The sequence below is a fragment of the Corvus moneduloides genome, chromosome 1 (assembly GCF_009650955.1).
Source record: "Corvus moneduloides isolate bCorMon1 chromosome 1, bCorMon1.pri, whole genome shotgun sequence".
NCBI classification, from domain to species: domain Eukaryota; kingdom Metazoa; phylum Chordata; class Aves; order Passeriformes; family Corvidae; genus Corvus; species Corvus moneduloides.
In genome coordinates this window covers 121,608,758-121,680,846 of record NC_045476.1, presented here as the reverse complement: position 1 = coordinate 121,680,846, position 72,089 = coordinate 121,608,758, and the positions used below count along the sequence as shown (strand labels likewise).

At 35.7% G+C, this 72,089-nt stretch overlaps 2 long non-coding RNA genes across 2 annotated transcripts in view; one reads left to right on the top strand and one right to left on the bottom strand.

The window, feature by feature from the left end:
* LOC116449611 overlaps positions 1-4,141 on the top strand; it is an 18,355-nt gene extending 14,214 nt beyond the window's left edge. Inside the window, exon 4 of the long non-coding RNA XR_004242470.1 lies at positions 4,016-4,141. This is a non-coding gene — a long non-coding RNA (uncharacterized LOC116449611). The remainder of the gene's footprint in view (positions 1-4,015) is intronic.
* A 37,141-nt stretch (positions 4,142-41,282) lies between these two features.
* LOC116449572 lies at positions 41,283-63,255 on the bottom strand. The gene is made up of 3 exons (XR_004242456.1): positions 63,245-63,255; positions 46,951-46,956; positions 41,283-41,405 (listed from the first exon to the last, which is right to left on the bottom strand). It is a non-coding gene; the product is annotated as an uncharacterized LOC116449572 (long non-coding RNA).
* Between the last annotated feature and the right edge of the window lie 8,834 nt (positions 63,256-72,089).

The window sequence follows — 72,089 nt, the reverse complement described above, 5'->3', positions numbered from 1 at the left end:
TTGCACTGTCCGGCTCTCACAACAGGCAAAAGCGTTAAAGAAGACAGCTGGGGGTTTGTGATGGCTGTCAGATAGAAATATACAGAGCACAGCACAGTGAAATAGAGGGCAAAAGAGGAAGTGGGGAGGACGGGATAGAGCCATGTACAATGGAATAAACTATTTCCTTCAGTGCGAAATGAAAAGAGGACGTGAATGCTCTGAAATAATCAGCACACAAAGCACTGCTGAAGGAAAGTGGATTGCCTGGGAAAACTATTTTTCTGTACAGATAGCACTAGGCAGTGCTTCTTAAAGAAAAAACAAATTGATGTGGAAGATAGTATCAAACAACTGTGAAAAAGGAATTATCCAGGACTACTTTTTTTTCTTATTTTGTAGAGAGACGAAACAACAATAAAGTTGTCAGAGTTAATTCTTGACTATGTTTCTTTTGTATTTTCAGTTACTGTTTCATAGTATGTGAGTACCCCTGCTTTGGTCCCTGAAGGATACACTCCACATGAAGAGGTCATGAACAATAGCTCATTCCTTTAGTTCCTCTCTTTGACTACCCACTCTGCAAAGATGGCTGAGCCAGGGTAAACAGCAATGCCCTTTACATGTCTCATGATGCCTTCAAATATCTATGAAAGTAACCAAGATCCTTGTTTAACACAAATTGTCATTCTTATTGAGGTACCATTGCTTTAATATTTTTATTTTTAAGCAAGTCTGCTTGTTAGATTAACCAGATGCACTCGGTAATAAAAGCTGAGTCATTAACTCTTAAAATACTAAGAGATGAATACTATTAGTGTTTGAGATCTGAACCAAAATTTTTAATGTAAACAGATCCGGGACTACATGAGTCAAAAATACCTGTTGTCTGAGATGGAGCCACAGGCATGGACAAGTTGCCAGCAGGCAGGTGTTAATGGCTGTCAGTATCAGTACCCATAGGTGGTGAAAGGAGCTGATGCCTTCCAAGATCTTCAACAGGATGCCTATTGACACCATCATGTACTGGTAGTGTCTTAGTCTCAGACCACTTTGTGAATGTTGAATGAGAAATAAAATTGGTTTTTTTTACTAGCACGTCCAAAGTTTGGAGGGTTTATCTCCTGGAAATTAATATTAAACCAATAATTTGGTGATTGCTCCTTTAGGTTAAAATCCTGTAGAGGTGAAATGGGTGCAAAGGAAGAGCTCTGAGTTCACATTAGGGACTATATGAAAACACCATGCAGAAACATGTGGGTTGGGATGCTTCTTGCCAACATCAATAGTGGAAACACCTAGACTGTTTAAGATGTGCCTGCCTCAGTCTCTTGATTATAGCCTGCTGTGGTACAATCCCAGGGGTAATGATCTGAAGTCTGTTTCCCATTTCTGAAAGCAAAGATCAGTACTGAAAACACAAAAAAGCTAGGCAAGCTCCATCCTACCCTTACTATCTTCCCAGCATGTAAAGTGGGAAGCCCCCAAGTCCTTTTGGTCTGTCTCAGTGCCTTGCTAGGTGTTTGCTGGCTTTTACACAGTGGTTTGGTATCAGCAGCAGGAGGATGCAGAGGATTCAACACCTAGCCTGGATCTATCAGGCAGCACAGTGAGCATGCAGCCAAATGAAAGTTGTCAAACCTGGAGCATGAGGCCATGTGTGTGTTGGGAAGGCTTCATATGGGTTCAGCATCAGGAAGGCTGTGCAGAAGCACCTCGGCTGCATTTGCAGAGTGTAAATTTAGGGTTATGATGACATCATGGTGAGCACAAGGGGTTAACGAATACAACAGTGTCTTGAAAAGGAGACTGTTTTATAAAAAAGAAATGAGACCACTATCTGGGGTTTTTTTGTGCAGTTACAGCACTTTAGTTGTAGTAAGAGATGTCTTCTGATTGTAACATACACCAGAAGTGATCAAATACTAGGACCAATTTAGTGCAGCTTTCTGTAACAGAAAATGTGTGTGTAAGAGGGTGGTCAAAACCAGCTGATGGGCAGCTACACCAGCTCTATATCTGGTTTGGCAGGAAAGAGGGCTACTCGGTTTTTCGTTTTCCCAAATAAAGTGATGATATTTCCCTTAGCTATTTTGTTTTCCCATGGATTTGTCAGTTTGTGAGCAAGTAGGGAATCTAAATTAAGAATACACATTCCTATTGGATAATTCAAGAAGAGAGAGTGATGAACAGTCTGATGCAAGTAAGTACCATCCACAGTTTCAGTGGTATCAGCTCTGGACAGCATTTTAACCTTACCAAAAAAAATAATAAACCTCTACTACAGAAATATCATTACTTTCATTTGCCATGCAGGAAGTGCACAATATTTTCTGTAGCAGATTAATAATTTCAAAATGAAATGTTTATCACTCAAATACAACTTATTCCTCCCAGAATCGATTTTACCAGCTGACATGAATCATGTTGCAATTATATGAGTCTAATGGTTAGGAAAGAGGTCTCATTAGCAGGAAATAAATAAAAAACCCCTCTTAATTAAACTTGTTTCTAAAATTTCCAGTGGTTTTAAAAGCATAAATTATGTTAATTGGAGAGATAGATAAAATAATTTTCATACAGGGCTCTTCCATGCATTAATAGATTGGCTGTACTATTAGTTTTCTTGTTTCATTTCAGATTAAATCTATTTATTTTTCCATTTTATAGGCTTTTGACTAACAACCAAATTTGAAAGATTTCACAAAATTGCTGCAAATGTGTAACTCAAAATAGAAACCTCTCCTGGATGACCCTCAATAGTTAAACTGAGATTTTTAATCATTAAAAAATAATTTAAAATATGTTATTTAAGTACAAGACAGCTTATTCACAGCCTGCCATATTTAGTTTATACTTACTGAAAATTGTGGTGTTCAGTAAAAGGTGATTGGACTAATGAACCAATGAGAAATAATTTTTTCTATGTGTTTTATGTCTACTGGCTTAATTTTGAAAAAGAACTGTATAAAGTTATCCTTTCTACTGATGCTTTCATTGGCTTCCCTTAAAATTTTAATCACTAACCATAACTGCTCTTTGTCATGTTTATATTTTGGGGGAACTTGTGACATTCCATTTCATATCATGAACAAAAGACAAAATATTATTCAGCACAACATTGACATTGAAGTTTCTGTGTAAGAAAATCCAACATATTAATTGACTCTGATCAACTTACATATAAAAACTTTGAGCATTTAAGGTTCTGCCAAAGTCTGCTTTAGTATTAATGTAATTAACACATTAAATGCAGAATCATGAACATGTAGAAATGAGACTAGGTCAATGTTTTTATGACAGAAAGTTTAATACACTCAACAGCAACAACATATGCACATAGACCAGATAAGGAATTGAAATGCTTAAAGATAATTAGCAGGAATTTTGATGGCGTTCTCTTGAACAGGGACAGAGTAAAATGTATACCACGGCTCTTCAAGAATCTAAGACAAAATATTGTGTTTCCACAATTTCCAAGAATATGCGGAGACCATGAAAGGTATAAAGGTTTTCATGTCCAAAATTCTATTTGAGGGGAAAAAAAGGCTGCTTTTCAATCTATATACTAATTGGGCTAATTTCAACATTTCAGAAAGCAGAATTCCTGAAGCAACGGTTTTAATTGTTGATCTATGAGCACCTAGGGGATGAGAATAGATTTTTCAGCTGATAGAGTTCAGCTAACATCTTTCTTGTGACTTCTGTCTGTGGCAGGAGTATTGGATGATGCTTTAACTCCACACACTATCTTTCACACACTTTCATTGGATGTTCTTACAAGCAGCCTATGGAAACAAAATCTAAATGAAGGAACTGACTGATGGGTAATCACCACATTGGAAAACCTAATCTTGGTAGCTCTCGGTGTCAGCGGTTAAGCTGGAAGGACAATGTGAGTGAAATTTATTCTCAGTTCAGCCCTTAGTTAAAGTCAAAGTGTTAGTCAGAAACCAGCAGTAAAAGTTGTTCCCAAGGCAAGGTATTTATAGATGAAAGTGCTGTGGGAAAAGTAAGAATGGATTGTTGTTGCAAGGCATGGATCATTGACAAAATTATGGGATCAATAAAAGGACTGTACAAGCAAGAGCCTGCAAGAAAAAGGCCTGTGTGAGAAAAACTCTCCATGAGAAAATCCCTGTGTGAAAAACAAGACTGGGAACAAGAAGGGAGTTTGAGAAGGTACAGCTGTGGAGATAAGACCCGGAGGGAGGAGGGTGAACTCTGAATTCTTTTAATCATAACATAACTGTAGAAGCTTGCCAATGTAAGTCCAATTAGGTAGAAGCAGGAATTCGCTTTGATAAGTTTTAAGCCACTTAAGAGTTAACAAGCTGGTATACTATATAAGTGCCTTTGGATTGCTGATAAACGGAGCTTGCTTTTATCAACCACATTGGTTTTGGACTGCAATTTCTCCCCCCACCGGAGTCCACGGACTTGTTTCAATTCCAACAGATTGTGAATGCAGTTTACTGGAATACTCCTTTGCCTGCTTTACCATCACAGGACTGAGAATGCAAAAGGTTTGCCAACCATATACACACACTATTCAGCAATTCAGACCCATTTTATCTTACCTCAGCTTCACTGCGATTTGAATTTGTTGCAGTTACAACAGCTCTGCTTGCTCCTGATAATATACAAAACCTGGCTGTTTAATACAGGTCAAATTTTGTCCCTTTCAGCTCAGTACGGCAGAGAACATGCAAATCTTCTGTTATGCAGTGTTTGGCAAATGAACTAATGCAGGCAGAGGAAGAGTAAGACACACGGCTGTACCTGTAAGTCATAAAGCTATTTCAATTTCTGTATATCTATATACCATGGAAGGCAGAATAGAAGACTACTTTCTGTTATGTATTTTCCTGTCACAGCATTGTCTAGACAGAAAGCTTATGGTTAATTTTTTTATTCACAAGGCTCTGAGGAAAACATGAAACAAACCTGCCCGCCAAACAGCCACCAGATATAGTGCTATCAATTAAAAAAACCCCAAAACCTTAATGCTGTCACCTTCTCCCCATGTAATCTTGTTGACTTGGCGTACTTCATCTTTAACAGAAAGGTTAGAAATTGACTTCATTCATACAAGTGCTAATCAATGCACTGAAGTTTTCTATTCGGACTTAGCTGGTTTTTATTAGATTTGAACTTCTGACAGCTCTCACGATATTTTTTACAACTTCCAACAAATAATTTGAAGGCCTGTGGGGGCTTTTTTTATGCTTTAATATTTGCCTTTGTGTGCGCCATAGTATTCATCTAAACCATTAGAGCCTTCAAGATCCATGAAAATTAGGCTGTTTTATGGTTGTTAAGAGTTTGTATGGATCAATATTTAATTCTGATTTGTCTCCAATTTATATGGTAATCATCTATTTTATACTCAATATGTATCATACGGATGGCTGATTTAATAAAATCTGTACTTGTCCCCATAAATACAAGTTTTACAGAATGAAGACATTGCTCAAACTCCCACTATAATTAAAGGAATCTTAAATGAGATGGGTTGACTAGTGACTTGTTACAGATTTTGATAACATCTATAAACAGACAGCAAACACATCTCAGTTAGAAGACCACAAAGATTTTTCCAAGATGCTATCCCTTATATTTTTCTGCTGTTATTTTTTTTTAATTTGGTCTTTTTCTTCCTTCCTTCCTTCCTTCCTTCCTTCCTTCCTTCCTTCCTTCCTTCCTTCCTTCCTTCCTTCCTTCCTTCCTTCCTTCCTTCCTTCCTTCCTTCCTTCCTTCCTTCCTTCCTTCCTTCCTTCCTTCCTTCCTTCCTTCCTTCCTTCCTTCCTTCCTTCCTTCCTTCCTTCCTTCCTTCCTTCCTTCCTTCCTTCCTTCCTTCCTTCCTTCCTTCCTTCCTTCCTTCCTTCCTTCCTTCCTTCCTTCCTTCCTTCCTTCCTTCCTTCCTTCCTTCCTTCCTTCCTTCCTTCCTTCCTTCCTTCCTTCCTTCCTTCCTTCCTTCCTTCCTTCCTTCCTTCCTTCCTTCCTTCCTTCCTTCCTTCCTTCCTTCCTTCCTTCCTTCCTTCCTTCCTTCCTTCCTTCCTTCCTTCCTTCCTTCCTTCCTTCCTTCCTTCCTTCCTTCCTTCCTTCCTTCCTTCCTTCCTTCCTTCCTTCCTTCCTTCCTTCCTTCCTTCCTTCCTTCCTTCCTTCCTTCCTTCCTTCCTTCCTTCCTTCCTTCCTTCCTTCCTTCCTTCCTTCCTTCCTTCCTTCCTTCCTTCCTTCCTTCCTTCCTTCCTTCCTTCCTTCCTTCCTTCCTTCCTTCCTTCCTTCCTTCCTTCCTTCCTTCCTCTGTCGCTCCTTCCCTCCCTCCTTCCCTCCCTCGAAAGCTTAACATTAATAATTTTACTGAGTTGTCATCCCTGGTTTTATACCAGTTCACACAATTACTTCTTTGTGATGTTACTCTAAATCAAGTGTTTGGGCTAGCTGGGAGGTATTTGTGTTTTTCAGTTGTCCACAGTCTCAAAGCTGGACTCAGTTCCTATTATAAGCACCCTGTCTAATTTCTCCCTTTGAAATGAGGAGCTCAAGGCACAATCATTGGTTTTTTTCCTCATGCTGTATCAAAAAATAAAAAATTAAAGATTTGCTATAGTTTCAGAGCACACAGAAAGTCCCAGATGCTTGTGCATACCTTGCCACATACTCATTAAGAGGGTCTGGATGATGGTATGACAGCATTGATGTATGGAGGGAAAACTGGCTCATTGTTATCCTTACCTAGGATAACCTACAAGAACAATGGAGATTTTCTAAGGTGCTCTGGTGTATGGCAAGTCAGACCACAGTGCTTTCAATTAAAAGCAGGGCTGCCTGTCAAACTGATTTGGAAATTGCTCTTCCCTTAACAGAACCCTGGACAGTTACTTAAGGCTTGTAGGAATAAGGCCTGGAGCTTTTTATCCTACTGAGACTGTTCCTGAAGCAGGTCTGCTCACTGGTGCACAGGACAGGTACAGTACTCTAGAACTGGATGTACCTTCTTGGGAGTGCTGGGGTGTTGCTCTATAATTATGTGCCTGAAGCTCATCAGAGCTGCACTTTCAGAGCTCAGCAGCAGATAAAAGACAGGTTTTCAGTCATGATTTTTTCAGGTCAGGATATGTCATTGTTATAGTGGAGAGTGTGGAATCACTCATTTCTACAGGTGGACACCAGAGCATGTACTTAAAGCTGGTGCATAGATAACACGAGAATCCAAACTGTCTAAACATGTGGATGTCTTGTAATACAGTGCTCTTTGTAGCAAATCAACCAGAGGTTCCAGAATGATAGCCTGGTCGTGGTGCCTCGTTAGAGGGCACGTTACAGTATAAAAACTGTACCTCTGAGGAGTACAAAGGCTGAAGCTGGATTAGGATGCCTCCATTGATCAGCGGTAACATGGTTTGGAGAATTGCTGGATCTACTCCTCCCACATGATATCCCATGTGCAGGTTAGAGATGACTCTGTGCCAGTCCTCCTACAGGGATGCAGATGGTGTGCATGGTGAACTGGGCATCATTCAAACATCAGAGGACTGCTTCAGAGGGAGAACAGTCATGCAAGATGCCTTGTGGGTGTGAGCACAATTCACTGTTTCACAGCTTAATCCTGAGCAGAAGCAGGGCCAGCCAAATCAACACAGAGAAAGCCAGGTCAGCACGAGAACAACTATTCATATCTAAACAGTGGTTCATTAAAATCTGTCTTGTCTTCTATTTAAAAACTTCTAAGGATGGGGGTTCCTTATCCTTAGATTATCTAATCTAGTACTTCTAAGAATACTTTTTGTTTTAGCCACATGAATTAGGAATAAAAAATTATTTTTCCTTTTGGTGATATTTTACATTTTGTAGGCTAGTAGAGTATCTTTTTTGTTTACTTATTTTTTCTTCTCTTTTTCTCCTGGATTATAACCCCCATATTTTCCAAAAAGAATGCATTTTATAGGCCTCCAGTCTCCTTTGATACTCTTCCCTTGACTTTTTAAAATTTATTAATGCAATGCCCTAATTAGGCCTCAGTCATGCTGACTAATGAAGAAGGATTTCTTTGTGTCTTGTATGTAGTAATCCCACTGATATTTCTTCTCAGCACTTTGTGTATACACTTTATGCCTACTGCTACATAACTGTTCCCACCCAATTACATCTTTTTATTTCAGTACATTTCTAGAACATGTCAAGAACATTTTGAATTCTAGACTCACAGTCCATCCCAGTTTCCAAATTAAAAAGCGTACTCACAGGAGCTCTGGATGAGGAACAGTTCCTATAAAATCCCTCCAGTGCATCCTCTTGTTGATGACCACAGACCATTTCGAGCCAATACAGTATTGCATCCTTCTTACAGTTTTCCCTGGAGGAAAGGACCACTTGGGTGGCAAACAAAACTGAAAGATATGTTACTGTATTTGTGTTTGTCTCCAAGCTGCTTTTGCATCTCCACATGCATGGAGGAGTGTCTCCTCTTTGAAGTGTCTGTGCAGTCCAAGGGGAGAGGAAGAGAAGAAGAGCTGTTCCTGACCCTCTTACTGGAGACTTGTGTGCACTATTTACCAGGAAAACCAGAACTTGTAGATTGTTCTCTCTTGGATATTTGCGAAGTACTTTGGTGAAATTACATATAAACAAAAGGGGCTGTATTGTACAAAAGGCCAACTTCTTATCTCCTTCCTCTGCCTTTGTAAACCCTCTAGAAGCCCTGGAACTACTTTTGTTGCGCCGTCTTGAGACGGGGAAGTTGTATAGGTGACTTACAGGTTTTGGAGGTGAAAATCCAAGGCAGGAGCACCTGGTTTTGACCTATCATGGAAGCAGAAATCACTGACAGTAAACTAAATTTAGGAACTGGGAACCTCTGGCTGTATTTACTCTTGACAAGTTAATGTCAGACATCATGTATTAGAGGGTGTACGTGAGTGAATCTCTGATAGAACTTGGACTTTGATTAATCTTTAATCAGTGAAAAAGGCTAAAACAGTGAAAAAGGGTTACATTTTCCTTTAAAATAACTTTTTTGCAATAAAAAAGCAACTTGGAAAAAAAAAACGTGAATACTTCATTCCTGCTCATAATCAGGACAAATCATATGAAAACTTGTTTGAGACAATTCAGGTAAAGAATTGTTTGTATACAGAGGGGTTTGCACAAATCTAGGCCTTGACTGTTACTAGACTTTCACTGTTATTAGACTTTCTATTTGAAAATGTCTTTCCATCAATCAGGTGAAATTCCCAACTCTGATCACCTAATTAATCTTCCTATTTGTGAAAGACCTGGCTTTTTTATGCTTTATCTGCTTGCTTGACAATTACTCTGTTAATGGTAATGAAGAGTTAATATTTTCTCACAGTACGTAAAAAGTAGCAAAAGTAATGTACAAATGTTTCTAATAGGAACCTGTTTACCAACACTTAACACATGTTATTCCCTTTAGAGTTCACCTTTCAGCATAGAGAATTCTTCACTCCCACCTTAGCACAAAAGAGGAGGGAACCTAGGTGAGAAAGCAGAGCAAAGCCCTTTGATGGAGTGAAGCACAAAGGCAGAAAGCAGCAGAATACAGATTGACTCACTCCCCTTTCACTTACCCTTCCTCCCCCTGAAAAAGTGAATTCCTGAGACATGCTGCTTCCCAATACATGAAAAGGGAGGGAAGAACCCAGTGGCAGGTTAGGCATACAGCTCTCATGATATCTGACACAAAGATAACCCTCTGAGAATAGCTTTTGAGCTGCAAAAAATGAGAGATTTGAGGACATTGCTAGATTTCGGGAATTATGATACAAGGTTTGCTATTAATGCTCAGAAGTCACGGTGGTTGGCCACGGTATAAAATGTTATTTTATGATAGAGATTTATGAGTTATTTCATGTTAGTATTTTATTTTTGTGTGAGTGCTTGAGAGTTCTTTCATGTTTTTAACTGGAATACCTGTCCCAAGGTAGATCAGGTTTTCCCAGATGATTTTCAATTGAGATTTTTCTTTAAGTAGCACATACAGTTCTGGATGTCAGGATGGAACTGGCGTATTGTCAAGAATACATCTGGCTACATTAAGTAGGAAAATTTTGTTACATTTAACTCTTGCTGGCAAAAGACCTTCTACAAGGGATTTAGGAACATGCCTCTGTGGCAAATTATCAGAAGAAGAGCTACAGAAAAGCATCTCCTAACAGATGCTGAGTGTTCATTTCCCTTGTACAGCAACAGCTAACATCTGAACTGGTGGTACCAGGAACTCCTTGCAGGCCATGGAGAAAACCTAGTTTAGAGAAGGTATTAGGGAAACTTCCCTGTCCCATCATTCAGGAGCCACTCTGGCAGCCACACTCACACCACCTGAGCTGGGACCGAGGCCCCTTTATAGATAAACGCCCCACACTCACACAGTCAGACAAATGAGCACTGAAACAGGAGAAGGCACTAAAAGCAAAATTATGGCATGTGCTGTTGTTTTCTTCCCCCGGAAACTATTTTGAATAATGAGTTGCATTAAACAATCGATTTGTCTTGAGAAATTTTACAAATGATTGAGTGAATAAAATAAAGTATTAATGCCATGCCATATATATTTCATCACTGGAAAGAATCTAATTTTTCCATAAATACAAATTTATTTGATTACAGGAAAGATAACCATTTGAATAAAAGATAATTGCATCTGACATTAATGGCTTTTATTTTTTTTGGTTGCAATTTATCTCTCCAGTTATCTGTACAAGAATAACATTCAAACAGTAGATCAACAGGCATTTTCAGAATATCTGTAGAAGATTCAAAACTATTTACCGAAATCCCTGCAACAAAGTTTCTAGAATTTTATTATTATTATTATTGTTATTATTATTATTATTATTATTATCTGGTGCCCTGAAATATGGAAATTTGTATTTTAGGACTGGATAAATTCATTTAGTAAATACAGCCACAGGTTCCATAATTAAAATTTGCCACTGTTATCTTGTTTTAGAATGATAATAGTCTAACTATGATTGCTACAGAGGGAGGTTGCTGCCCAATCTTCCTTATCAATGTAGAAACACCAACAACCACAGCAGAAAACTGCAATGTAATTTGGCACATGGTGCCCAAACAAACCAACAAATCCTTTCTGTATGTGTCCCTCTCCAAAAAAAAAAAAAAAAAAAAAAAAAAAACCAATTATGTACAGAACTAAATAATAAAAAAGAAAGGAAACCACAATTAAGAAATTTTATATTCAATAGAAAAAATGCCACTAAAATATGATTTGAGATGTTATTCTGTATTTTTAGCAGTTAATAATTTAATGTTTACCTTTGAAAAGCATTTTGAAAATTAATGTATCTTTGGGGTTGCAGTCAAAGTAAAGTTTTCATTTTCTGTTGTAAAACTAGAATAAAACCAATTATGATTTCCCATTACAAACAAATGTTTGCATTAGCAAAATTAATTTAGCTGCTGAGAATAATATTCTGAGGTCATATAATTACCAACAGAATAGTTAATTATTTTTTGAATGTTTCTGTGTCATTACTTAATAATGCTACCATAAAAATCCTCATAACAAGCTATGCTATAGGGAAAATACCATGTTTTTGATGCATTATTGTTAGAATTCTTTTCAGCTTTACCTTCTAACAGCTGCAATACAAATATTTGCTAAGCTGTGTGTATCTGAGCATGCACCTGAAACACCGCTGCAGACGTAAAATGGCAGCAATGAAAATATGGAAATAATACTTAAAAACTGGTTCAAGGCTGATTCCAATGTGTTGCACTTTCTTGTGTCAATCACAATGCACTGAGCCCTGGCACAAGTAGCCAAGACAGTCTGTGGAGTTGTCATCCTCAGAGATGCTCAAAATCCATCTAGATGTAGTCCTGAGCAACTGAGTTTAGGTGGCCCTGACTGAGCAGGGGAAGGCTGGACCTGAAGTCCTACAGAGATCCCCCCCAACCTTAATTATTCTGTGATTCTGTAAAAAACACTTATTCTCTGTTGAAAAAAGAAAGTTCAATTACAATTTTATTAATAGCTCTAATAAGGGAAAATTATGGGCACTTGATCACAGCTTCATATCAAGTCACTCCTTCCTCAGTTTGGCAGTTCCTGCCAAATATAATCCTGCTTTGGGGAAAAAAGAAAAAAAATTTAATTGTTTTGATGTAACAACCTAAGTTTTTATTTATAGATAGAAGGTTTTTTTATTAGATGGCTGGTAATGTTAGAAAGAAAGACAAGATTTTGTGCAAGAAAGCATTTATTTTGAATTTAAAGAGAAGCTTCACCTTGCAAAGCTAAGTACACATGAGAATAGTGTTGTAAAACTAAATTAAGTACATAGCAGGTCATCTCTGAGACAAAAATTGGACCAGAAAAAGATATTAAATGAGGAAATGGAAGAAGAAAGAATTGAGTGGTAATTTCTCTGAGAGGTAGTAAAACTGCATATAACATAGAAATATGACTTTAATATGCCCTAAAATCATTATCATACAGTAGTCATTTAGTCTTTGATATTTAACAGGGCAAGGAATTCTTTTGCTTGGATTTGTTTCACTCTTGTAGATTTTTTGGCAGGTTTTTTTTGTATGTCTCTTTCTTATTCTTTTACCACCATCTCTGATATTCATAAATACTTGAGAAGTGCCATTTCCAGGGTTCAAGATACTGTAACTGTAAAAGAATGTTTCTGTATTATGAAAATACACCCCTTATCAAATTTTTTTGCAAAGATATTTTGCATCTCCTGTAAAGCCAGATAAAAATTAAATATTGTAATTAACATTGGTACCATTCATGTGTTACATAGAGGTAGAGATAAGCGAAGCAGATTTTTTTATATAGTGAAGATATCGTAATCAGTCATTCATCGGATTTTTTGTTCCATTGGCAATAAATAGAAAATACATATGCCCTTATTCTCATCAAGCAATTGGAGTCACAATCAGAGTATACATCTTTCCTATTCTTTTATTTCAGCTGTCACGCTCAGCTTCATACAGACTATGCCTTTGATGCAATCTTTATTTTTCTTTCTCCAACAAGAACGATATCATTTTAGCTTTTTCTTTAATCTGAATTTTATTCAAGTTATTGTGATTTTAGGCTTTCTCTTGTCTCCTATCTGATGCACGCTTTATCCTAGAAAATGCTTTTGAGATTTTTAATCTTGAAACTTTTACTGCAGGTCTTTTGATTTCTTGGTTTTGGTTTGGTTTTTTTCATTCTGTTCCAGTCACATAATAAGTGATGAATAAAATTTTTAATGGTATATTAATTTCTCAGAAGCCTAACTGACTTTAGAGCTTAGGAGAAAACATTTCCCTGGTACAGCTGAGCATGTATGGGCAGAGAGCGAGGCTGTTTTGCACTTCACCTGTTGCCATATGAGGAAGAAGCAGAACTACTCAGAGGTGTCTGGCTCAATGAACTTAATCACTATTATGAAAGCTGTATCCCTCTTCCCAGTAAGCCAGTTGGTTAACTCTGAAAGTTGCAATCCTCAGCTCTCAGGCTCTCTCAGTCCTCTTCTAATGGCATTGCCCCATCTTTCTGCACACAACACAGTTATTCATAAATCACTCTTTGCCAACTGTCAGCGGAAACTTCTGCCTTTGCTTCTGAATCTGTGTAAGTTTGCATTTGCTTTGCATCCCTCCTGAGATGTAGAGTGCATTTGGAAATGTATCCTTCAGGGCCCTTCTGGAAGACCCAGATTGATTTCAGTGTTCCTGCAAACTCCATGCAAGCGTTATGAGAGGATATTTCCCATCATGGAGTGTTTTACTGCCTGCTGTAATTTTAAAACACTCAAGAACATTAAAAATATGTTTTGAATCATAGAGATTGTATCTAGAGTAAACTTTCAGATCATTCCTTCACTCTATCACGCATGCTTTCCATATTGTTTCAATATACTCTCTCATCTTTGTCTTGACTGAATCCTTGGAATATATTTCCCTGTGGGTTTATGCAAGGACAAATTTGAAATTAGTGGCTGCTATTCAAAACACTGTTTTTTCCCACCATTATTTTGTTTCAGTGAGAAAAAGCAGGACTGGATAGGCCCCTGGTGTGTTTCTACAGTAATTAATCTGGATGAGAAGATGAAAGAACTGTAGGTAAATAGCTTTCATTTAAATATATAACTCTTTTCGGGAAAAAAAAAAAAAGTGACCAAGCCTTTCTTTAGAGGTGCAGTTTGGAAAACTCCTCAAAGAAAATTTGCCACCTTAAAAACCAAGCCTGTTTCAGGAAGGAAAACATGATTTATTTATTTGTTTCAAGCTCTTGCTGACTTTCCAACTAATTAAGCTTCACTTTTCTGTATCATAAAGTTTTTCTATTTAACTGTACTTTTTATCAGGATTTCACTGAAATTTTGGGTCATGCTGTTTCATCCTTTCATGTACCGTCCTCAGAAGATGTTACTTCATTGCAGCACATTAAAATGAGTCTTATTAACCTTTTTATATGGTAGCTGACATTCAGAGGCAGTATCAGCTTCAAATTTTGAAACTCTGCCAAAATATTCAAGCTTAGATGTACAAGTTTGGTTTCTCAATCTGTAGTTGAAATTTCCAGATCAAAGCAGCCTCATTTGTAGTGATTGGAGTCTTTGGATATCAAGGTAAAAATATTCTTGTCCTGCCCTTATAGTTAGGAGGCAATTTGTATGTTCTATCAAAGTTAGAACAGTAAGAGATTTGAATTATTTATGAGGAGACTTCTTGAATATTCATAATTTTTAAAAAGTCAAAAAACTGTGCTAGTGTCAAAACTTATGTAAAATACTCAACTCACCATTGATAAATTTCTCTTGAAGTTTTGATGTTGGTAATCAATAGTACTCATGGGAGGATGGTTTACTGACTTGTGCATTGCTTTGCATTCTTATGCAAGGTATTTCTCTTGTTCACAGCTGTCTAAATCCTGCCAATACCAAAAATAATCTGATAAGATGATGACTTTTCTCTACAGCCTCCCAAAATTAAAATTTTCAATTCCTGAAACCAGCTTCCGAAAAATGTTTTCTGCTCTCCCACAAGACCATATCACAGGAGATTTCAGCTGGACCGTGCCTTTTACCTAGTTTATTCTGGTCCTTTTCGCTCAGAGAGGTTTTTCTTAGGCAAAACGTACATTTAATGTACAATTCAAAAGCAGACTAAAAATTGAAGCTGATTTTTTTTCTGCTTTCATGAAAGAAAATTGGCGAATTACTGGGACACTCATGCTGCTTCAATGTCATCCCAAACATGCTGTTGCTAAACTAGTCCAGGTCTCAAAGCAGTGAGGAGAGCGCTATGTCTACAGGAGCATCTAAGGATGGGAAGTATATTTGAACATTAGACGTCAGAGTTGCTGGGAGATAATGAAGAGAAAATAAAAACAACTGAAATGGGTTTAATGTCACTAGGAAAGCTGTGTCATTTTTCCCTTTTTTGTCTCTGGCAGTGGGTAGTAGGCTTTGGGCATGAATGCTTCATTTCTAATAAGAGGATGAAAAGTAAGCCAATATTTAAAAGAACTATTAGGAAATTAGGCTCCAAATAACATCTGGAGGGAAAAGTGATTGTAATGCAAATGTTCCATTTTAGCAAGAGAGAGATTTAAAGGAACTTATGTCATGTTACTCTAGAAAGCAAATGTCCTCTTTAGTCTAGAAAGTAATGCACATTAAACAGAAGTTATTACCGCAGGCCTGGTTCCTACGGTATATCACCGTGTCCTGCAGCCATAGGCAGGAGGAGGAGAGATGATCCAGCAGGCAGGAATTGTGCAGCAAGATTGATTTATTTAATTATTTTCCAAACTCTTTTATAGACTTTTTTCTTCATGGTCTAATTGGACAAAGGACCAGCCACTCCTTGGGGGTGATTGGCTAAAATCCTAAAACATCCATTGTAAAAATATTTTTCTACTATACCATAAACAAGACTTTTCAAGGTTGCAGGTGGCTTGGTTGTTTACATTCCCTGCTACCTCTTCTGTGAGAGAGAAAAGTCTCTCACAGGCTTAGAAAATAGCAAGAAAATCCTTGCTAGCAGCATTTTTGTATCTACAAGAAGTTCCTACCAATGGCTTAGTTTGGAAATGAGCTGCATTTGTGAAAAGCTCATGCCAGGTTTTCTCCTCCAATGGATTCCATCTCCAGCTGCCTATCATCATTGCCACAAACATTTTTCCATGTATATTGTATCATTTTCTTGCTTAATGCAACTAAAAAAAAGTCACCATATATTTTACTGGGCTGTTAGAATATGGCACTCATCCAAGATTGCTGTAACCATTTAGAAAACTTATACAGTATACACTTATGTTGTTATCATTTCTGAAGTTTTTTGGAACCACTTGAAATGTTTAACACATTTTTCTTTAAGTATTATAAACAGAACAGAAAATAGTTCTCATTTCCTTTCCCTGTCCAGTTTTTATGCAGCAGAAATAATTTTTTTTAGCACAGCTCATTAATACCTATCCCTGACCAATGTTTATCCTTTTGGATGAATGAATGCATCAAAAATAGCTTGTACAGACTTGTGTATTACAAGTGCTTCTGGAGAGCAAATTATATCAGGATTGCTTTTTCTCACCCGTCTGAACATCAGTGTTGTTAATAATAATCTCGGAATAAACAAGTTCAGAAAGCTTTTGACAAGGGCATTGTTTTTCTGTTTTGCTAGAAAGTGTCTTCATTTGCAATTCTAACAGTACAGAACATTAATGATAGACTGTGAATGCATTTCTATCCTGCTGCAGCAGTAGCTTTAGAGCCAAAGAAGAGCTTAAAAGTAAGTGTTTCAAGGTAAATGTTTTTTTCTTAGTATCATCTGGAGTGAAAAGAGCCTTCACATATAATCCCTTTTCTTTACTTTGTAGGGCAATTTTGATTCCCTCACATTTCAGATTTCCTCTTTTTAAAAAACAATTTATAGTGAGAAAAGTATTCTGTAAAAACCTTTTTCTTGGACCATTTTATGACTGCAGGTTGTAAAAGGAAAGAAAAAAAGCTAGTTCATTTTTCATCCTGAGATTATTCTTCACATACTAACCACCAAAATTCCGTCTTTTAATTTTTTTTTTAATTTTATTTTTGAGTCACATTTTACAACTTGGCACTGTTGGTCGTGACACTAAAAGGGAAGAAGAAAGGTTTACAGCTCTAAAGCACAGCAGGGATGAAACCAAGTTGGAATATTACATTTAGTGGATTTACCATCCTTGGAGATACTTAAAATCCATTTGGACATGACCTGGGCAATTGGTTCTAGGTGGCCCTGCTTGAGCAGGGACACTGGACCAGATGACCTCCAGAGGTTCCTTTCAATATCAACCATCCTCTGATACCAAATTCCTCTGAGGGCCAAGCTAAATTCTAAAAATCAAACTATGCACTTTATTATTATTATAGTTATTGCATAAAAAATTCATTTTTTCCAAGTATAATTTTCTGTTTACTATTATTTTAATTGGCAAGAGCATATATAGGATTTATCTGGATTCCAGGCTCAGCTCTGTAGGTGTTGTGCTAGCATCTGAAGCTCTGTTCTGAAAAGCTGGCTGTGAAAGGCAGGTGACAGAATGAAGACAGGTGCAGTCAGATATTGCAGAAATGCATACATACATAAAATTATAATAGTTGTTTGCTTTAAAGAAGCTGTTTGGGTTTTTTTTTTATTTTGAAGACAGTGTTTTAAGGAAAATGTATTTCTTTCCTAAAACTAGAACATAAGAAAAATGATAAGGGCAGCAAGATTACTACTTTTCCAGTGATCAGAGCAGGAGATTGGAAAATAGATATTATGCATTTTAGAGCATAGTATCTGTGCACGCATGGCACATGAATGTTAGAAGAGGAGACTTCTGCAAAACCCTGAAATTCAGATTTCTAACTATGAAATGGTTATGACCTACCACCTGAGAGATTGTTACTTTGGGTGAGGCACCAAATGATTTCATTATTCTCCTTTTGATATTCAGCATAATATGAGTCATGTAAGTACCATATAATAACTATGATTTCACCCCCCCCCACCCCAACCAGAATGCTAATACTGCTGTATTAATAAAAGAAATCCACAGGGAATCAGTGTAGTAGCTATCAGCAGTTCTCTGATCAAAAATAACTGCTTCTTATTATGCAGAGATAAATTAAGACATCAAGCGGAGTCACCAGAAACAATTCAAAGCCAACATGATGAAAAGCAATCTGAAGTTTCCTCTGAATTTTATCCAGCTGTGCTCAGTTTCAAGGCAGAGAAAAAGAGCAAAATAATAATACAGTACTCAGCAAACCAGCTGACAACACTGTCTGTTTTTATTTTCAACAGAGATGAGAGAAATACTCATTTAAAGTCTAACTTTTCAAGCTTTTGGCCTACACAGTCTGGAGTTAAAGAATAGATATATCAGTTGGAAGGGACCTACAAGGACCATCTAGTCCAGCTGGACCAGTCTAGTCCTGACCAGGGCTGCCCAAAAGTTAAAATATATTATTAAGGGCATTGTCTGAATGCCTCTTAAACACTGACAGACTTGGGGCATCCACCACCTCTCTAGGAAGCTTGTTAGAACAGCCTTTCAGTAAAGAAATGTTTCCTGATGTCCAGTCTAAACCTTCCCTGGTGCTGTTTTGAATCATTCCTACATGTCCTATCTCCAGATAGAAGGGAGAAGAGATCAGCAACTCCTTCTTCACCTCTCCTCCTTGGGAAGCTGTAGGGAGCAATGAAGCCCCCCCCTCAGCCTTCTTTTCTCCAAAGTAGACAAACAGAGCCTTCAGCTGCTCCTCACAGGATCTTTTTTCTAGTCCTAGCACCAGCTTTGTTGCCATCCTCTGGATGTAACTGAGTACCTTCATACCCTTGTTAAACTGTGGGGCCCAGAACTGCACATGACACTCCAGGTGAGGCTGCACCAACCCTGAGTAAAGCAGGATAATCATCTCTTTTAACCCGCTGGTGATGCCGTGTTTGAGGCACCCTGAGATAGGTTTTGCCCTCTGAGCTACCAGAGCACACACTGCTGACTCACACTGAGCCTGATGCCCACCAGCACTCCCAGATCCCTTTCTGCACTCCTTTCCCGGTGTAATTTTGTCTCCAGTATTACTCCATCCTAGGTTCAGAATCTGGCATTTGCAAGCTGTATCTAATTTTGAAATACTATTTTAGAGATGTGAGCTTTCCCATTATTGATAGGGAAATATGAAGGCAAACTAATATAAAATGCAACTGTCTTCTCTAGCATGTGAATCCTGTATTCCTGTGTTCATGATGAGGGACAGTAATTGAAAAATCCAGATGCATAGCAGGTGCCACCTGCCAGCACTGTGCATCAGCATCCTTCTCCACTCCTCCTGCAACAGCACTGTGCATATGCAGCATGCACCATGACCAGGATTAATGCCTTGTGTCCAGCTTTGCAGGGACTGTTTGCACTTAAACCATATACCCAGATTGCTGAAGGAGAAATCAAAACAAAAAAAGTTTAACCTTTTTTATCACTTTTACAAAGTTAGCACTTAATTGCTTGCCTCATCTGTTTCTATTATCTGTTTTTTGGAGTCACTCTTGTCTTCACAGAGATCTGGCTTATTTTGCTAGTTGGTGTTGTAGTAAAGAAAATGCATCATATTAGCTGTGGATGAGTGCTCTTCTGATGGGGAAAAATTGCACTGGACTGTTAATAAAAATCTGGCAAGGGTGATGTATAATTTAGGATTTCTGAAGGAAGGGCAGATATCTGTCTCACTCACACAACCATTGTCACATCTCTGTAAGCTTTACTATTCTTAGTTATACAAAGTCACTTTTCTAATATTGATTATTCCTGTCTTTATGTCTGAGTGTTGGTATCTCTGTCCTACCTTTTTTTCTGCCCATGTTGAAAACAGTGTCTTGGGACACTGATGATTTTAAACAGGGGAATGCTTGCTGAGTGAGAGAAGACACTGATTCTCTCTTGGTTCCTGTGAGCCAACCTATTAGCTGCTGGCAGGCTTTATTGAATCAGCATGTGGCTTAAATCCAGAAACGAATTATAATACAAGATTAGAGTTATGGTCTCAAACTAAAAACAATGTTAGTGCACTGACTGCTGCGATCAAAGCTGTTTCGAATTCTCTCAGAGGTAGAAATCCCTAGGTGGCAATCAAAGGTTTCATGGTTAGGAATTACAGACAGAATTCATAATACACTCCAGTCAAAATAAAAAAAGTCAGAAGCTACTATAAATGGAATACTCTCTTGGTTAAGAGCTGGGGCTCTGCAGGCTAATTTAAAATCATCTCCTACCCCAAACAACTTAGTTACATCCCAAAAGTCCTGAAAAATATTATATTAAAAAATAAAATCTACCTAAACCAGATCAAGCACACATAATTCTTATTTGTTTAATGGCCAAAGCAAAAGTAGCATGGGGTTAGTGTTGGTTTATAGAGGGGTAATTCTGTAGGCCAGATGAAAATGCTCAATAAAATTTCTGACAAAAATAGATAATTTTTTCTGATGTATAGAAGAAACATGATTCTTAATGCCTAAAATTTGTAGCAATACCTGCTGAGTCACTGCAGTAGGATGACCCAATAAGGCAGCTGTGACTACATTTATGCATAAGAACAACTCCCTGATATGCTGCAAAGGAATGTTAAGATTAAGAGTCTTGGTTTATTTATGTGTAAATTTAGGTAGATTTATTACAAGGACCTGACTGGAGTACAGTATCATACACTGTACTCAGGCTTCCTTGGCCTGAAACAGAGCATTTACTCCTGTGAAGGGGCACATGCACTTCCTGCTGGGATTTGTCTAGGGATATGATGATGGTGTTTTTCAGGTCAAAACATTCGGACCCCTTGGGGAGAGTGTTCTTGGACAGTTTTAAAAATACTTGACATGCTGACAGGTATTTTTGATCTGCTCTGACTGGGCTGGAATGGATCCAGCAGGCAGATTAAATTGATGGATGATATTCTTCCCATTTCTGTCTCTCCCCACAGTGATGTTCCTTCTCTGAGGTAAAATGCTGGGGCTGAGCAGAAGTGCTACATGCACAGGTTCAGTGCACATGAAGTGTCACGGGGTTAAAAAAGGAAGAGGGTATTGGTGCTGTTTCAACTGCTTCATGGCTACTCTGTTGAAATCCTACATTGATGAGTCTGATCCCACACTGAACAATGCTCTCTGTTGGAGAATGGGAGGGCACAAGGCAAGGGAGACACCCCATTCCTATTCATTATTCATTAAAACATTCTAATGCCTTGCCTAGAGGTTTAGAAATTATGTCATATTTGGTGCTATTGTGTTACTTTTTTGTAAGTTTATATCTTATGTGCCTTGAATGGGTTTTGATAATCTCTGTTCCAGATGGAAAATTGACAGAATGAAAGAAATATTAAGCTGCTTTCTAACCATGTTATTCTGTCTTGATATTGCCCACTGATGGTTCAATCACTCACAGGTTCATCTGCCTTGTGATAACTTTGAGTTGCTGCAAGTTTATAGAGAAAATGTTTACAATCAGGAATTATTTTATGCTATTCTGAAAACATATTGTTATGGATGTTATAAGTTTTAAAAAAGCATGGAAAAATTTATACTAAAATTAATATTGAAAGTAATGATTTGAGTTATTTGTGTGGGTTATGGCCACTTAAACAGTGACATTGAATTGTCAGATGACATGTCACATTAAAGTATCTTACACCATGCATGCACATACATGCATGGTTTAAAAGAAGGTAATGAAGTAAAACAAGGAAAAGAAAAGATTCAGGTTCTTAAAATCTCATGGTAAGATCGTATTTTTAGTATTATTTATGTCTGGGTATTCTTATTTTACCATATTTTGGTGAAAGAAACATGTAAATGTTCAGTTTTGTCAGCCTACCAGTTGGTGTCATGGTAGTAATGAGACTAAGAAGTCAGAGCCTTCAGATTCTCCTTTCTCAAGCTGCCATGCAGACTGTGACCCCTTCTCCCGAATTCAGACAAGTATCTGTATTTTTTCATCAGTAAATGGATGGGGTTTCAGGGCTGTCAGAACTCACACTGAGCCTGATGCCCACCAGGACGCCCAGATCCCCGTCTGCAGGGCTGCCCTTCAGCTCCTGCTCTACCAATAAATGCTTGTGCCTGGCATTACTCCATCCCAGGTGCAGAATCCCACCGAGTAGGATTAGTTCTTGCAGGTGTAAGATCTAAATGTCATGTTTCACTTTGCATTATTTTAAATTTCTATGTTTAAAGAGTATGAACTTAGTTTTTGATCTTTCCTGTTCACTTCTATCATTAACTGTGTCAATATTTATATGAAAAAAAAAAAGGTACACTGTATCACATAGAAATGTTTTTCTATTGATGGTATATTATTTATGAAAATCAAGAAGTCATTTTCAGATTTTCAGGTTGTATCTTTTCCTTTCTCCACACCTGGCGATAATTCATAACTCAAATTTTTCACAGTTGTTCCTTTGGCTCCATAATTACCAAAACTAATGTTCCTAAAGCCCTGTGGTAAATCTTGCCCAGGCAGTTCCCAAATTTAGCCATAATTTGAGCATTTATTTCTAAAGAGCTAGGATTGAGTTCATTATCACCAAGAAATCTTCATAACAAGAAGGATTTCCCCAATGTAATAAAGCATCCAAGTGTTACTATTACTTTTGGAAAACTTAAGGGAACCTAATCACATGCAAAAAAATCCATACATTTTCAAGAAATTTGCAAGTGAGCAAAATTAGAAAATTTATTTGTATCATAAATTTAGTTGTATTACATTTTAAAACTCTTTAAACTTACTGTAATTAAAGTAAATGCTGACATCCTCTGCTAGATCCTTACAAAGTGCTAGATTCAGAGTTGAACACTGGAGAAAACAGAGCATCACATGCTCAAAGAATGCTGGATGAATAGTGCTGCTATCCTGGCAAAAGAGACATTAAGGATTGGAATTGCTAATGTCTCCTTAGGGTTCTGCTGTCCTGTCAATATGTCCATGTAATTCTTGTTAATACTGATGGAAACTATGCAATTGCCATGAGATTAGGTTTTGCAAAGACATTTTAAGTCCAGTGGAAACCTAAATTATTCAAATAATGACCCCTAAATTTACGCTATTATATATTTCCTTATGCCTTTATTTCACTTTAGTGTTCCAAAACTCAAAACTGAGTCACTATAAGAGAAGGAAGTGTTATTCTACCAATATTCCAGTGGGATTAGATTTACTGAAGAATTTACAAAAGTTGTATATACACAATAATATTCCTTAAAGACAATAGCTTAATAAACTAGACAGTGTTGGGATTGAGGAGGCTGCCAGGACATTGCTGTTCTGCTACATATTCATTTCTCAACTCAAGGAAAGACAAGAGTCAAATAGAAAATTGATTTATTTATCAGAATTTAGTTATAAACTATAACATCATAGCAAGATAATATTCATCAGCTCAGATGTGATAAGTGAAAATGAAAACTCCTGCAATGCACCATAGTCCTTTTCTTTTGCATGTCAAATTACTTTGACATAATCTGAGAGCAGACAAATGGGCAGTTATCATGGTACAACAGATCCAAGGAAACTTGTGATGCAGGAGTGAAATTTTCATGCATCTCTACCCACACTGCCTTAGTTTTATGTTTGTTAGAGGGGTAATAACACTTCCAAATCCTCAGAATAGCTGTATTAAAACCTGTGAATTTCTAAAATTATCTGCTTGGAACTGCAAACCATCTGAGAGTGATAGAAATCAGATTGACCTTATTATCTTGACACATTTCTTTGAGATGCATTCAGATTTCTTTCCAGAAGGCATCGTATCAGGCTTTGATGAACATCACAAAAAAACCCCCAAACTTGTAAAGTTCATGTCTGTTCAATCAAGTGGTTTTTGATGTTGGTAGACCTGAAGAATTAAGTTTTCAATCTCAAGATCAGCCTTATTACTGTGAAATAAATCAAGACATAAATAAGCATAACTTTTAGGAAAAAGCTTTTTTCTTACGTGACAATTCTAAGAAAATTTCTATCATATGAGTGGAAGAGCTGTACAGAAAAAATGGTTCTTAAAGATAAATGGTAACTCTAAGGGAAATAAATCAGCTATGACAGGTTTGGTTAACCCTCTCCTTAAATGAGGCTGTGGAGTAGAGGGAAGTGCTCTCTGCCAAGAACTGCCATTCATCTGAACTTTAGGCATATTCGACCTTTATATATTTCTTCAATGGGAATTGATATTTTCCTTAATATCTTTTCAATTTAGGATCTCAAGGAAGCATTAAGTAAAAATTATCCCATGATACAGGAAGATCTATATTTGTCTGCCTAGAAAAAATGGTGCTTGCAGAGTGAATTACACAGGCATCCCGTGCAAAGAACTCTTCATGCCTCCAAACTGTAAGGACACAGGCTGTATCAAGCAGCTCTCTGCAGTTGTGGAATGAAAGTGTGGTTTCCCAGCATCTCTTTCCAGAATACAGAACAACTGACCTCAATTTAACTTGCTAAAATGGGCAGCAGAGTTACGGCTACTATTTCAGCTAATTTCCTCCGTTGGTCTGGAATAAAATACTCTTCATCTTGCCTGGAGGGAACACAAAGCACAAAGAGAAATTATGCCTTTGAGGAGGTGTCTGCACAGACCACTGAGGAAGTATCAGAAGTAAGAACAGCTTTTTCATACCTACCCTGATCCAACAAGACCAAGTGTAGAAGCCAATGGAAGATGTACCTGCCCATGGTTGGGGTGTTGGAACTAGAAGATCTTTTAATGCCTCAACACAATCCATGTGTTTCTGTGAATATCCCTATTAAATGTTTGCACCCTGGGGCAAACACTCTCAGCTCAAATGCAGTAGAACTTACAGTTGCTGTTTAAAAAGAATACTTTTTGTTACGTTTGGTCCATTTCAAACAAGACTTTAATAAGAAATTACCTGTAAGCTCAATCCATGATAAAGGCCAAGTCTTAGAATTAGAGTGGCTGTACTGTAAACACGTTTACATATATGTAGTCAACCAGCTGTTCTGGAGGGAATTCAACAGTGGCTGATAATTAAATTGAATGCACCAGTTTTTAGGATCAATTGCAGACTTTATTATTTTATGTGTATGTAGATGTTTTGTGACTGTGCCTTAATAACATTGGCCAACCTAAGAAAATAATAAATCAGGAAGAAACTTCCCCAGACTACTGCAAACTGGGAGTATTCAAGCAAACTTTAAGGCAGAACTGTTGCCTGAATAAAAACTCACCACAGTTAAATCCTTCTAGTACACTGGCTGCATGAATCTTTGGACTTTATGACTGAAAAAAAAAAAAAAAAAATCAGAATTCTGAATTTAACTTCATTGTTTTGGAACCCCGTTTTGGCTTATCTTATTACCCAAACTTTACGGGTAAGCATTTAAAAAGACAGATATTTGATATTCGCAATCTCTAAGAGGAAGGATTTTTGAATTTTTTTTTTATTATGCTTCTTTCTTTTTCAGTAGGTGGCCTTTCAATTGGAGTAATTTCTACAGGATATCTTGAAGTAGTTCAATTTTATTCCCCGTGTTAGGTGGTAGTTCTTAGTGGTTTTTAGTTAGTTTTGTAATGGAGTATATATAAAGATGTTCTAGTTGCTTGTTACTTGAGATTAATCCTAAATCTTTGCGTTAACTTTGCACATTCAGTAAGTCCCAGATCCTGCAGAGACGATTATGCCCCCACTTGCATGGAGAGTGAAATAACTGCTTTAATGCTTTTGGATCTGTTCAGATTGTGGAGTTTATGATTCTGAAAGTACTTTTCTGGTTTTTATTCTTTGTTTTAGTTTTCTAAAAAGTTTTCAGGAGCTGCTTAGTTGAGATTGTGCTATGAAAACTGTGCTATTAACAGAACTGAAGGATGATGCATGCTAAACTGTGTTTTTCAATAAAAGAATATCAAAGCAATGACTCAAATATGATTTTGTGTTTTAACTTCACTTATACAGATATATGGATACAGATAAATAAGTGAGAGATATGTATGGGCAAAAGGCTAGGTTATATGAATTATGATTTAATTTTCTCTCTGATATCTATGTACTTCAGAAGTGGCTTTTGTCTTTGACAGTAAAAGAGCCTGAGTGCTCCATGGCTGCTAAGTGTCTTAATTTTGTCCTACCCTCAGTTTCTCCTTCACTATGATAGCATCTCAAAAGTAATTCTTGTGGAAAGTAGAATTTATGCAGAGCATAACTATGCAGCCACTGAGCTGCACAAAAGCATGAACATGAATGTGAAATAAACACTTGCCTGCTTAGTAATTTCCAATTAAAAAATGTGAAAATACCCAAAGATATTAACAAATTATTTGATTTAGTGTGGGTGAAGGGAATATATTATTTTAAATATATGAAAACTAAATACACAATGTTTGCAACCCAACATCAGTATAACTCAGTGTATGTTTCCATGGCATTTTTCATCCAAAAATAGTCACTTTTTTCATTCTCTAAGCCAACCAGAAGATATGTAGCTATAGTTAACAGCATGCCTTACTGCATTTTTATGAGGTAGAGAGAAAAAGAAGGAAAATAAAGAGCCAATATTCAGAAAATGTCAGATACAGCTACATGAGATTAGGAAGCTGTATCACCTCTGAATTTTTTTCACTACCGCCTATTACAGTTTCTCCTTCCCAAGGCCTGGCACCAGCTGGTGTCTTGAACACGACACAAGAGTGATGAATTATTATTGTGATCATATGAGGTAACTTTGAGGCAGGATCTGATGAGCCTACTTTGGTCCTCGAGGTGACTCATCAAGGATATTGTCTTGTGCAGAATGAGCAGAATTTTACCCTGTAATTTCCAAATTTTCCAGATTTCCTGGATTCAGATTAAGCATGCTCCATCCAAACTAAGAGACTGCAAAACCATTTGCTGATGTATGGTACTGGGAGTCTGTCTGAAAAGTGTGATTTTAATAAGAGCTTAAAAATATCTTCGTGTTTATTTTCTATAGCAAAAAGTAGAAAAAAATGCAGTTTATTTTGAAAGTTATGAAAATTACTGGAATTATGCAAACCTTCTAAATTTCAATTGAAAAAATTGAAGGTTTTTAAAGCTTTTTATCATAAATTGAATTATGTTCAAGTTAATTTATCTTAAGGTGAGAGATGATTACTAGCAATATTTAATTTAATATCAGCCTATTTTTGTGAATTTTTATGACAGGTTAAGGTGAAAAGACTACATTTTTATCAACTGATTTTTAAAGTACTTACTCCTTTGCTAGTTTATTAGGGCATAAAAATGTTAATTAAAAGTTCTTGAAAGCTTCCTCCTCAAGCAACCCTTTCTATTTCCACTCTCATTTCAGTTGAAACATGACCTAAAATAAGGACAGCAATTTTTCTGGCATTTTAAACTGCCATAGACTAAGAAAATCACAAATATGAAAATCTCCATCTTAAAAAGGCTTTTTTAAAAAATGAACTGGACATTCAATAATTAAAAATACAGAACAGCATCACTCTGTGCCTCTGAGCAATTTTCTGGCTTTCTAGTTCATGAACAACCACTAGAATACAGTAAAATTTCTTTTGAACTAATTGATGTTTTGTTCAGCCTGCCAAAGGTAGGATATAATCCTAATCCATAATTAACATTAGTGGGTTGCTAAAAATTACATGGATGATGATCACTGAAGTTAACAGCAAATCATGTTATTGAAAATGATATACTAGTGGGGAAGGTTTAAAAATAATTTCCATTTGTATGGAAATGCAACTTTTATTTAATATTATTCAAAATGCCATCAACATTGTTACTGAAACCAATTACAGAATACAGGATATTTTTAAATGGAACTGTTGGAAACATTACTTTGGAGGAAAAATGTCCATACTTTGGGATGAAGTACTTGTAGTGATAGGAACAAATGAACAGAGATGCTTTATGTGTCCAAAGGCTGACATATTTTCTTTTTCTATTTTGATACCCAAAATCTTATATTTAAAAACTATAGAAATCACACATGCTTTACTATAACTATGAAAAATGAACACAAAATTCAATCAGTAGTAGACAGCAAATGTGAATTCACATTAGTGTTACTTCTTGAACAGCTTTCTTTGTTCTTCAAGGCATGTGCAATATGCTGAAACATTGGTGTCTGCTATAAAATATGTAAGTAAGAACTCATGAAAATAGGAAATGTATCTTTTAGACTTGAACACTGAATAATACACAGAAGCAGAAGGTACAAACTTGCCTTTACCAATTTCATGCATCCAAGTTACAGGTTATTTTGGCCATATTCAACAGTTTTTACACTGCAATCTGTATGGTTTATCAGGACAAATGAGACACATCTTACATGCAAAATCAATAATGTTTTGTTAGGCTAATTAATATCTTGACAGTTTAATCGAAGTCTTATTATTAATCCAATTAGAATGACATTAAGACACATAATTCAAATTACCACTTAGAATTTGGCTCCATAATGAATCTATTTTAGGATCAGATTTAAGATTTAGTCACCTCATTTTTCCTTAATAAACTCTTTCGTTATGTTTTAAGGTCAGAATAACAAAACTCCACTAACATACTTTTTTGGAGGTATGTTTTAATAGCTACTCTACTCTTATCTATTCCTCCTTCTCCAGAGCATTTTTATTACCTCAGAACTGCAAGATGTATATGTAACCCCAGAGAATACTGTTCATTTCATGTGCTCAGCAGATGGAAATTCTTTGTCTGACATGCATACATTTGTACACAGATCAAATAAAGGAGATACAAGTGGTTCCTATGAATGCTGTTTATTTTTGGAAAGGATTCTGTCTTTGGTAACTCGATAGCCATGAATTTCACATGTCCTTATGTTTGGGGAGGACAATTGATGCATATAGATGGTTGATTTTTTTTTCTGATTTAATTAATTGTAAAGGAAATTAGGCATCAAAACCCCTAGGAATAAATAATGTTGTTAAAAAAAATATTTTCTTCAGGGTCTTCAACTTAAGTTATTTTAAAAATAATGTAAATTGCAGACTTAAGTGAAACCTTTCCATCTCTTTGAAAGGTCCTGGTGTCACAGGGAAAATGTTAACAGGTGTTTTTTCTCAGACAACATTGAAGAGGAAGTAAGGTTTTAAAAAGTTTGCCAAAGAAAACCCCACATTTTCAAGCCGCACTCACTAAACCAGACTATCTCTAAATTAGGAAACCAAACAATCATGAAGACTGTTTCATATTGAATTTATCAATATCAGGTAGAAATTATGCAAATTTTGAAAGTTTGCGTAAAAGCTCCAGAATAAAGGTTAAATTTTACTTAGTGAAAACCATTTGTTTGTTGCATTTTTTAAATCTGGCATAAAAATAATTTAAAAAGAAGAACAATTAATAGATTAAGAAAAAGTCTAACTCAGGATTAAGGCATCAACTGGAGCATTAACTTAGATACACCAAATTCTTCTTTCACTAATAATCACCAATATATGAAAATAGCATAGAACTCTGCTAAAGACAAGTAATGTTTTTGAGCATAAGCCTGCGTGAATGAACAGGCATCATCAGAGGCCAAAATACACAAACTAAAAGGAAGGGTTTAGAGAAGACATACAGACCGCTGTCATCTTGTTCTTGAAGCTCAATATTCCAGATGCATCAGACAGCACACAGAGTTTCTTTGCACATTCCACACCCCAGTAACAGAAGGGTGTCTTGGAGAAATCATTCCTGTACAGCTTTCCTGTTACCCTACAGATCTTCAGAGCAAAATATTCTGCTCTTCAGCTTAAAATTCTTTCTGATACCTGAACACAGAGCAGATAACAAAGGTATTTTTGCCTTCCATTATACAGAAGCCCACACTCTGTTACTTGGGAGAGTTTTCCTTACATAGCTTATGCCTTTATATGTGATGCTGAAGTTTTATTCTCTCTTCTTTGCTTTTAAGGTGCCTACTCAATCAGACAAGATGGACTGCTACAAATATTACAGTGCTGATACAGTTGTGAGTTCATAAGTTTTCATGGTTTTAACTGGCCAGCTAATACAAATACATTGTGAACGTGTACTTGCATCACTCTGGCACAAAATCCCATCCCCTGGAGGCATGTAGTGCACTCCTAAAATGAACAGAGGGGGTTGACTGGTAACACTTTCATTATAAAAGCAGCATAAACTTTTCAGTCTCTTTGGAAAGGACCAAACTACTTGCCCTGAAAAACAGAATAAAGAGATTATATTCTCCCTTCAGGTTGCACATCCAATATTCTTCTCAAGAATATTACTAATTTAACCCAAATATGCAAAGCTATTTGATCAGCTGACATGTCCCATTTAAAAATGTCTTTTAAAATATACGGATATTATAAACAAAGTTGTTTAAAGTAACTAATGAAAATGGCTTGTTATGATTAAATATTCATCTTTTATATTCAAGGAAAAGATGAACATGTCTGTAATGCAAAGTGTGCAAAATAAGTGTAGTACTTACTCTTGAATTTAAATTCTTATCAAGTATACTTTTAAATATGAAGTTTCAGTAGTGTTCTTGTTACAGATGTATGTCTGTTACTTCACAAACACATACTTTTTGAAGCATAGTTAGGAAGATTTTATTATTTTTTTCTAAATACATATCTACTAAAAAAGAAAAATAAAGCATCCTTGCATTTGCAGCCTCCATGGGGCTCACTCAGACAATTTACACTGCTGTATCAGAGTTAGGCCATATATCCTAACAGGGATGTAATTTCTGAAAAAGAACCAAAAAAACAACCAAACAAAAGACTATTCTCTAATGGTTAGATATCCCATATTACTCTTCTTCAAAGTGGCAGAGCAAGTACAAAGAGAATTGCTAAAAACCCATTGAAACCCTATTGTACTGTAAGTAAATTTTAATTTAGCCTCCCAGATAAGGTTGCTTAGTAGGAATGCTTAAAAGCTTTTTGTTTTCAGGAGCTGTCACACTTACTCAACAAAGAAGCAAAGCTATTTTGCCCTGAGCTAAACAAACAAAGCTCTTAACAAGTAAACAAATCTTCCTCTTCTTTATAATCCCAAACGAAGTGCAATGAGCATAAAATATTACAAGGGGTGATGACATTAACAAGTCACAGATGTGTGTTTGACATATGGATTTTCAGTCACATCTGTGAGTACATGGTATCATACAGGAGTACAGCAATGACACCTGTGCGTCTTTGTCTTCTTTGTTAAGGAATTCTCATACTCTCCAATTATCCTCACAGTTGGTACTACCGGGCAATATTCTGGTGCAGTATCTTTGACAGTTTGAAGAAGGAGAATACATGACTAATCTGGGAATCAAGACCAACACAGACATATTGTGAAGATGGAGCTCTTATTTATCCTCTCGCTGTTAGAACAGAGTCAGCCACCCCCTCTCTTAAGCATTAAATGAACATTATAAACATCTAAGCAAAATAAGAAAATAAGTTGCTCCTTCCTTGATGTCACTGAAAGAGGCTGGGAATATTGGGTTACCCACAGTCAGTTAACCCAAACACCCGTCCAGCCCTGAGTCTTCTCTCTGAGAGTGACTGATAAGGGAAGCTGTGCTGGGGCTGGTTGAGATGGATCAGCACTGTCTCTCAATAATTTCCCCCCTGCTAAGGAGCTGGGAGTGGGCAAGGTGCTGGGAGAGGGACACAGCTAGGCCAGCTGGCCCAAATTAACCAGATGGATGTTTCATACCACATGACATCAGCTCAGATATAAAAGCTAAGGGAGGAAGGAGGAATGGGGAGCATTTTTTATTTACAGTGTTTGTCTTTTGAAGCAATTGCTCCATGTGCTGAAGCCCTGCTTCCTGGGAAGTAGCAGAACACCACTTGCTGGTGGGAAGTGGAGAATAAACATTTTTCTCCTCTTTGCTTGTAAATGCACAAAATTTTGCTTTTGCTTTAGTAAACTGCCTTAACTTACAAGTTGTTTTCCCTCTTATATTCCCTCCCTTGGCCAGCTGGGAACGGAAATTGTAGAACTGCTTGGTGGTCACCTGGCATCCAGCCAAGGTCAAACCTCCACCTGTAATAATTTTTGAGACAAAAATTAATCCCAAATTGTTTAACTTAGTATTTCCACCTATTAACCTGTACCCAAATGCTGAGCTCCTTTGCCTGGAAGGCAATTATAGTATATATAGCCTTGGGATCATTAGAATCTAAAGTGCAGTTTCTCAGTTTTAAAACAATATGATAGAAGTCGCCATCTGCTTGTTCTTCAACTTACTTTATGGTTTCTTTGCTACTTGTTAAGTATTGTGGTTTTTAATCCTTTTGAGCTGTATCATTAATCAACCAACTGGTGTGAAAAAACAGATTTTATTTCCTTCTAAAGCAGATTGCATCTTTTAAAATATTATGGTTTGGGGGTTTTTTGTCATTTTAGCAGATTCTTCATCTCTGTGTCTATGATACTGCTCTATTTTGCTTCTATAACTGAAGCAAAAGCCTAAAAGATCTCCACTGTAGATTGGCTGAGAAGTGATAAATAAAAAGGAAAAGATTTCTCATTGAAAAGTCCATATCAGTGTGTGAGGCAGAGACACTGTTTTTTATGGCATAGAATAATTAATATTGTAAATCAGAATTTATTCCCATTATGCATCTTTACAAAGAATGGCAAGGAGGATATTGCTGTGCCTGATTTTAATCAGACTATAAATCTTTATTTATGTGATGGATATAAAAGTTATGTTAATTCTTAACAAGCATTACCAGTGGAAAAGCTTTTTTTTTTCAAGCGACGCTATAAATCTTGTCAGATTGAGAGAGGTACTTGTGGGATTTTAAACTGAAGAAGGTATGAAAAAGGCAAGTCATCACCAGGATATAAATGCCAAACTCTCCCTAATTTAAAGGTCATTTCAATTTCCAGTATTTTCCTAGTTTACACATGGTTTCCTAGGAATACTCACTGGCTAGTAACAAGAGAGAGATTTTAGTCTCTGCTTTTCCCTTTCAATAGATAACACTAGGTTTTGTACATGTTTTATGTAGTTCAAATTAATTTTCTAAAACATGTATTGACATAATATTCACTGACAGCATTGCTGCTTAGGACCTTAGAGAAGAGTCTCATTACACTTCATATATTGCTGTTAAGGAACTGCTCCCGCACAAAATTAGGGTCTTTTGTTTGTGGTACCATAATTAACAGTAATTAATTTTATACAATAGCTCTTATAGGGGAAGAATTATAAATAGTTATTATTTTCCAATGAGTTAAGACTTTACAGATTATCTGAATCTTTCTGTACTGTTTTCTTTTTGTTCACAGATACATGAAACTTTCATTAGAATATATAAATCCAATCTTGTAGCCATTAACTTTGTAAAGATTTTACTACAGATTTCTAAGGCATTAAATGTGATTACTGGCATTGCACACTGGCAGAGCAAAAAACCCAAACCACATGAAAATTATGTACATTGATACCCCAGGTTTAAAATGCGTAAGATTTCTCTAGTGTACATGAACTCAAATACCCGGAAATTCGGGTTAAAAGGACTCAACATTTAAAAGCATTTCACTGTTGCCAAGGCATGAAAATCTGCATGCTAGGAACAGCCATTAGCCTGAGCAACAAAGACCATCATAAGGGAAAAACCAATAGAAACCTAAAGTAGTTTAAAAAAAAAAAATCACATTAAAGTATTCCAGCATCATATCCAGTAAAGTGTTTATTGCTTTATTTGTGAAGCCAAATTTAGCAGGGAGGTACTGACATATGCTGGTTACCTGTGCAGTCAGTGAGCATAACTTTGAATTGTTAGAATGAATCTTTCAAGATACATTGAAGACACCAACAGGTTGGATGCAGTTTATATTTGCAGAAAAATGATTTTTTGAAATACTTAGAAGAAATGTCTTTGAGAAAAGTTTATTCACAGGTGGCGGATTCATACAGTGCCCATATTTTCTGAAAATAATATTGCTAGTATGAACATTTTAAAAGCTATGAGATGAAAGGAATACTCAGTTTCATACATTCTTAGACAAAATGTTGCAGTGTTTTGAAATGAACATCTGCCCCAAATAAGCATGCAGTGCAAGGAGACAAAAAGATTAAAAAACCCAAACCAGTAGTAAATTTAAATGTAGGTGTTATGACATGCGTTATACTCCTGACAGGGAAGATTAACATCACAGATTCTGTTTCAGTCATTCTGTCTGTCTTCTGAGAATTATAGACAAGACTTTAATTTTCCAGCCCTATAAATCATGGTGGGTCATTTTGTTCAACACCATTAAGACTTGGAGAAGTAGGTTTAGAGTTCTTTTGCTTTTAATTCATTATTATGGCTGTAAACATGTGCACTTATTTCTGTGCACATTTATTTCCTAATATTAGCATATAGATGAGGGTGAATCTTCTATTCACTGAGGTAATTTATAATTCATTATTTGCTGGGGGGGAATGAAGCTTGTAGCTACAAGGACAAAGCATGTAGTAAGGGAGAGCCATGGTCTTCTTATTTGCTGTTTTCCACCATAATTATTTATTTCTTCTTCAATCCGTTTGTTCATCTTGCACTCTTTAAAAAGCTTCTTCTTGCAGAATGAGCTTTTTTATGGCATGGCAAACTTGGTCTACTACAAAAGGAAAAACATTTTTCAAAGCTTCCGATCTGCAAAGTGTTAAGCCCAGCTGGAGCCAGCCATATTGCCTTTATCCTTCCACCTCCCCATTTATTTTCTGTGACTTTCTTCTTAGACAAGGAGGATTAGCCTTTGGATTTAAGATGAACTGAGAGACTTTATTACACTTGATGAGGACTGGCTTCAACCCTTTTGGTTCTCCATATTCCTTCCCATGCCATCACGCATGCCTTGGCTTCTGAATATTTCTTTGGCTGATTTTTGGACAAGTTAATATAGGGAATAGATTATTTTCTAAAAACACAAGAGAAGGAACATTTTGAGTTCATGACTGATATAAATATGGGGTTCCTATATCCTCACAAGGAGTCAGAGCTCTCTTATCCATATAAAGCAGAAACAAAGCATCATTCTGCTTATATTCTTCCAGGCTTTTGAAAAGGCCTTAGCACTGCTGTGAAAAGCTTCTTTTGGTTTTAGTGACTTTAAGGTGTTTAGTGATTCATTGTTCATATATGTATACACACTTTTTAATTATAGCTGCCATAAAATTGTGATATGAAGTTCACTTGAAAGCAAAGAAGAGAAACTAAAACCAGATAATGTTTTAACTTTAGTCCCATTAGGGTTTTTTTTCTCCCCATTTATAGTGCAGCCCAAGGGCCACTTTGTGAATGCCTGGACAAAAACCCAAAAAGATGAAATCAAATTTACATAACGCCATGTTCCTATTCTGCATAGAACTTGTGCAAGAAAAATAAGAAAAAGTATCATATGTATAAATAATACATTACTGATTATGTTAATGCATTGCTGTGTATGATTAATGTAGTTGAGACACTTAAATTGTGTATGTTTTATTTCTTATTTTATCTTCATGAAGACATAAAGACTTGCTGTATTCAGTAACAGTTACACAGATCTTGCCTAAATATTGCAGCGCCTGGAATTCTTTGACTCAGTTATTTTGCAGAAGGACTTTATTATCCATTCAAACTATCTCCTATGCTCTATCACAAAGCACCAAAGAAGAGCAATGTTACACACATGCATTTTAAAAAGGAAAATATCATGGTTTAATTTAGGTAAGAAAATAAATCCTGGGGTGGAGCATTGCTTTCCAATAGAACATGTAAGTAATAAGCAACTTCATATGTTTTTTGAATCTTGTGTAACTATGTAGTGGAACTAATCACAGAATGATTATATAACTAGAATTATTTGTTTAATAAATTATTTTGTATCTAATTTCTCATATATACATTTAGAAATTAGCAAATTTTCATCTGTTCTGGCTGGTAAGTCTACTTGAAATCTCCATGCAATTCTGAAAAAAAGAGCTGGATTTATAATAGGATCTGTTTACACTTTTATAATGCGGATTCTAATTGCTTCCATTAATAATTAGATTTGCTACCAGTTTTCAGGATGACTGAAGAGCAGTTTAATAAGAAGACCCGTGGGACTCAGAAAATATAACCTCTTTACATATACTCTGCATCACTGACTGTGTAAATGGTCCATGTCTTGTGCACTTCTTTCTTTCTCCTTGTCAGTAAGGATTCCTTCTTTTTTTGTAAGATGCTTGTGGCGATCTGCTTACCCACTGTTTTTTCCTACCCCAGATTGTTCCCCACCCTGTTCCTTGCCCTAGTCCTGGGCACTTCCTCGGGCTCTCCCTATTGTTCCTGTGCCCCAACTCTGCCCATGTACCGCCCCTGAGAAATCCTCCCTGCGCCCGGATCACGAGGTCTCTCTGCCTCTGGGGGTCACAGGGACAAGATGCAGTTAAAGTCCTCTCAAACCCTCATGGGAGGCCCTTCTCTGCCCCCTTTGCCATCACTGGTTGTAGCACTGCTAGCTGCCAGAGCAAGAACTGCGGGGCTGTCCGAAATGGACTACGGGAGGGCGATAATTGTCGCACTGCCCCAAGCATCCCCGCTGAGCTCTCAGGAAAGCTGCAGCCTGCTAAACTAAACCTCGTGACTACAACAGATGCTAAGTGGATGGAAAACCCTAATTAAAAGCAAATATTTTGATTATGTTATTCTACATCTAGACTGTTCACCCTAGGTGGTGATCTCTCCAAGATGTCACCCAGCAATAAAGCCCATAAGCATTATCAAGTGGCAGCTCACTATATCACAAATATTGAAGCGCACAGTGCACGCAGTACACACAGTGCTTAAAAAACCATCACTTGCTACACAGTATGGTCTATAAAAATAAGCTGTTTTATTTTTTCTAGGGATGGAAGGGTGATTTAACAAAAAATTTGGATTGAATAGCCTTTCAGTTTCTTCCTTCTTGAACCAGATCTTTTTAGTCAGTAAGAGCTAATTATGAATGCAACCCATTTTGAACCTGACATTAACAAGAGTAATCAAAAAAAATCCAGAAAGTCTATGCTATTTTTCCTTAATAAGGTTGCTAAATTGACCTTTTATTTCTCAAAAGAAAATATTGTGGAAGTGGTAAAGCCATAATTTACCATGTACTAAATAAACAATTTTGAGAATGAGATCTCATATATATAGTCTCCAAAACAACTAAATACAGAATGATCTATGAGTATAGTTTTGCACTAGTTTGAAAACAAACCAGTGGGAGGAACCAAGTCAGAATAACAATTTAATAGGGCAATTAAAAAAAAAAAGGTAGAAAACACTGGATTAAACTGACAGAGTCAGGATAAAACCTGACACCCGGTTAGTCAGGGTGGCGGTAGCAGTCTGATAAGATGATGGTTGCAGTCTTCCTGAAGTGATGGATGTGGTTCTGTTGAAGCAGTGATCCTGTAGAAAGGGTCTGCTCTTCCTCAGAAGGTCCAGTGGTGGCTGTGTAGCTCCCATCCTCTGGGAATCCAGTGGAAAGGGTTCTCTCTGGTGCTCAGAGTCTCAGATTATATCCAGGATGGGATGCTTGGTTCCTCCCTCTGGGTGGAGCATCTCACAATGGGGTAATGAGTCATGAGGCCAAGTGTTGATTAGGCTCATTAACAGAAGATAGTCCGGAGGGAGTTATCTCTGAGTCAGGCGGCAGGACAATGATGGGCAATTAACAGAAAGATAGTCTGGGGGGAGGAGGCAAGGAAACACTGCCCCACCTGATTTCAACAGCTCATGGGGATGGTAATAGAATACACTACAACCCAGGACAAGTTTACCATGGTTTTTCTCAGTTCTTCAGTGTGCTGTACAAATCCGACTTCAACATGATTGACAATGTGTGGTGCTGCCTACTGAAACGTTACACATTACTCATGAGGCTGAGCAGGGTCTGGAAAAGTATGAATTGTCCTATCAGACTCTTGAGGAAGGTAAAGGTAAGCCTAATCTCCTTGCTGAACATGCAACCTCAAATTAACAGATGGCCTTCTTATCTTTTAGGTGGATTTTACAAACATTATTCTTTTACTTTAAATGTTATTCTTTTACTTTATTGTGGTTTTCTTAGTAACCTGTAGAGAACATCATTGATGTTCTCTACAATACCATGAATATCATGATATTGTAGAGAACATCATTGCAAAGGAGAGGAGAGAGAGACACTACCTAGAATTAATATCAGGAAGGTACCCCAAAATCTCAGGCAGATAAAATTATATGGTCTGTGACTTCTTAAAAACCTGTATCCTTTCTAAAATCTGTTTCCACCTATAGCAGAGATTTAACTCTTGTTATCTCTTGCTTACTGATTTTTCTCCTATATCCTATGCACACATTGCGCAGCATTTGACTAAGAACAACATATTTTTGTATAAGGAGGCAGTTAGATATTCAAGAACTGAGTACAGGTTGAGCATTGACTTCTTCAGCCTGATAAGCATGGGTGGGTCATCTTAGTGTAAATGTCTTGGAAAGTCATTCTTTTTTTGTGTAGAAACCTATAGTACTTCAGAGTAGAAGGAACACCTAGAGGTCATGTAGTCCATTCTAAAGACCAGGTCTAAGCCAACAAGGTCGTAGGCTGATTTGGCTTTAAATTCGTCATTTGTAATAGTTACTGTATTAGTAATAGTTACAGCATTTGCAGTTTTCATGTCTTTTGCTGGTCAGTAAACTTGTGCTGATCTTTGGTATAAGTTATACTTTTAAACTTGTGAAAGTGTCTGAGATATCTGATGTACATCAATACATACACATTTCTCACATTTTCTCCTGCCATATTTCCATGAAACCATGTTTATCATGATAGCACATTATCATTTTTAAAAATAACAATGGGAACAGTCCTACTGATATACCAAAATTCATAAAGGAGATTTCCACCTGTGAGGAAACTTTTACAATAGTACTGTTTTATAGGATATATGTTTAGATAAACTTATAGCTTATTTATTCAGAACTATGGTAATTTTCATATTTAGATCAAGTGGGATATATTTTACTAAAGGAATAAAGATTTTAATCCATTTAATGCACCAATAAAAATTTTATCCTCAATTCTGCTGAGATGATAAGGGACACTTACAGACTTCTGATCTAGAATAAATATTAAGAGATGTGAAGAGTTTAAAATATGATAATTTGTGGAGAAAGAAAATAATCAGGATTCTAACAGTAGTAGATCAAGAAGTTAGAGGTTGTATGTCTAAAGCACAAATTTGACTTGAAAACTGAAATAAAAATGCTTTAGAATGAAACATATAACAAATGCAGTAAGAACATGCAAATCAAATTCACAGGAGGTAGTCCAAAGTTCTCTCCCCTTCAATAGTCACAGGGGTTCCCTCTTTTGTGTAATTTACATCATGCTATTTTATGAGAGTTTAATTCTTGTTTTGTCAGCTTCAAGAGTTTCAAACAGTGAAATACCACTGTCAGCTCTCAATTATTCTCTCAAATTTACCATAGACTTCTTTGTGATTTTGAGGAGACAGGACTCAGGTGATAATAAATCTTATAAATACTATGATGGTAATTTGATTGGAAAGACACTGCCATGAAATGTGTTATTTCTCTCATTTTTCTCTGTCTTATTTCAACTTGGCTTGGTCATTTGGTTACTCCAAAAAGTATCACTAGGCTGTTGTAAATTTTTCTGCATAGCTTTTGAAAAAAAACATTGAAGTTTACAGTAGCTCATGAATTGCACTAGATTATTCTGTTTGGCCCATAACTAAGATAACTGGTATTTACACAAGGGTGCCTGAAAGTCCTAAGAGGTGACATTCACATAAAAAAAATGTTTTATTTTTATTTTCTGTAAATCTGAATAAAGCATTGGGGTATAGGGATTATCATCAGTGAGAATTGAGATGATTGGTACAAACACTGCATTTCTTTTTCTGCTGATAAAGTCAGCCTAGCCTTTCTCTTTTACTACTTCGCTTAAAACGAGAAACCCTTGCAATTGATGTTTTGTTCAACATAGGATTTGGACTGGCTTAATGTGAATTTTATTATGAAATATCTTTTATGAAAGAATAGAAAGATTTTTGTAAAATGGTCACTTTTTTTTAAGTTTTATTTATGGACTATCATTCCAGTTATGAAAACCAGCAAGTTCCTTTGTATATTCTGAGGGCACAATTACTACCACAAATGGGAAGACATGAGTGTGTGTCAAGCATGTTGCACACCTACATCTTATGTGCTTCTCTCCTTAATATATAATACAATATTAAGTACCAGGGAAAGTATGACTTAATTCAGGAAAAAAAACAGCCCCTGAAAAAGTAATGTGAATAGGACCCATGTACATTTAACAACAAACTTTTAACCTCAGCAACATCAATAATGAAATCCCACTGCCTGCAAAAGAAGGTATAGACAGAGCCTTTGTCTCTTAGCTTGATTCATCTTCTACAAACACTGGAGTTTTTCAACTGTTAATATTAAACAGAATTAGGCTTGCTAAGTATTTGCTTGCTTATGGAGATCAATACTTCAATCTGAATTTTCATTAGCTTTTTCTGATTCTACTGGTGTCAATATGGAAAATACAAAAGGAACAGAAGAATTAAAAATGCAACCATCAGAGTCAGTTGTTACAAAATTAGTTGTTAGTTGTCAGAAAGTTAAATCTCTGTTAATTGTATTAAAATATATATTTTTTGTCTGTGGGGGACAGTAATTTTTATGGCTAAAGTCGTATAAAAGGAGTTTGTATCTGTCTTCAGATCCTTATATTATTAACCAGATAGATAGACAAGTACTGCTTTGCAAGTAAACATCTTTTGATGTAAATGCCAAATTAACACAGTCATGTAATATAACTCCTACAGGCATAAAATTAAGTTATGACATATTTCTAACATAGTTGAAAATAGGCATGGTCCCGTTGAAAAATCTAAAGATATCAATACATAAATTTATCAGATAATTCGGATCTGCAATTTTCAGGGGTTGTATACCTGGAAAACCTTCTTTGAAGAAAAAAATTTAACATTAAAGGCAAGATGGAAAGGTGGTTTACACTCAGCATTGATTAATAATCAAACTCATGCTGTTCCCTTCTTAAAAGTCACAGGGATAAAAGAAGCAGGTACAATACAGATAAATGGGTATTAGACAATTAAAAAAATAACAGTAGAGTTAATTACTGTAGAGTCAAAGGTGATATTGCTGTTATTGATGCCTGAGGTAGCCACCTAAAACACAGAGACTAGACAAGAATAAGATAATAAAAGAAGGTATTTATTTGAAGGACCTTCAAAGGTACACCCTGGGCAGGCCAAAGGCTCCACCCAAGATGGACCCTGGCTCACAGGTTCTTCACACTTTTATAAGTTTGGTCCATTTGCATATCAGGGTTAATTCTACAATTATAACCTCAGTTCATGATGTAATTACCTCGAGTTTGCCCCCCTTCAGAGGCTTTTTGCACATTTTGGGGCCTGGTGTCCTTGATATGGAAACCTAGAGAGGCTTTGTTATGTCTAACCAGCATGAGAGAACAACAGCTAACAGGCCACAAAAAACTTCAGAGTTACACACTAGGCAGTACAGGATTTGAAAAATATAAAAGTTAAAACCTAAGACATCATTATTTGTACTACAGTTGTATCGATTCTTTTCTAAGTCAGTTAATAGGTCTTAGCATACTGTATATAGAATAGCATAAACTGTATCTTCTTTCTCTTCTCAAGTGAAAGAATTTTGTATTTTAGAAGACAAACTTCAGGGAAAGTTTATCCTTAATTGTGTCTTCATAATTTATATATTAGCAAACAGATTAGTTTTTGCTTCATTCAAAAATCACTGCTCTGATAGAGTTCCAAACACGAGACACTTTTGTAGTAGGCTGTAATGGATTGGGCTGTACTGGACACTTTTCTGAATGTGCTTTAATAATCTCACCATGTGTGCTGATCTCTTTATTCACTCAGTCCTGCAAACTACTTCTTAACAATAACTGAATGGCTAAAAGAATCAAAGGGAAATCATCATATGCTGCTCATGGCTTTGGTTCACACTGTGTTGTGCTTTTATTTCATATGATTTGCTCTTGGGTGCCCTCAGAGCTGCATTCCTTGTGGTTTAATAATGAGTCTCCATGGTATACAGATATGTATGAGGAAAGTATTTCATATTTTGTAAGATATATGTATAATTCAGTGTAGGTTGCTTTGATTTCCAAAATACATTAAACAAGGTTTTCCCTTCAAAGTGTCTCTGGGAAACCAGCAGATAAAAAGGAACAATTTCACACGAATTAAAACAAACAAACAAAAACCCCAAACCCGTAAAAATAAATAAAACTGAAAGGAAAGCAAAGAGTAAAAATTTCTTCTTCATTCTCAGTGGAAGAAAATCAGTAGTACATTGTGTGACACTTGTGCTGTTTAACATATGTGTAAATGGATGAAGAGTAAGGTGACAAAGTTATCAAGTCCTAAGGTTTCTGAAAGATGACTGAATTTGGAATGACTAGGCTATAATTATGCTGTAGGACTCCTTGCAACAGGATGAATGGGTGCTCAACGTTTTTCCAGGCACCACAGAGTAATTGGATCTGCTCATGCTAGGAAAATCAAATCAGGCTATGGAATACAAATCTCTGAGTCAGGAAGTCTCTGAGCTGCAAACTATAGGAGTCTGGAATCTGGGGTAGTAACTTTACATTTCCTTTTTCCCAGACAAGGTCTACTACCCATCATTTGAAACAAAGCACAAGGTGTGATGGATCTTTGGTTTGACTCAGCCAGAGACTCTTGTATATTTTTATGGATGTCAAAGAGATGGGGATATCAGACGACCAGGTTTTTAGATAGTTTTTGTTGCATTTTTCATAATGCTTATAAATGAATTTGAGAGTTTCTGTACATCAGAAGTCAAAATATCCTCCTAAAAATAAAAAGGCAAAGGCTACTCTTTTCACATTTAATTTTTACATTGTACTACACAGCTATAGTCCTTTGATATTGAAAGGGAGCTAAAAGTAACACGGAGAGAGAAGGTGTTTTGTCAGATTTCACATATTTCTTATTTGTTTTATCTCTTAGGGTGTTGAGTTTCTTCTAAGGATTATAAAAGTATCCAAGAATGGCTTAATTTCTGTAAGTCCAGATATCTTATATTCAGAAATAATTTTCTCTGTCCCTTACACATAATTTCTTTAAAACCTTGTCAATTATGTCTACTCCATAACAAATATATTGCTTTCTCAAAAAAAAAATAAAAAGCCACAAAAACCCAAAAACAAACAAAACAAAGTTTTCTGGAGTTTTTGTGGGGCTTGTGGGGTTTTTTTTGTGCGACACCTTGAATTGATTCCCTTAGCTGATATCAAAATTGCTGTTTATTGCATTGCACTGAGGTTTTAGTGCCATGTGCAATACAGATACAAGTTCTCTAGAAAGATGGGGAATTTGTTTCGGGAAAATAATGAAACAGCAATAAATAATATAATGAAACAAGCCTATCATCAATAACCTAATCTGAATTACTGAAATAGGGTTATAAAGATTCTTTATCATCCCCATGAGAATTCTCCTGGAATTTTTATAGCTGAGGTTCATTATCAACAGAAGTTTTTGAAGTTTCTTTATTTTTCTCAGACATGCTGCTCTTTAAGAATGCAGAAGTGTAATTTGTCACACAAAATTGAAACTTTTTAAAGGAAGAAATTGTTCAAACTGTGAAACTTTTTTCAGTAGCACAAGAGAGAGAAACAAGTTATACCTATTTTGATTTACCCATTCTTTATGTCATCCAGCAGGTTTGACATGCAATTAACTCCAGAAGAAGAAATTTGCTTCCACAGTAAGAATTTGTTTTATCTTTGCTCACAGAAATTGCTCAGTTTTGTTCTGCTGACTTCCTGTATCTTTCTAGAACTTGAAGAATGATACTTAAATATGAATGCTAAAATACTATTTTTCTCTAAGCAGGCAGCACTGAGCTGCAACCATTCAGATGGTGGGTTTGGGTTCTCGTGTGTGTGGGGTGGGTGGGTATGGGGGGCTTTTATTATTGCTAGGGCAGTTTTGTTATTTTTGTGGGGAGGTTTTTTTCTGTGGTTATTTTTATTTGGTTTTGTTTTGATTTCTGTGACTCTAATATCTAATACTAACAAAAACCAGATGACACAATTTTAGTACTCATGAATTTCCCATGTTGCTTCTTCTTATGGTCTCATGACGAGCTAATCTACAGGCTAAAGAGGTTCCATACTGTTGCTGCAAGATAGTTTGGAGGCACCAAAAGTTAGCTTTTTTTTAAACCAAATGGTGCTCTTCAGCCATCCATAAAGTCAAGGAAGCAAATGCATCTACTATTTCTGACTGTTTGGCAAAAGAAACCAGGTTTATCACAAAAACAAGGTGTGAAGAAATACAATGTTTTCTGAAAAAGAATGATATGTGACATTTTATAAACTGACTTCTGGTGGTAAAAAGGATGAAAATAGCTACCATGATAATCAATGAAATGTGTTCATAAGCATTGCTTTGTTCTTGCATTAATTCTACTCCATTGAATTAAATAATCTGTGAATAACTAAAAAATCAAAAAGATTTGTTTTGCATATGTTGTAGACAGATTTCTAATTTTGAGATCTAAAAGCATGTTTGCATTTTACTTTAAAATTATTACTTCCACTTGAGCTAGCTTCAGCTAGGGTACCCAGCCTTACTGAGCTTGATGTCTGACTTTTTTGAGTTTTTGAGTTTAAATCTGTAAGCAGGATCTGAGATGGCTTAATGTTTCTTTGACTGCTTCTCAGCTTTCTTGACTGCAAAACTTATGCTTTTGTTATTTCTGAGCACTGCTAACATGGAGCCAAGGCCTTTTCTGCTTTTCATACTGCCATGTGGACAAGGGAGTTGGAGGTGCATGGGAGACTGGGAGGAGACACAGCTGGGACAGGTGACCCCAACTGACCAAAGGGATTTTCCTGACCAGATGGCATCATGTTCAGTATGTAAAGTGGGGGGAAGAAGGAGGAAGGGAGGAACATTTCAAATGATCGTGTTTGTCTTCCCAAGTCACCATCACACATGATGGGGCCCTGCTGTCCCGGGGATGGCTGAATACCTGCCTGTCCATGGGAAGCTGTGAGTTAAATCCTTGTTTTGCTTGGCTTGTGTGCATGGCTCTTGCTTTCTCTATAAACCTGCCTTTATCTCAACCCACGACTTCTCTTTTACTCTTCCAACTCTCTCCCTGATCCCACAGGTGTGGAGTGAGTGAGTGTCTGCGTGGGGCTTGGCTGCTGGCTGGGGTTAAACCATGATACCTGATGATCCAGCTCTGTTGGGTACTGATCTGCACACCCCTGCACGCAGCCCTTCTGCCATCACACAGGCAGTCTGTGAAGGCAGGTGATGAGAAAGGACAGGGCTAAGTACGACACTGCAAGGTTAAGCTCATCTTTCAAGCCTTTACAGTACGTTAAACCTTCCCCATAAGCATGTAGTGTTGGGCTCCCAGCAATGCTGAAAATTACTATTACTTTAGAGTGACAAATGAAAGCATTTTTGTGAGTACTAAAACATGGGAAAAATGCTGGTGCTAGAATATAAGTGGGAGATGGCACTGACATAAAAAGGCATGTCTTCCTTCTGATGTCACTGTCATGTGATCCTAGGAATGAAGTATATTGTTAATGAAATTCTTTAAATGAAATTTAAATCTATCCCTCTATAAAATATTAATGCTTATGTATTTCTCTATTTCTGTATTTAGTATTTTCTCATCTTGTGGATTTGAGTTGTGCCTCCTTTAGTTTATACATTTTACTATGAATGATAAGCACCCATGTTTATCAAATTTTGTTTGAAGAATAAGTGTGAGAAGAGTTGTTTCCAGCATTTCTGTAAAAACTGACAATAGGAATTACTAAAGATTTGCTGTTACAGAAAGATCTTATTCTGTCTTACTCATTTTGACTTTGTTTTTCTTCAGCCGCAATTCAAAGAACATTTGCCTTCCATGTTTAAAAGCTGCAGGTTCAGTTTTGTCAAAATTAAATTACAATTGCACTCCTTGAAAAACACCCATCTTTTAATTGGATTTGTTCCAGTATTATTCTTCAATTTATTTTAAAAGAAACAAAGGGGACAGAATAATTTTTTGTCAGTTGAAACAATATGACCTTTTAGAGGATCCTGGGTATTTCCAGGCAAGGCAGATACTAGCAAAACGGTGATAACCGTGTGTAAATTTTTTTTGTGGGTAGATTACCAGTAATTTCTTCATAACATTTTGGCTGTTTCTGGATCAGCAGTAAGGCTTTTAAAATATGAACATTAATGACTTTGTCTAGTCATTAATTTAGGTTTGTACCTTTTTTGCCAGCACACTGTAGGGAGTTATTCTAGATTCTCTTTCAATGTATTTACACTGCAGAGGAGTTGAACCAATGCCACTGATGCTGCATTATGGAATATTTCACTAAGTCCTCAATATTGCTTCTTTGGGCTGTGAGTCTATTGGCTATACATAGGATTGACTGAAATTAGGGATGGATTTACAGGTAAATCTCCAAAAACCTTTGACAAAGGAAGTTTTCCCCCTTGTTTTCCCATGGTTACACTTCTTGGTAATTTTTCATGGAACATGAAGGCTTTGTTGCGTTAACTTGCTTTGGTACAGCAGACCATAGAGGGCAGGAGCAGTGGAGACTGACCATTCTGCACAGGCTGTGCTTTCAGAAACAGAAACACATAGTAAGGGAAATCCTGAAAATTATCTCTACCTGGGATTGGAGACAATGTCAATAAGAAACATAAGAAAGCTTGTGCTTGCTTGATGCAACTTATCTAATTCAGTCACTGGCTACCCAAAGGCTTTGTTGAGTGTGGCATGAAAATGGTGAGCAATTACAAATGCTATGATTCCTAACTAAATTATGGGAAATATTCATACATTTTCAACAGTTGCTTTTAGCTTTGATCGAATGCTGATCAACCCCATTCTCCATTGGTTAAATGATTCAATTTTACAAAATTGTACTAGTGAAAAGTTCCTCTGTAATATGAGTCATACAAAATTCTTCCTTCTCTCCATTAATTTTCTTAGGATTTTTTTTGGCCAAGCAAGTGAAACAAACATTTTTAGTTAATTGTAGGTAAAGCCTTTCTTTTCCCTCTTTCATTAAGTTCCTAAACCATTTTTATTCTTCTCTCCATCTGACGTTTATACATTTTATTTGCTTTCTTTCTTTAAGTGTTCTGTTTACATATTTTTTCTTTTTCTTGTATTCCTTTCTGTGACCCTTTAGCTTTCTATTTAATTTGCTGTTGTCTTCTGGTTTGTGTCATTCAAGATACATGCCTAACCATCTTCAGCCTTACAACATACCAAAAAAAAAAAAGGAAAAGAAAAGTTACTAATTTATTTAATTAAAGGATATTAGCATACTTTTTAGCCAGATGCACATAAATATGCATAATTTTATGTATTGGTCATGGATTTGATTCTCCAATTGCCTCTTCACTATCCAGTTTCTTTTTCTGGTATCTTTTCATGTCAGTTTTAATATTAACTTTTAAATTTATCTTTTTAGTAATGAAAGAAGAGTGTTTTGACTATAATAAAAACAGTTACTGAAACACAATCCAAATATGTAGAGATTTACTGTACTAAAAATTGAGGACCTCGATCTCAGAATAAAAGCACCTTAAAATATTTTCAAAAAAAATATAGATAAAATCAAGTTTAAACCCAACTTGTTACAAACAAGAAAATGGTTTTTTAGTTCAGGGGACTTGTCAAAGAGAAGGAGACTATAATCATAAAAGTTCCTAGTAGTTCTGAAATGGTTAATGAAGATGTTGTGCAAATTGTTCCTAGGGTTACGTTTGTGTTGACAGGAATACACTTGTGAGAAGCACTTTGCTGGGATATTTGTAGAAAAATAAAGTTCCTGTGGATTAGAAATTTACTACAACTTAATTAAAATCAAGAGAAGTAAAGTTACCTTCAGCCTTTCCAGAACGTTGATGTGAGATAGATCAGTCTACTAATCTGCTCATTCACCTTTGTGTGTGTTGCAAGGACTGCTAGTAATATTTTTGGAAAACTGACACTTTTTTAAGTGCACCAGCCAAATGAACCTACTGCTCTTGTCAAAACAATCAAGCAAACCTATCATCCATCCTCTAGATACCTTGGAAGACCTGAAATTGAAATTGGTTTTAGAAGGGAAACAACTCCAGTAAAAGAGAGGAAAAGGCTTCATTCTCAGCTGAAACCTTAAACACTATCTTGTCACCACAAAAACATCAGATCAGCCTGAGACACCATAACACAGACCTCTCCCACATGCAAAACTGCATCAATGCTTAGCATTTCTTATCTGCGATATTTTGAATGTGGTATAAATTTCAAAAAACATCTTTCCATCTGTCTTTACAAATAAAATGTGTTGACAGGAAAAAACTGCTTGTAAATTTCTTGAGTTTTCGAGAAACCATTAAAACAAGTAGATAAAATGAAGTTTACCTGTGTATTGAAGACTTTTAAAGCCTGATCTCTATTTCACTATTGCTTCTTATGTTCTTTAGTCCGTGTAACTTTTTTCTAATTGAATAGGTCTTAACCTTGCAAAAAGTTATGCCATTAAAAATGTATGGCTAGTATATTTGAAATATATCATGTCATGATATGATGTTCATATCATATCATGTTCTGTGTTTCTAACATAATTTATGTGCATTTTTGTAGACCATGTAACACATCCTGAGCATCACCTTTTGGCTCGTACTTATGGCAGAAGTTTTAACTGCTGACACAAGAATGGGACTGGTCTTAATGTGCCTTTTTCTAATTCAGTTAAAGTATTTCAAGGATGCAGAATGGTAATTAACTTCATGATAATGTAGTTTTGTCTAAGGAACACTAATTTTATTGTAATTATACTTTATAATTCTAATAACAGTTATGATTCCATTATGACTGTTGTTAAGGAACTTCACAACTAGACTGAGAGATAAATTGGGGAAAATTACAATTTTAAACAATTTAAACTTCCATAATACTCCTTATACTCAATTTTTACCGTCTGTGTTGCCAGACTAGGCTAAATGTGGATTAAAAATATTGTTGGGGTTTATGGTTTGCTGATGTAACAACCGAATCATAGAGGGAGAGTAGGACAGGACAGAGCAGTACTGAAAGACAGTCTTAACACAAGACTAAAATCTGACTTTAACTGGTGGCATTTATCAATCTTTTTTATCTCATGACTTTAAAGGGAAAGCATTTAGCAGCTTTGCACTGATTGATTAAATGGCTTCTTGCCACAAATCAATAAATGAAGCAGTTTAATTGTCTTTAGTTTAATCTTCGTCTTGAATCATATTTGAATTTCTGTGTCTGTTTTTCTGCATTGGAAAGTTTTTCAGAATTCCCTAGTCAGTGCATGCTATAGACTTTAACAATATTCAGAGTTTTTAAATTTTCTTTCGTTAGAAGGTCTGTCACCTCACATCAGCAGTGGCCATCAGAAGCAGATCCTCTGTGTGCTTCCATTCTGCTGCCTGACGTTAAATTTCTGGTTATGCTCCCTCAAACCCAGAAATCCTTCAATGTAAAAGTTACATGCCTGAAATGTTCATAAGAAAATACCAGCCTCTTTGCTTTCAAGTAACTTGGCAGATTGACTATGACTGTATGAAGGATTCCTGGACTGCTGATTAAGCAAGTGTGAACAATCTTAGACATGAGGACAGGTGTTCTGGCTGCAGAGAGGGAGTAATATAGCTGAATATAAGTGATTATTTTAATGTTTCATTTTATGGCCCAAGGACTGGACATTTTCCTGCTGATCTAGTCAGAATCTGTCTTAAAAAAACTGAAACAGGAATAAACAGGTTATGAAAATAATACCTCATGCAAAAGATACTAAGATTCAGCAGCAAACTTCAGTTTCAATGATTAGTTTATCCTTCCACATTCCATGGCTTCTTACTATGCCATAAAATGTCACATAAAGGAGAAAGAAAAAAATTGCTAAAAAATTATTATTTTAATCTGAAATTAAGGAGAATTTAGTGGATCCTGAGACAGGAGAGAGACGCCATATCAGGTTTCATATTTTGATATTTACTTATTTTGAGCAAGTCTTATTATTCTGAAAACAGGGATTTTTAATGAGAATATACCACCACTATCATGGTATTTTTTTAATTTAAAAGGTCGAGATGTTATGTGCTGCTACCACACTGCTGTGACCAGGAATTTGGAAAGAAATTAATTTTAAAAGATTTTATAAGTATCAACTCTTGATAATTGAAATATTTTGGTCTTTTCCTTTCTCAAGTGATGTCTTAGTTCTGAAAATGTAAAGCAAAATGGTGATGCAGATGGTATGGAACACTATAATATAGGTGATGAAGATAGGTGTTTTCATTCTAGATTCTTGCATGCTGATATTTTTAGTTACTAAAAATCAAAACTAGGAAAGTAATGACAAAATTTATGATGATTAAGATGTGATAACTGGACTTTGAAAATGTGTTTCAATATAAGGTAAGGCAAAATCTTATCCAAGGCAAATGTCTAAGGTAATAAAATCTAAGAATTAAATTTAACAAGTAAGTGAAAAATATAATATAAAAAAAAATAGCTCTTCTCATATTTACATTCTCTGTCTGTTTTTATGTTTGTCTCATTATCAGTGTTCAATGCAATGTTTAATACTAAGACAGAATCTATAATTAATAAATTTTTAAACAATTATTTGCATACCATTTGCTGACCAGATTTTTAATGTAAATGCTGGACTATTCATGACCTCAAAATTTACTGTCTTTGGTTGATGTCCTGTGACAACAATAGTGACAACATCCAGTAAGTAAGTCCAACTCTTAAAAAGCAAACTGTCCTCAGGAATATGTAATATACACGAGCCTTCCAAAGATGGATCTAAAAATCTCGCAAAGCTGCTGCAAAGATCTGCAATATTCTGGAACAGAAGTAGCAGGTGGAATGTCTAACTCCAAAATAAGAATCTTTTCGAATGCAAGAATTGTTATTTAACATATCCCATACTAATATTACATATTGTCACAGTATATATATATAGTAAAAAGAGAGTGAACTAAATTTTGAGTAAGTGAATTTAATTTCAAAATATATCATTTTTTTGGTCACGTGCCTTGTTAAAAAGGCTTGTTTTGAGCACTTAGGTTACTTTCAGCAATATTGCAAAACCCAAAAAGCCTCTAGGTAAAAAAAAAAAAATGTATTTTTGCCAACAGAGAAAGTGTCTAAAGTTTCTCCGCTAAAGTAAATATCCTGATTTGAACTTTTGCTGTTTATTTCCTTTTAGCATCTTCAAACCAGCCACCTAGTTGAATTTCTTCAAGCATTTACTAGATAAAGAAGGTTATTTATCACTTACCTGAGTTAATAATTATTGTTTTTTTCAGCTGTCATGATTATATAGTGTATAAGATGGAATGAGCAATTTGTCCTCTGCTGGCAGGTTAGAGGGAGTATAATATATGCAGAACTACAGATGAGTTTTATCCCATGTCAGCATCCCATATTTTGAAACTGTGACCTAGGCTGAATTCTCAAGGTTTTAATACTGTGCAGTTATCTAGTATGCATTTATAGATGTGTGCATGTATGTATTTATTCATTTACTTTGGGATAACTCCCATTTGTGTTTTTCTCCTAAGTAAAATTAATCAAACTGGGTTTGAGTTATAAGTCATTACTCTGAATATGAAGCTACTCTGTAAACAAATTGATTGGCATAATAAATACTGCACACAGATTGCAATGGTCACAATGACTTGCGATCCACGTTCTACGGAAGAGACAGGACGAAGGAAAATAGTTCTGCAGCTCAAGTAGGAGCTGAAAGTCAGTGGAAAGTATCAAGCATGTAGTACTTTAACTTTTGTAGCTCAAAGAGCTACAAAACAGACAGAGAATGCAAATATGAGAAGAGCTATTTTTTTTTATATTATATTTTTCACTTACTTGTTAAATTTAATTCTTAGATTTTATTACCTTAGACATTTGCCTTGGATAAGATTTTGCCTTACCTTATATTGAAACACATTTTCAAAGTCCAGTTATCACATCTTAATCATCATAAATTTTGTCATTACTTTCCTAGTTTTGATTTTTAGTAACTAAAAATATCAGCATGCAAGAATCTAGAATGAAAACACCTATCTTCATCACCTATATTATAGTGTTCCATACCATCTGCATCACCATTTTGCTTTACATTTTCAGAACTAAGACATCACTTGAGAAAGGAAAAGACCAAAATATTTCAATTATCAAGAGTTGATACTTATAAAATCTTTTAAAATTAATTTCTTTCCAAATGGTTTTCTTCAAACTGTAGCAGCTGAAGGAAGCTCCATGACTCATGTGAAGGAGTTAGAGAAGTGAACACTGTGCTATGTTCCGAGGCAGTCCTCACCCCCTGCAATCCTCTTCTGCAGCCAGAAGAGCTGAGAGATATTGTCAAGTATTTCCATATTTCTGTATTTTCCCTTTACTTTACAAGGGAATCACTGTTTTCAACAGTCAACCAACAAATGAGGTCAGGCTGAGGGGGCAGTAACCTCAGATAGGTTATTAGGTTCTTGATTTCTGTGAATTTCTCAGAGGTTTCCATGATGTCATTCACTATTTGCACTTGTGCATAGGATTATTTATCTACAGTGTAGTATTTTAATTTAGACCACATATACTTTCCAGAATGTTTAACCTATCTTTTATTAAAAGTCTGCATAAGATTTTGCCTGTTTAGCTTGGTGTTTCTATCTCCATTTGCAATTCTGTCATCCTTAATTTAAATCCTAAATGTCTTTAGTCGTGGTATATCTGTTCATGCCCTGTGTACAATATTAGTTTCTTGAAAGTTCTTCTGAAACACTAAAAGACAAGTTTGAAAGGCTTCCTTATGGTATAAAGTTAAATATAGCAAACAAACTCAAATGCAAGAATGAAAGCACTTCTATGGCTTAATTGTCTCATTAAAGTTTGCTATGAGCTGTGAAATTCTGACTTTCTGCAAATGTCTTTGAAGATACTATTTTAATTAATCATGCAGGAGCTTTTAATAGAATGAATTTATTAAGGGAATATTTGGCAAAGCAATAGATTTCATACTATGTAAAAATTCAATTTGCCTTAGTCAGCTACAACCATCAGTGTTGAGAGCACTTCATCTATCCCACAGATACTTGAATAAAGGAAAACACGGATCTTTCAAATACCTTAGAATCTCAGTTTGAGAACTTAATGTGAAACTTCCATCTGGAAATTGCAAGGCCAGATGGTTGTATAAATCCCAGCAGAAAATATACATCTGTCACTTTTTTTTATAACTGGTTCTATTTGAAGAAGGATTTATTTAATCAGCTTGGCACATCATTTAGCGTGTCAATCATACATTCTGTAGCTCTCAGCTCTCTTTGTACCACGTCCTCTTTCATTTGTAGAATGCAGTGGAGGTAGTCATTTCTCTAACCAGATGTAGGATGACTGCTGATTTAAATTGTTTTATGCAGAAGCATGATGAAGGAATCCAGATGAATATAACTGAGTAAAATTTTTTGGTAAAGATTCTTGCCATCAAGTGTACTTAGCTTGTAAATTTACCTGTCATACCTCTGCTCTCCATCATGAAAAGACACTCTCTAGAAAAAACTTTAACAGGGTAATGGAAATAAGCATATTGACTTAATGGAAATGTGCTTTAGAGTACTATACTACTTCAATAATCCAAAGGAACAAAAATTACTTCTGAATCCACAGTCTATCAAAATTTAAACTCATGGAGACATCTGCTTGGACTGTCTTCCTAAGGATCCTGTAAGCCACTACTTTAGAATAGGATGTCAATATCTGTACTAGTGAGGAGTAGCACAAGGCTTGTGAACCTTAATGTGGAGCTTCTTATGTATGTGACAAGTGACCGAACATAAAGCCTGTCTTTATTCAGGTTTACATTTACGTCAGGTAAACTCTCACATCCATCCATACATCACGTTGAGTTTTACACACTTACTGGAATTTTACTGCTGTCTTTTAAAAATTGTGTTTGGTCATGATATTACTGCCCACTCTACCTAGCAATTTTCTTCTGATGTATTTCATTGATGCAGATTTAATCTGAAGAGCAGAGAAACATGAATCAATTACTTTCTCCTCTTTGCTTTTCACTGCAACACACAATCATCTAATCTGGTCCCTGTCTGAGAAAGCATAGGTAGGTGACATAACACTCTACAAGAGATGTACATTTCGGAGCTGCTTCCTTTTCAGCATTTCAGTCTGGATCAGCATATTTGAAGCTAATCTCCCAGTTGAATCTTATTACTTTGCCTTGGTTCACATCAGGGAACAAACTTGTGAGGCAGAACTTGTATTTTGTTTCAATGAAAAAAACCAAAAATGCCAGCCAGGAATGCACAAAATAACTTCAAATCCAGAATGGTTGATTGAACAAGAGTAGAGCTTACTTAAACTAATTTCTTCCTCCTTGAAATTTATATAAAAATAATTTTCTCTTCAATACAAACTATTTTCATTTACATGTTTGCTCCTACTACTGGGACACATGGTTTTCTAGTCTAGATATAAATTTACCTTTGTCTTGGAAAACTATTTTTACAGTAATTCTTCCTGGAGATGGCAAATATTTATTGAGCTAATAGAAAAAAATTGTCATTGCTAGAAATTTTTCGGAAAAGTCTACTGTTTTTTTTTTCTTCTTTTACTTGTCTAAACTAAATATAATTTTGGAGATGTCAGTGCAGTAGTAGAAGAAAAGAATGAATTTTCTCTCAGGATCAAAATCTGTCATATGTTTATTTGTATTAGATGGCTAAAACTTCCCAAAGAATACTGGCAGAGCTTCCCAGTGGCCTGATTTTTAGAAGAGGATGCTCACTAGGAACTAACAGCACACAATGGAAGCAAATTATGTAATATGTCTGTGAGTTGCCAAGTTTATTCTCACAAATAGGCTCAAATTGAAAAAAAAATTTCATTTATTATTGCAAATATTTTAATGAGATTCTCCTGTCAGGAGACAGAAATAGCTAACTTTAAATTATTTAGTACAATTACAGCTCTTCCATTTAATAGCATACAGAGTTGCCCTTTTAATGATAGAAGACTTAACCTGCAAACCAAGCCAAAGCTTTCAAATTATCTCAGTTCTTGTTTCATTTGTTCTAATCCAATGAAAATGAAAAAAATCGGTTCCAAATACATTGTACTAATGTCAGCAAACAGAATGAGCAAGCAATTAGAAAATTAAATTAAATCTATAATTTTCAGGAAATTAGTTAAAATTCAGAATACAGGTACTGGCAGTCCTCTGCCATGTGATGTCTATGACTCTGAATGTCACAGTACACATTTTGAGTCTCTTAGATGAGTCAGCCCTGAGCAGTTCTCTGTGCTGTAATTGCCTGGTGGTTTATACTTATTTCTCTTGACTTAAAGCACTGAATCTTAATGTAATTTTGGAAAAGTATTTAACACTTCTCCCACTGTTGATTCCTTCAAATTCTAGCTACAATCTTAAGAGATGCAGTTCCTGTCACTCTTCATTGTCTCACCAGACTGCCATAACCTATCAGTTTAATTCCAGTGGAAGAAATCTCTTAACACACCTGACAGCAATATTTTCAACATGAAGTACCCTCATTTTAGGGACCATGTCACCCAGAGAGATAGAGTGCCTTGTCATGTCACATAGCATCGATTTTTGTAATAGAAGATGTATATGGATAAAGTAATACAGGTCTATGGATAAAGTAAAAAAATTACTTATTAATTTTGCAGTAGTGAAGAAAATTTAAAAAAAATAATATGCTTTGTAAGATGTTCTTGCACAACTGTCTGAAGATTCACTGATAAATGTTTTTATTATACTGTAAGCAAATATTAAATGAAGAAAAGTCTAAATAGTTACATATCTGTTCTTAATCAACATCATGGACAAAGGCTGAATGTCATGATTATATTCATGCATCTATTATTAGGCACTCCAACTTTTATGAACACTGCTGATCTTACAAGATCTTCTTGTGACAAGAAGCACTGTTGCCATTTCCAGATCTCTTTGAACTGCAACAGCTTGTGAATACTGACCCTGGTCTCCTGCTTGTCATTCTGAACAACTGTGGCCAACTTAAACTCATCAGCCATGTCACTTAGATCATTGAAGTATATTCTGAAGTTAGCAAGTCAGTCCTAATAGCAAGTCTTGTGTTGGTTCATACATTCATTCTATTTGTGAATTTTCATGCTGGACAGCATCGGTTTAAACAGAGCGTATCTTTTAACTATCTTTTCTATCTAATATGTAACGTATATGAGTGTTGATTTAATCAAGTATTCCTCCACAGTAGTCAAGGTTATTTGCTACTGGAAGTATAAATATGTGTTAAAAATTATTATTTTTTGGCCTTATCCAGAAATGGCATTAATCCACCCCAGTTGTTTAAAGACAATAAACTCAGTGGTCTCCCTGAATTAAAACAGCTGTGGTTCCTGTTCATGCTAAAGTAAAGCAAGTTCAGATTAATGCATCGATTCCCAAGAGCAAGAGAATGAAAGGGTGATGTGGGTATGTTATGCAAAACAGCTTGTATCAGTGAAGCAAGACATAGAATCACTGTTGTTCAAGCACATTTTCTTTTTCAGTAGCAGTCAAATGTAAATCAAGATAAAAATCTGCAAGGCTGTCCCTTTCCAACAAATGAAAGAAACACTAATGCAACTGTTCTCTGAGCTGGCCTGAAATGAGAACTGAACCTCAGTCTCTAATTACAATCTCCTTTTTTTTGGGCAGGTAACCTGAGATGTTTCTTTTCAGGTATGTTATTGACTGTGACTCTAATCTGACATTCATAATCTTGATCATCAAAGGCAGTGCAGGGTTAGCTAGGGTTAACAGCTTTCATGGTATGTGTTGCAGCAAAAAGGCATTCTGTGCTTCACATTTGCAAAGCATTGCTTCTATCATATCAGGTCTCTAATTTATGTGGTCTGTACTGACATCTTCCTCACTAAATGATGGTCAGAAGTAGATTGCAAAGCACAGAGCAAAGTACTCCTGACACAGGGGCGCCTGTGGTCCCACCTTTCAAAATGTCTTCAAACTGTTTTGTGCTGTGGAAAGATCATTTCTGGTAGCCATATAGAAATGTGTAAAATCAAAAACCAGAAAAGGCTAAAGGCAAACAAGAGAAAGTAAATTCAGATAACTGATTTGTGGGATTCCAGAATATTCCCAACATGTGGCATGCAATAATGGCTTCATCCTTAACATGCTGGGTTCACAGTTAATCTGCTCTTGGGTTGTTGATGCATTCCCAATTCAGGCATTTTGTCTTCAGACAAATAATCTGTCACCTGTATGTATAATTTTTTAATAGCTATAATTCTTTGCATAACCTAGAATTCAAGTATCCATTCAAGTACTCTGTAGCATAAATGTCAGCTGCCAGTTCTACAGTAGTGGCACACAGAAACTTAAACTGATCACATTTGTATGAGCAACCCTTTGGCTGTTTCTAGTGCAAAGTAGTTTTGGAAAACACATTTTCTTAACATACCTATTAGACCAGTTTTAAAAGCCAGTCGGAAGTGAAGTAGTTGGAATTTAAATGCAATTCCTGTCTCTCAGATAATTGAAAAAAACCCCTATGTCTGCGAGCTTAAAGGACTTATTTTGAATTTATTTTTGATTTGATAGTCTTTATTCATCAAGGTTATTATGATTCCATTTCTGAATAATAAAGGTTATCTCAGAGTCCATTGTTTAATATCTGAAGTTAGAACTGTTTTTCCACATGTGTGTAGCTTTATTTATGTACCAGATAATCTACCAAGTCAGTCAATCTCATAATTTCTTTTTTCCAGTTCTTCATAATAAGCATTTACTTTTATTACTGTTTCCTCATTTTTCATAAATTTATCTAAATTGTTTAAGAATATATTGAACAATAAGGGCCTTAACACAGAGAACTGTCAAAGACCCTCATCTAAAAGAAAGACAATTTTCCTCCTGTCTTTGACTTACCTCCTAATTACATACTTATCCCAGGATCTTCCCTTCTGCCCAGTGTCTTAGTAATTTCCCAAGTAAGCTCTGAAGGATTTGGAACACCTTGGAAAAATCATTTGAAGCTTCAAGTAGACAAGATTTATCTGATAAATGTTTTCTTAACATAAGACACCTGACAAACGGATACAAAATAAAAGTCTCTTTCTTGTTAATGGAGTAGTCTGTGTTCTAGGAAATTCATGCATGGACTATGATATGTTGGGAATGCTAGAATATTTCTGATTATTTTTGCCAGTAATTCAGATTATATTGTAACAATTCTATGACCATGTAATTATTAAAAAGGAATGAGGTTTTAATTTGACAAAGGAGTTTGCAAAAAAAGGAAAATGCAAAAAAACCCCAGACATTAGAATTTATTTATAAAATGAAGAAAAGCACAGAAAATGCTTGAAGAAGATTAAGGCAGGGTATAGGGGGAAGAAAGTTTCATTTAAGACTTACGTTGAAAGTTATATATGGGAACTTTCTTCAGGCCCTATGTTTTTCTCTGGCTATGTCAAGTGAGGTGCAACAAGATAAATTAATACTACCACATGATTTCTGCTGAAAAGTTAACTGGGCCTGTTTCAGCTTAGCTGGTTGGATTTGTTTTAATTTTTTTCCTTTACTTTGCTTTATTCAATAGACACTGTTTCTGGTGCTTGCTTTGCTTTAGTCATGAGGCATTTTTTTGTTTCGAGTTAAAGGCAATACTATTATTTTCTTGAAATATAGAAAATCTCTTAGCTATGTGTTGCATAGAATGTGACATTTGCTTTGTCAAGGCAAGGTCTGTCAGCACTCAACAAAGCAGAAAAAACTTGTCAAGAAAGGATCCTGCTACTAAAACCTCAACAATATATTAACATCATCTCTAATGTAATAGAATTGCATGACATTCCTTTGAAGTTCCAAAGAGTTTTCATCTCATGCAAAAACAACATAAATGGATGAATATTGTTTTGAATTTTCTCCATTTTTAGCTTAATTTTCTCTGTAAAATGTTTAATTTTCCCATGAAACTTGTCATTCAGATGCAATTTCCCTTTTCCCAGTATTTATTTTTTATTTCACATTAAAAAAAAATCAACATAAAATGCATCTGAGGGAAAAAGTAGTTGCTGAGTGCTGTTCAAGAATTTTCAATTTAGTGTGGAAGTGAAGGAGCAGGTTTGTCTTTTTACATGAAACCAGACTTTTCAACTGGATCCATCATTTTTCGGAAAATTACAATTTCCAATTGCATGATTTTCTTCTAGAAGAGTCTACAAATACTCTTAAAGTACTCTAAGTACTAACTTAGAGTACTTGGTAAAAAAATAAATTATATCTGGTTCTTTCCAAATTTTATTTGAACTGCACCTTTTTACTTGCTGCTGCTGCTACCTCCAAGTGAAAGATCAGTCTAAACAATTACATTTTAGAGAATTGTATTTTTGGAAAAGATGTTTATAAAGTGTGTTGAAAACATTATTTTCCTTACTTTTTAATGGTCAGTTTTTATGTACAGTAAGCATAAAATGATTCCAATAAAAACTTACTGAAATAAAATTTTATAGGACGTGATACCTAGTCTACCGAACTTAGGAAAAATTTCAAGTACATTCTAGTGCTTATGTTTTACTGCACAATTTATCTTTTAGAAGAACTAGAAATGAGAGTACTTACCTGAAATTGTGCAATAATACATAGTATGTGTTTAATTAGACATAAAAGGACAACTTCATTTGAAAACCTTCCTCCTTGGCTCATTGATGGAGATTTTGCATTTTTACAGCTCTGTCTGTAGACAATAATTGTTTGTGCTTTGCAATTCTCTGGAGATTCCTGTTTTAATGTTTTTAAATACCTTTCCTGTGTTTTAATTATTTTTTATGACAATGGAGCACAGATGGTCCTTTAGAAAGTGTTTGGTTCAGAGCATTTTAGAAGAAGATGATTATTACTATACTTTTTTCCTGTGGCTATCCCTATCATATTGTCACTTTCTCCTGAGCTAATTCACACATATGCAAGCTTAATTATTTTTGCTTATTTGAGTGAGTGAGTGATGTTGGGAAAAAAGTTGCATTTCCAAATTCTGACAAAGCTGGTATTAATTTGGGTGTCATATTTTGTGTAATATCAAAGCAGAGGTGATTAAATAAACCTTAATCTTAATAAAAAGAGCATCAGAATCAGAAATTGTGTCAAGAGTCTGTGAAAAGTGAAATAAGCTCTTCAAGCATATCCGTGAAACTGAATCTGAAAGAGAGTATGAATGAGGTAAATGGATTTAAGGTCTTTGATCTTTGTTCCAACTTTTTTCTCACAGACATTTCTGGGTGCAGGTTACTGAGGTGAGTAAATTGAAACCTCTCCTGAGAGGAGAGTCCTGTGCATGCACAGGTTAACCGCACATAACAAAATGAATTACGCAAGGTTGAAATTCTTTAGTTGTATATGAAGAAAATACATCAGGGCAATCCCAAGCACAAGCACAAACTGCAAGGAATACGGATTGAGATTAGCCCCGTGGAGAAAATCTTGTGCGTGTTTAGAGAGGAAAAGCTCAATATGTGTCGGCAATGTGTGCTTGTTGTCCAGAAGGCCACCACCACAGTGGGCTGCATGACAAGAAGTGTGACCAGCAGGTCAAGGGAAGTGATTCTTCCCCTCTACTCTGCCCTAGTGAGACCCCACCTGGAGTGCTCTGTGCAACCCTGGGGTACCCTACGTATGAAAGATGTGGACCTGTTGCAATGAATCCGTAAAGAGGCACTAAATTGATACAGGACTGGAGCACCTCTATATGAAGACAGGCTGAGAGAGTTGAGATTGTTCAGCCTAGAGAAGGCTCAATGGAGACCTTAGAGAAGCCTTCCCATATCTAAAGGGGTTGGCAAGAAAGCTGGATGGGGACTTTTAGTGACAGGACAAGGGGGAATGGCTTTAATCTGAAGGAGGTAGGTTTAGATTAGATATTAGGAAGAAATTCTTTACTGTGTGCATGTCACATCCTTGGAAGTGTCCAAGACCAGGCTGGATGGGTCTCCAAGTAACCTGGTCTAGTGGAAGGAGTCCCTGCCCATGGCAGGGGGCTTAGAATTAGATGACCTTTAAGGTGCTTTCTTACCCTAATGATTCCATGATTCTGTGATCTATTGCAACAGTGGTTAGGACCATAGCAATTACAAATCTTTTCAGTTATGAATCAGATGGAGTTTGCACAAAATAGGTTTTCACATAGAATTTTTTATTATTGTTGCAGCTAAAACTCATATTATTTTGAATGCATTCAGTGAAATTACCCGTGAGCAAAATATGAAATAATATTCCTAACAAAATCTCTTTTTTTATGCCTGGAAATGAGCATCACGGTTTTAATGTGGGTGAATACTTTAATCTTTTTTCTTTTAACTTGCAGTTGATAAGCCATTGGCAGAGAATAGACTAGTGGTATAGTCTGCATGCATTGTGCCATGAATGCTCTCTAAACACCATAAAGAGCTTAATGCATTCTCTTTGGTAGTTAAACCACACATTAGGAAATGGCTTTTATGGGGCTGGTAATGCAATGCTTGAGAATTAGGCGAACAGAACTGAATCGTAAATTCCTTGAATGACAACATGCATTCCTGAATCAAAAGCCAGGTCTTTCCTCTCAATTTTCACAGTGCTGTTTCTCCCAGTGAAGATCCAAATGGAATATGTTTCTGCAATATTCAGTGAATTTAAAGTCTGACGGTTATTGTGAGAAGTATTTCTGATATTTTCTTAGAGGAAGAGATATGCCAAAAGAATTAGCCTTCTGTAGCAGGAAGACAGGTGCACAAGCCATGTAACTGCCACTTTACTTTGGACATGGAGAGCAAAATTTAGAAAGTGTTTGTAAATGATTTATTCATTTAGGGTACATTCCCCGTCGTCATCATAATAATCATTTTCCCGTCATCTTTGGACGACTAAGGACAATGTCTTCTCTCAGCTACCATTTTCCCCTTCTCATTTTTGCAACAGTCAGTGTCAATACTGGATCTAATCTGTCAGTCTTTGAGAAACATCCCTACTTTGATGTGAAAGATCATCAGTCAGACAAAATAAATAGGACGGTACTATGTGGCTGTTGCCTGTATTTTGAAAGTCCCACATGATGCCTAGATGGATAGATAGACAGAGAGTAACAAGAGACACTTCAGCTCTTGAAGGAACATCTTATATCACTGCACTGCTGGCCCTATGTATAAGAGAAATTTGAAAAAGAATATGCTATTATGTGAATTAGTAATGATAAAATTTATAGATGTCTTCATACGAGCCTGATCTCTTCCAACAGCCTATTGTTGTCAGAAAATAGCCTACTGGAATTCCCAGAATTTCAAAGAATAATGAAGTCAACAATGAGTAGAGATAATCAGCTATTCCTTGCTAATAGTCCTGGGGAACTGTTCCTTCCTCAGACTTTCTTTGACAAATTTTCACTTTTTTTTTTTACTTCTTTCTAAACAGAGAAGGATTCAGTAGTAAGAATTTTCCACATTTGTTCATACAGTTGTTTGCAATGATATATTTAAATTTATGAGGTTTCTGTCTAGTATTTTAAGAGTTCTTTAGAGCACCCACTCAGGCTTTCACAGTCAGTTGAGCTCTTCACTTTGTGCTTTGTTTAAATTTCTTAGACTGCTATAGTTACTACTTAACACAAAGCAAATTATCATAGCTTCAAAACCTCTCCTGTTTTCCTGAATTGTGTCATAGTATTATGGACATTGTAACACCATGTTCTATCAAGAAATAAACTGAAAATAATAGGTTTAATAACAGGAAGTAGACTCAAACAGCATCAATAAAGTAAAAATATTTGGTTTCACATTTCTGGTACCACACTTTTGCACTTGACCTACTGGATTAACCATCATCCTCTGGAACAATAACTTAGACTGAAAGAGAATAGGTTTAGCTTAGACATTAGAAAGAAATTCTTTACTTTGAGGTTGGTGAGACTCTGGAACAGGTTGCCCAGAGTTGTGGATGCCTCATGCCCAGAAGTGTTCAAGGCCAGGTTGGATGGGGCTTTGAGCAACCTGGTCTAGCGGAAGGTGTACCTGTTCATGGCAGGAAGCTGTAACTACATGATCTTTAAAGTCCCTTTCAATACAAACCATTCTATGAGATAGACTAGTGGCTTTATGACTGGATAAAAGCAAAACAATGGAGTAAAGAATTAAGAAATCTGTTCATTAATATTGAACTTCAATTATGTTAATACAGGACAGTTATTGAAGAAGAGACACACAAAGGCTTGTAGAAGGTATTTTCAAAATAGTTGTGGCTGAGTATATATGAATGCATATCTCACACCTCCTAATCAAAGGCTGGGTTCTGGTCTGTGCTTTGATTTCAGAATATCTACAGAGAGCCTCTCAGTTAACCTCCAATACAACAAAAGTACCAAAACTGCTTTTTTTTTTTTTTTTTTTTTTTTACAAGGAAGTGCTTCTTCTCTTCTTCAGTTCTTTCTGTATAGATACTTCCCATAGTTCACATTCTGCTGTCTGTTTTATAGCCATCTTGCCCTGCTTCCCAGGACTCTCTGTAAATAACCCTGAAAGGCTACAGTCCATGGTATGGAAGAAGGTTGCAGAAGGTTCTCCTGAGATGTCCTCTCAGGGGCCAAAAATGCCAGTCTTCTCAGCAGGCAACAGGGAAAATACCTCCTCCTCTTTCAATCAATTAGTCACCCTTACATCCATTAGTTACTTGTTGCCTTTCAGCAGAAAGGGTAGTTCCTGAGTAATTTTGGAAAAGCAGAGTTTAATCTTTGCTCTATAATAATGGAGAAAATATTTCTCCTTCATTATTGCTTCTGGGAGAGTGCACCATGAGGAAAGCAGTCAAGCTTTGGTACAAAGTGAGATGTCTTTATGAAACAAGTTTCTGCATTCAAAGAGGCTTGAATGGAGACTTGTCTGAGGAAATGTCTCCAACCCTGTCATTTTTAATTCTGAGGTTCTCCAGATATTATCTAGTTTAAATGGGGAAGTGGAGGAGGAGAGAATCACAATAGAAAGCTTCTGAGGAAAAGGTGGCAGCATTTGGCCCAATTCTACATGTGCCTAGCACAAGTAGTCTTATTAGGGAACTATATGCTTAAATTTAAAAGGTTTCTCAAAAACCTCACTGAGCTGGGGACAGTGTGTGCTTTCATATTCAGGAAATTCTGGAGTTACTTTCATTTTTTAATAAAGCAAAGCCCTTGGGAGACACCTCTCTTATACCACTGTGGACATGGAAGTTCTTTTCCTGGCAAATTTCTATTGAAGAACTACATGAAATGCTGCAGTTCATGGCTTTAACAGACTTGGAAAGAGCTTGAATCTCAGGAACTGAGTTAACTGCAAATATACCAATTTTCTCTCTAGGAATTTTACAATTATTTGAGGTAAAATCCAAATGAATTTGCATATTTTCTTCTGCTGTTTGTTTTCAAATTAAAAAAAAAAAATTCATATTCCTATGAAAAAGAAGATTAGATACTACATCATCACAGAAAACACACTGATGCGCAATTTAATGAGATTTTTCCAGAGACTGAAACAAATCAGGGAAGATTAATTTCATTTGTCTGAAGGTATCATAAGAGAATTCTTTTTGTTTTCCCCTGGTATTTTCTGTCTTCTTTTTTTCCTAAGACTGCTGTTCTACAACAAACTCTTCTCAGATGTACATCATCACAGAGAATTCGAAATTGCAAGTTTGGGGTAAATTGTATAAAATAAGATTATTAAAAGAACAAAGCACTGAAACAAGTGACATGCAATTTACAGATCTTGAATGAGAGTGTAGGTTGAAGATTAGAAAACAGCGCACCAGGAGAAAGTGCTCAGATGAATACCACATGAAGAGAAAGAAATTATTTCACCATAAAAAGGAGAAAGGTGTTTCATTGCTCTGATTATTGATCTATTTATACAATAGTTACTCTCTGTGCGAAGTCTTGTCTACCCATCAAAACACTCACCAATGTAAACATACATTTATCATTAGAGATGTTCTGGTAGACATGGAGAACCATGCATGGAAACATACAGCGCAGCCACTTGATGATTATCAACAGCAGAAGCATAGATAATGTTGGAAGAAAACCAGATTGAGTTGATATCCAAGATGGAGACAGAAAACCCAATGAAGCTGAATGGAATAGAGCTAATGGAATCCTTTCCTCTCTATAACTTTTCAGCAAAATTTCAACAAGAAAAAAAATTGGGGCAACTTAGGTTACACACCAATCTTTGCAGTGACAAAAAATGGAGATAAAAATTTGAGAAAACAAGAAATACTTCAAGAAATTTGGAACAAAAAAAAATTTGAAATGAAATTTCAGAATATATGTCTTTTGAAATACTGAGTATGCAAAAGTCTAAACTACACAGTCTTAAGAAATATAGTTGAATTATAGAACCCCCACACTGCAGTAATAATCATTTTCAAAAGTAAGCATTAAATATTAATCTCAATGTTAATATATTGTGAAACATTTTGCCTCCTTTGCTGAAAGGGAGAAAAGAAACATATCCCTCTTTCACTTTATTTGTCAGACATATGAACCTTGTTACTTTGTGGTCAGTAAAAATAAGAGATTGGTACATGAGGAAGCAATTTCTAAATGTATTGAGTAACAGAAAAAAATGCAAATTCATTATAAATAAAATATAACACCTGGAAGCATAAAAAAAAAAACTTCACCAAGCCCAAGCAGTGTAATGACTGATTATGATTTTTAGTTTTTGTCCCTTAGTGTACTCACATTTTTTCAGCTTTCTGCACATTCAGGATGCAACTGGCAGGCAGTGTTGTAACAGTTGAATATCTGAATGATTGCAATGGTGCAGAAACACATTTTTAACAAACCAAAACAACATTCAATAAGTTTCTTCTCATTTAAGCCGTGAAAAGACTTTATTATATATAAAGTTAGATTTGTTACCATACTCAGAATATAAATTCTATACCACTTCTAATTCTAAGTAGTGCTGTGGTGGAAGATGTTGAAGCATAAAACAGCTTGATTTTGTTGTTAACTGCACTAAAGTCTGAAAGATAATCCTCTATATTGTGTAGCACACTAAATGGGTATTACTGCTGGGTGGACGCGCTTGTCAGTATTTATTCTGTTCCCATATACACATACAATAACACACCAAGGGAAAAGCATTATAAGAATTTTCTATGAGCTTTACAGCTATGAGTAGTCTTTGTTAATATGTGTTCTCTCAACAATATATATTTTCTAATCTGTGAAAGAGTGGACATGCTCATTTCAGCGTCCTATTTAAGAAAAAAAAGGTTCACGTCTCTGAGCCGCAGTGCTCTGTCAAATTAGAGCTCCCATCAGAAACCTGTGAGTAGTGCAAATCTGCCCTTGTAGTATTAGCAGTGCAGTATGTGAGCAGAGTCCCCAGCTGTACAGACTTCTCAGAAAACAGTATTTGTCTTTGAAGCCCATTAGGATTCCTTCTTACCCAGACATGGGGAACAGTGACTTCTCTTAATGTATTTGCCTTGTATCTGATTGGGCACCGGAGCTCCACCCACCCAGATGAATGAGCTGCCTCTTGTTAGATATGTTGTGGTCCTTTTGCTGACATAAATGGACCAGCAATGCTTTTCACCATCTGATCATATAATCACATGTATTTTCATATATTTTTAGTCGGTTTTTGTTTGGGTTAACTCTCTTAACTTTTGGCACAGGACCATCTTACAAGTGTAGAGCTGTTGATTATTTTATTAGTTATTTTATTGAGTCAAGTTTTGAATTTTCTGTTAAGGTCAGCATCCTTTCTCTCAAAAGAGATTTGTCTGAGGAGAAGGAGCACCTTAAGTATATGGTGTTTTGAATGGCTTTAATTATTTTATGAAGGGACTATTTAATATATCTTGTAAGATTTCATGGTCATTTCTGTCAAGAGAAAACTACTTGACTAACTGACAACTTTGGCCCTAAACCTGCTTGTTTACAACAGAAATCAACAGTTACAAGTCTCTTATGATCACATTTATTCTTTATGCTTTTTCTTTTGCATTAACATTTCACCTTCAGAGACATTTTCCTAAAATTTCCTGAAAGTGATGGGATCATGCCTTGCTCCTTATCACCTGTAATGAAGTAGTCACATACAAAGTGAAACATTCTACTCTTTTTCAATGAACTGGTCATCTTGGAATAGCTGCTCTTTATATTTCATATAGTATGATCACAAATTCCAGTGACTAAAGGCTGAAAGTTTTGGAACATGTGCCTGCATCATCAGTCCTCAATGAGGAGGTGTCCAGCCTTGCTTTGCAAATAACACCTGGATACAAGGGTTTACAGGGTATGTTAGCTCTGAGACCAACATATTATGTGTTTCAAAAGTCATCTTGTATTCATGGTATGTTTGGGACCTTGCTCTCTTTTAACCTGAATGTGTCAACCTGCTCTCTCCTGCACTGCCATGGTTTTGGACATAAAACTGGGACAAAGTCTATATGTCAGGCAGACCCCCATATTGCCTTCGGTAAAGTCCTGTGAGATCAGCAGGATGTGCCAAGACAAGTTGGCCCTGGGATATCTCAAGGAACCTGTCTTTGAGTCTCTGAGATCCAGATCATATGAATGCATGCAGCAAGGTCAGGAAGAGTAGGAAGGCATCTTCTTATGTTGGGTCTTAGAAAGTGTCATATGCATATAGACATGGTATTAAAGGTCAGGGAGACAAGGAAATTTCTAGAGAAGTCTGGTCAGAGATCTGATTTGCCAGTCATGGCTCCAAGAGAACTGTCTCCTATAGAATAGTGTAGTATGGGCTTGTAAGACTACTGATTTTAAGCACTGTGTGACCTTGCTGCGGGGTGGCTGGCATTCAGGTGCCTTGTATTCAAAGGTTGAAGCCATCCTGAGCTGATAGAAAGTTTCAACTGTGAAAATATATATATATATGCATCAAAGGCATGATTTTACTTTTTTATTCTGCCTAGGAAGTGGAAGTACTGCTGAGTATGAAATGTGCACAAAAATATTTGATTTGAATTTGCATACTGTCAAAATGTTTTCACAATGATGGGGAACTGCTGCCTAATTACAGATAGGTGAGAAACATAATGAAAGAACGTGTCTAAAAGCCCTTTACAATTCCACATATCTTCCAATATGGTATTAAAACATCTTGTATATTAGTTTATCAAACTGAGCTGAGAATTTTCTGTTATCTTTTTCATTCTGGTCAAGAAGCCAAGAAGAAAAGTAAGAGGCAGGGTACATCTTTGAGCTTCAGTGTCCAAGCAGCAATTCAAAGTTCTTTTTTTAAGTTCAACCACACTTTATTAGGGTTTTCTTTCAGCTGCACTGTTCTAAACAAGAGCTCTAGAAAAAAAGAATGTATGCAACATATGCTTTTTTCCTTTTTTGTACTTTATTACTATGAAAAGAAGTTTTATTTCATTTTACAAAGTTCTGATTCCCCATTAACTTTATGATTTTTTATTTCTATCAAAGTCAAAATAGCAGAGTAGCAAAGTTCCTTGAGAAGCAATAGTGAGACACATAAAAGTCCATCTTAGAGATCTTGCCCTTTCTGCATGTGTATTCAAAAGAGGATATAGAGTGCATAGGTATAAGCACTCTTGTATGAAAATTAAACATTGACATAAGCAGGTTTTTCCTTGCGTGTGCATGTACATGTGCATGTGTTGCTCACACACAACAAAAACTTCTCTGTCCTATCCATAGGCACAGCATTGAAGTAGAGTCCTTCACAAGTGTCTTTTTTGTAACTGTGACTGTATGTATCAGGTTCTGAAACAGTCTTCTGAAACAGAAGTACAAATTAAGTTTGTACAAGATGTGGCTTTTAGTCTGTTTACAAAGATTTTATATGGTTATCAGGCTTAGCTAAGACAATCTAAAAGCACTGTGCCCTTTTTTTTTTCCATAAAGGGCATGATTGTATATTCTCAAAGTTATTTTAAAGATCGTGATATGCTTTCAAAAATCAAATGAAATGTTATACCTTTGAAACTCCCTATATTATATTTCCTAAAGTACTTACCCATATTAATCCACTGACTTTAGTTAAAATTGAAGCAGTTATTCTCAGCCTTGAAAATCTAGTGTTGAAGAATGTTCTTTCAACTTCAAGGAAGGATCTGTGCTCCCAAGACCTCTCCTGTTTTCTCATGGATATCAGCTGGTCTAACAGGAGACATACTACTGTTATTACAGCAGTGCTTTTATTATAACCACAGTATATCATCCTTATAATATAAGGAGCTTATTGTAAATGACTTTTACTTCACAAGCCAGTGTATAAAAAAATTTAGAAATTAATATCTCCATTCCCAATTACAATTTTTTACAGACCCTCAGTGGTACAACTGAGGTGGAACTTAAAGCAATGTGAAAAACTACTGTGCTACATTTCCTGTACCTGGAATGATAAAACCTGTGCTGCTTTCCTCCTTAATTTACTGCCTAATCTTTTGTCACCATTTGATTACTACAGTAGACTACTTTGTAAGGGTACAATTAACATAAATAACCTAATTTACATAACGATGCAGATGCACAAATGCAAAATCATTAAACCGTATTCACAAAACATTCAAAGAAGGTATACTTATTAAAAAATCCCCCTCTTGTTATTCAGGACAAGCAAAAAAAGAGAAATGTGATGCACAAGAAGTTGCACTTATATCCAACCAACATAGCAATGTAAATATTGCAATCAGAAGGAAAACCCTGTGAAAAACCAAGTTCCTGCTGAACCATACTAAAGAATTCATGTTGGAACTGCATACATCTGTATAGAAATACACCACAGTTCTGTCATCAGGCATAATATTTTAGATAGTCGTTGAGTTCTCTAAATATTTTTTTTTTATGGTACTGCATGTTCTGTTATGAAACAGATTGAGATTTTATGGTTTACATTGAAAATGCTCATTTCTGCTGTTTTTATATCTAATTGAGGTAGTTTGACAATATCTAATAAAAAATACATAACACTAAATCTATATGTCTACAGAATCAATGCATAGAGATGAGTTAGATGTTTTCATAGGTATGACACCTTAAACGTATTACAGTATATATTTTCTTTAGTAATCTCAAATCACATCTACTGTAGAATGGGAAAGATGCAGTATACTAAATCAATTATCTTTGTAAGGAGTATAATGATTAATGTGAATGTTTTGAACACTTCTTAGGGGGTGGGGGGTTTTGTTGGTCGGTTGGGTTTGTTTTTTAATTGAGCCAAAAGAAGTTTCAATTTATTTACAGGCGTCCCCTTCTGTAATTAGAAGAATTTTTAACTGAACATAGAATTCATTCAAATAAAGCCTGCCCTGAGTGGAACATAAATGATATGCATAACTTTGACTGGTTCTGTGAATATGTTATTAAAAATAAAAAAGGAAAATAAAATAAATATTTTTAATTTATTTTTAAGTAAAGGAATTTTGATCAGATTGTGACATTTTTCTACACTGGTGAGAATGTTGAAAAGAACCATTACTAGTGCAACTGAAGTAAACAATTTTTTGCAGATCCACATTGATAGAGATGGAGTATAAGGTATGGGAAATACATAGGTGAATGGGAGGACATATGTGGATTTTTCTTCATGTAGATGGTTATAATCTGGGAGAATGCTTGACAAAATTTGCAGTCTGACTGTTTGTTTAGTGACTGTATAACCAAGGCTTTTAAAAAAATTGAGTTAGTATTATAAAAGCACTCAGTTTCTTTACACCAAAGGAAGAATAAGCTGAACATATTGATAGATGTTATGAAAATATCTCAAGCAAATTTGCAACGTGACTCCTTAATGTACATCAAATACTGTCTAATAATAATATGCAAGTTATATATTGAATTAAGCCAATGCAATAACACCTGTAACAAACTTCAGAATTCAATATCCAATATGAATTCAGCAGTCTCAATTGTTCCAAGCATACTCCAAAAACTTTAATATGATACATTTTCAGGGAAAATCAAGAAAAATAGTCACAAAAAAAGTATTTTACTCTATAAGTAAAATAAGGAGCTCTATAAGCTCCTACCATGATTACGAAAAAATGTTTTGTTACATAGCTTTAAAGAAGCTTTTATTAATGACTCAGTTCCTGTCACTGCAAGCCATTATTGATCTAAATGTGCAAATTCAGCTCTTAAAAGCAAGAACTCCAAGCAACCATATGTCTATATAAGTGGTGCAAAGTCTGCAATATGCATCTATAAAATTATTTTCCCCATTAAATTTTCTACTTTTACTTTAAGCATTTAATTTTAAATTAGAAGCATTAAAAAAATATCATTATTCTGTCATAACTTCAAAAATCTAGTGCTAGGACTGGATAGCAGGGAACATAAAAATGTTTCATTTGTGTGCTTGTACATTTAATGCCTGTTTCATAATATAGCGTGACATCAAGGTATCCACAGATTTTGATTTCATACATGGCTAATTCAGAACTAAATTAAATACAATCAGCGGACACTAATTACCATGATTTTAAAAGCAATTGGATAAAAGTAATGGAGAAACTTAAAAAAAAAAAGCAAGCAAGCTCAAGAATAAAAGTGTGTGTGATCAGTACCTAACTATAATTTTCTTATTAACAGTGTCACTGCGAGCAACTGTACTTACTTGGGCAGATTCATCCAGATCAAATTTAGATGTTGCATTGAGACAACTGGCCAGTCATCCTGATGGCAGCTTAACATTTGTGTTTGAAACTGCAGATCCCTCAAAAAACATGGGAAGAAATTTTGATGAAAAGGATATCAAATAGAAAGACTATTTATGTAAATTTGGAGGTATAGTGATCTGAGCATGAGCACTGAAAAGCATAGCAGTATTATTGCTATAGCTTTATATTTAAGTGCTGTTTGACAAAATTTGGCAAAACCTTTTTTCAGTGTTGTGTCCATAAAAATGCTTATTTTAAGTGTTTTTCCACACATCAAATATATTTTT